A 72089-nucleotide genomic window follows, 5' to 3' on the forward strand; every position below is an offset into this window, starting at 1 on the left:
CATTATTAATTAGTGTCCTATTAATTTCTCATGATGAATATTCATTTAAAGAATCTGATAAATACATTTTTTTAATAAATAAGTTTATTAAAAACTATATATATGTTGATCGGTAAAGAATTTGGTGCTGGCGAGTTTCGAACTCAGATAACTAGTATCATCACCCAATGACTTTACCACTGTACTACAGTGACCCCGGCTATTAAAAATTATATTGATAATTTTTAATGGTGGTAGTGAAAGAAGCAGTGGGTGGTGAAAACAGTGGCGGGTATTTGTGAGCGGTGGAGGTGGTAACATTACTGGTGGTGGAAAAAATAGTGCGCGTGGCTGGTTTTTACGTACAGTGGTGGATGTTAGTGAATAGTAGTGGACAGTAATAGTTTTGTGTCTTTACAAAACGGGAAACATTATATTGTGATAGATGTAGTTGGTTGTTTTTAGCACAACTGGTAAGGACAAAACACAAATATTTTAAGGAAGATACTAAATCATATAAGATAATATGAGCATGACCGCTGGATCATCCAAATGGGATCCTAACTATTTATCGAATAAATCACGGCTTTTAGTATTAAAATAAAATTGACTACATTTCCAGATTACAAAATAAAGTTTGGACAAGTTAGGCTAGATAAAGAACGATCAAATTTATACTTGCAAAATATGAATCTTCCGCTATAAATGATCACGTTTAATTAAAATTTAATAATAAATATTAAATTGATATTTCATAATAAATGTTTCTTTAATTAATCAGATGAATATATTGTTGTTGACACATAATAAATTTATTTGATATTAACCATATCAATAAGCATTAATGGTGGTTGTGATGGTGGGCAGTGGTGGGGACAATGGTGGTGGGTATTGGTGAGACTGGTGGAGTGGTCACGATAATGTGGTGGTGGAAGAAGTAGTGGTAGTAGGGTGAGAAAAGGGGTCCTAAGATAGTTAAATTAAGCACTAATGGTGTGGAGGTGGATCAATGGCGGGGATAATGGTGGTGGATATTGGTGAGACTGGTGGAGTGGTGACGATAATGTGGTGGTGGAAGAAGTAGCGGTATTAGGGTGAGAAAAGGTGTCCTAAGATAGGTAACTTATTTAGTCATCCTTGGTTAATTTTTCTTTGTTTTGTTTTAATTTGATTTTAGTTTTCAAATTATTTTTTTATTATTTTTTTAAATTAAAACAATTTTTATAGGCCGGATTTTTCCAAAAAAGAAGATGTTGTGATTTTAGGATTGGCTGAATAGGGAGCAAGAAGAAAAATGAAACCTATAATAAAATTGACCAAACACAAGGCTACACGCTAATTAATTGTAATCGGTTCAGTTTCTCACATCTCTCTCTATTCCCTTTTTTTTTGTCATGGTTTCTGTTTCTGTCATTATTTCTCCCTTACTTCATGAGATTATGCAAGGGTACGCGTGAATTAATTGTTTTTTAAAATTAAAACAATTTTTAAAAGCCATATTTTTCCAAAAAAGAAGATGTTGTGATTTTAGGATTTGCTGAATAGGGGGCAGGAAGAAAAATGAAACCTATAAAAAAGTTTGACCAAACACAAGGCTACACACGAATTAATTGTAACCGGTTCAGTTTCTCACACCTCTCTTTATTCCCTTTTTTTGTCATGGTTTCTGTTTCTGTCATTATTTCTCCCCTACTTCATGAGATAAGGGTACGCGTGAATTAATTGTAATTGATTCAGTTTCTCACATCTCTCTTTATTCCCATTTTTTGTCATGATTTCTGTTTTTGTCATTTCTCCCAATTTCGTGTAATTATGCGTGCTTGAGAAATAGTTCATGATAATAGGTAAATAGACAAGAAAAGAAATGGGTCAAGAATTAAATATTATTATAAATTTTAGGAAATTGAATAAGCAAATCTATGTAAATCGGGAACCTAACAATTTATATCAAAGAGAAAAATTAAATTCTAATACTAACATATTTTGCAAGATTAATCTAATTGATTTTAAAGTAATTTTAGGCGTTTTTAGTTTTGTTACAAGTCTGATGGATGACCTTTGATGATATTTTTTGAAGTAGTCTACGAAGTAATGTTCTACTACCCATAAGGATTTGCTCTAACGATTAACTATGTTAGTCCCAAAGGGTTGTATGACTTAGATACACAATATTAAAAGATTCGAGGATAAGGAAATGTTTATTAACCAACTCCTCAATACATTTAGACCTGGAACGATCGGTTCGATCTTCTCAAACAATTACGACATATATGAATCGATGGATACATTTGAAACACATATCCTTGCCCGTGCCGTAACGGCACGTGTTGAGACCTAGTCTAGAATACAAAACAAAGCTTGGCTAAGTTAGGCTAGATAAAGAGCGGCCGAGATTTGTCTAGGAAGGATAAATCTATGACCGTGGTTTTTTCAACTAACCATTATAAATACATTATTAATTAGTGTCCAATTAATTTCTCATGATTAATGTTCATTTAAAGAATCTGATAAATACATTTTTTTAATAAATAAGTTTATTAAAAACTATATATATGTTGATCGGTAAAGAATTTGGTGCTGGCGAGTTTCGAACTCAGATAACTAGTATCATCACCCAATGACTTTACCACTGTACTACAGTGACCCCGGCTATTAAAAATTATATTGATAATTTTTAATGGTGGTAGTGAAAGAAGCAGTGGGTGGTGAAAACAGTGGCGGGTATTTGTGAGCGGTGGAGGTGGTAACATTACTGGTGGTGGAAAAAATAGTGTGTGTGGCTGGTTTTTACGTACAGTGGTGGATGTTAGTGAATAGTAGTGGACAGTAATAGTTTTGTGTCTTTTCAAAACGGGAAACATTATATTGTGATAGATGTAGTTGGTTGTTTTTAGCACAACTGGTAAGGATAAAACACAAATATTTTAAGGAGAATACTAAATCATATAAGATAATATGAGCATGACCGCTGGATCATCCAAATGGGATCCTAACTATTTATCGAATAAATCACGATTTTTAGTATTAAAATAAAATTGACTACATTTCCAGATTACAAAATAAAGTTTGGACAAGTTAGGCTAGATAAAGAACGATCAAATTTATACTTGCAGAATATGAATCTTCCGCTATAAATGATCATGTTTAATTAAAATTTAATAATAAATATTAAATTGATATTTCATAATAAATGTTTCTTTGATTAATCAAATGAATATATTGTTGTTGACACATAATAAATTTATTTGATATTAACCATATCAATAAGCATTAATGGTGGGCAGTGGTGGGGACAATGGTGGTGGGTATTGGTGAGACTAGTGGAGTGGTCACGATAATGTGGTGGGGGAAGAAGTAGTGGTAGTAGGGTGAGAAAACAGGTCCTAAGATAGGTAAATTAAGCACTAATGGTGTGTAATGGTGGTGGATCAATGGTGGGGATAATGGTGGTGGATATTGGTGAGACTGGTGGAGTGGTGACGATAATGTGGTGGTGGAAGAAGTAGCGGTATTAGGGTGAGAAAAGGTGTCCTAAGATAGGTAACTTATTTAGTCATCCTTGGTTAATTTTTCTTTGTTTTGTTTTAATTTGATTTTAGTTTTAAGATTCTTTATTTTAAATTAAAACAATTTTTAAAGGCCAGATTTTTCCAAAAAAGAAGATGTTGTGATTTTAGGATTGGCTGAATAGGGAGCAAGAAGAAAAATGAAACCTATAAAAAAAATTGACCAAACACAAGGATACACGCTAATTAATTGTAATCGGTTCAGTTTCTCACATCTCCTTTTATTCCCTTTTTTTTGTCATGGTTTCTGTTTCTGTGATTATTTCTCCCTTACTTCATGAGATTATGCAAGGGTACGCGTGAATTAATTGTTTTTTAAAATTAAAACAATTTTTAAAGGCCAAGTTTTTCCAAAAAAGAAGATGTTGTGATTTTAGGATTTGCTGAATAGGGGGCAGGAAGAAAAATGAAACTTGTAAAAAAGTTTGACCAAACACAAGGCTACACACGAATTAATTGTAATCGGTTTAGTTTCTCACGTCTCTCTTTATTCCCTTTTTTTTTGTCATGGTTTCTGTTTCTGTCATTATTTCTCCCCTACTTCAGGAGATAAGGGTACGCGTGAGTTAATTGTAATTGATTCAGTTTCTCACATCTCTCTTTATTCCCATTTTTTGTCATGATTTCTGTTTTTATCATTTCTCCCAATTTCGTGTAACTATGCATGCTTGAGAAATAGTTCATGATAATAGGTAAATAGACAAGAAAAGAAATGGGTCAAGAATTAAATATTATTATAAATTTTAGGAAAATGAATAAACAAATCTATGTAAATCGGGAACCTAACAATTTATATCAAAGAGAAAAATTAAATTCTAATGCTAACTGATTTTGCAAGATTAATCTAATTGATTTTAAAGTAATTTTAGGCGTTTTTAGTTTTGTTACAAGTCCGATGGATGACCTTTGATGATATTTTTTGAAGTAGTCAACGAAGTAATGTTCTACTACCCATAAGGATTTTCTCTAACGATTAACTATGTTAGTCCCAAAGGGTTGTATGACTTACATACACAATATTAAAAGATTCGAGAATAAGGACATGTTTATTAACCAACTCCTCAATACATTTAAACCTGGACTGATCGGTTCGATCTTCTCAAACAATTACGACATATATGAATCGATGGATACATTTGAAACACATATCCTTGCTCGTGCCGTTACGGCACGGGTTGAGACCTAGTCTAGAATACAAAACAAAGCTTGGCTAAGTTAGACTAGATAAAGAGCGGCCGAGATTTGTCTAGGAAGGATAAATCTATGACCGTGGTTTTTTCAACTAACCATTATAAATACGTTATTAATTAGTGTCCTATTAATTTCTCATGATGAATGTTCATTTAAAGAATCTGATAAATACATTTTGTTAATAAATAAGTTTATTAAAAACTATATATATGTTGATCGGTAAAGAATTTGGTGCTGGCGAGTTTCGAACTCAGGTAACTGGTATCATCACCCAATGACTTTACCACTGTACTACAGTGACCCCGGCTATTAAAAATGATATTGATAATTTTTAATGGTGGTAGTGAAAGAAGCAGTGGGTGGTGGAAACAGTGGCGGGTATTTGTGAGTGGTGGAGGTGGTAACATTACTGGTGGTGAAAAAAATAGTGTGCGTGGCTGGTTTTTAAGTACAGTGGTGGATGTTAGTGAATAGTAGTGGACAGTAATAGTTTTGTGTCTTTACAAAACAGGAAACATTATATTGTGATAGATGTAGTTGGTTGTTTTTAGCACAACTGGTAACGGCAAAACACAAATATTTTAAGGAGGATACTAAATCATATAAGATAATATGAGCATGACCGCTGGATCATCCAAATGGGATCCTAACTATTTATCGAATAAATCACGGTTTTTAGTATTAAAATAAAATTGACTACATTTTCAGATACAAAATAAAGTTTGGACAAGTTAGGCTAGATAAAGAACGATCAAATTTATACTTGCAGAATATGAATCTTCCGCTATAAATGATCACGTTTAATTAAAATTTAATAATAAATATTAAATTGATATTTCATAATAAATGTTTCTTTAATTAATCAAATGAATATATTGTTGTTGACACATAATAAATTTATTTGATATTAACCATATCAATAAGCATTAATGGTGGTTGTGATGGTGGGCAGTGGTGGGGACAATGGTGGTGGGTATTGGTGAGACTGCTGGAGTGGTCACGATAATGTGGTGGTGGAAGAAGTAGTGGTAGTAGGGTGAGAAAAGAGGTCCTAAGATAGGTAAATTAAGCACTAATGGTGTGTGATGGTGGTGGATCAATGGTGGGGATAATGGTGGTGGATATTGGTGAGACTGGTGGAGTGGTGACGATAATGTGGTGGTGGAAGAAGTAGCGGTATTAGGGTGAGAAAAGGTGTCCTAAGATAGGTAACTTATTTAGTCATCCTTGGTTAATTTTTCTTTGTTTTGTTTTAATTTGATTTTAGTTTTCAAATTATTTTTTTATTATTATTTTGTTTAAATTAAAACAATTTTTAAAGGCCAGATTTTTCCAAAAAAGAAGATGTTGTGATTTTAGGATTAGCTGAATAGGGAGCAAGAAGAAAAATGATACCTATAAAAAAATTGACCAAACACAAGGCTGCACGCTAATTAATTGTAATCGGTTCAGTTTCTCACATCTCCCTTTATTCCCTTTTTTTTCATGGTTTCTGTTTCTGTCATTATTTCTCCCTTACGTCATGAGATTATGCAAGGGTACGCGTGAATTAATTGTTTTTTAAAATTAAAACATTTCTTAAAGGCCAGATTTTTCCAAAAAAGAAGATGTTGTGATTTTAGGATTTGCTGAATAGGGGGCAGGAAAAAAAATGAACTTATAAAAAAGTTTGACTAAACACAAGGCTACAGACGAATTAATTGTAACCGGTTTAGTTTCTCACGTCTCTCTTTATTCCTTTTTTTTGTCATGGTTTCTGTTTCTGTCATTATTTCTCCCCTACTTCATGAGATAAGGGTACGCGTGAATTAATTGTAATTGATTCAGTTTCTCACATCTCTCTTTATTCCCATTTTTTGTCATGATTTCTGTTTTTGTCATTTCTCCCAATTTCGTGTAATTATGCATGCTTGAGAAATAGTTCATGATAATAGGTAAATAGACAAGAAAAGAAATGGGTCAAGAATTAAATATTATTATAAATTTTAGGAAAATGAATAAACAAATCTATGTAAATCGGGAACCTAACAATTTATATCAAAGAGAAAAATTAAATTCTAATGCTAACAGATTTTGCAAGATTAATCTAATTGATTTTAAAGTAATTTTAGGCGTTTTTAGTTTGGTTACAAGTCTGATGGATGACCTTTGATGATATTTTTTGAAGTAGTCAACGAAGTAATGTTCTACTACCCATAAGGATTTCTCTAACGATTAACTATGTTAGTCCCAAAGGGTTGTATGACTTACATACACAATATTAAAAGATTCGAGGATAAGGACATGTTTATTAACCAACTCCTCAATACATTTAGACCTGGACCGATAGGTTCGATCTTCTCAAACAATTACGACATATATGAATCGATGGATACATTTGAAACACATATCCTTGCCCGTGCCGTTACGGCACGGGTTGAGACCTAGTCTAGAATACAAAACAAAGCTTGGCTAAGTTAAGCTAGATAAAGAGCGACCGAGATTTGTCTAGGAAGGATAAATCTATGATCGTGGTTTTTTCAACTAACCATTATAAATACGTTATTAATTAGTGTCCTATTAATTTCATGATGAATGTTCATTTAAAGAATCTGATAAATACATTTTGTTAATAAATAAGTTTATTAAAAACTATATATATGTTGATCGGTAAAGAATTTGGTGCTGGCGAGTTTCGAACTCAGGTAACTGGTATCATCACCCAATGATTTTACCACTGTACTACAGTGACCCCGGCTATTAAAAATTATATTGATAATTTTTAATGGTGGTAGTGAAAGAAGCAGTGGGCGGTGGAAACAGTGGCGGGTATTTGTGAGTGGTGGAGGTGGTAACATTACTGGTGGTGGAAAAAATAGTGTGCGTGGCTGGTTTTTACGTACAGTGGTGGATGTTAGTGAATAGTAGTGGACAGTAATAGTTTTGTGTCTTTACAAAACGGGAAACATTATATTGTGATAGATGTAGTAGGTTGTTTTTAGCACAACTAGTAAGGACAAAACACAAATATTTTAAGGAGGATACTAAATCATATAAGATAATATGAGCATGACCGCTGGATCATCCAAATGGGATCCTAACTATTTATCGAATAAATCACGGTTTTTAGAATTAAAATAAAATTGACTACATTTTCAAATTACAAAATAAAGTTTGGACAAGTTAGGCTAGATAAAGAACGATCAAATTTATACTTGCAGAATACGCTATAAATGATCACGTTTAATTAAAATTTAATAATAAATATTAAATTGATATTTAATAATAAATGTTTCTTTAATTAATCAAATGAATATATTGTTGTTGACACATAATAAATTTATTTGATATTAACCATATCAATAAGCATTAATGGTGGTTGTGATGGTGGGCAGTGGTGGGGACAATGGTGGTGGGTATTGGTGAGACTGGTGGAGTGGTCACGATAATGTGGTGGTGGAAGAAGTAGTGGTAGTAGTGTGTGAAAAGATGTCCTAAGATAGGTAAATTAAGCACTAATGGTGTGTGATGGTGGTGGATCAATGGTGGGGATAATGGTGGTGGATATTGGTGAGACTGGTGGAGTGGTGACGATAATGTGGTGGTGGAAGAAGTAGCGGTATTAGGGTGAGAAAAGGTGTCCTAAGTTAGGTAACTTATTTAGTCATCCTTGGATAATTTTTCTTTGTTTTGTTTTAATTTGATTTTAGTTTTCAAATTATTTTTTTATTATTTTTTTTTTAAATTAAATCAATTTTTAAAGGCCAGATTTTTCCAAAAAAGAAGATGTTGTGATTTTAGGATTGGCTGAATAGGGAGCAAGAAGAAAAATGAAACCTATAAAAAAATTGACCAAACACAAGGCTACACGCTAATTAATTGTAATCGGTTCAGTTTCTCACATCTCCCTTTATTCTCTTTTTTTGTCATGGTTTCTGTTTCTGTCATTATTTCTCCCTTGCTTCATGAGATTATGCAAGGGTACGCGTGAATTAATTGTTTTTTAAAATTAAAACAATTTTTAAAGGCCAAATTTTTCCAGAAAAGAAGATGTTGTGATTTTAGGATTTGCTGAATAGGGGGCAGGAAGAAAAATGAAACTTATAAAAAAGTTTGACCAAACACAAGGCTACACACGAATTAATTGTAACCGGTTTAGTTTCTCACGTCTCTCTTTATTCCCTTTTTTTGTCATGGTTTCTGTTTCTGTCATTATTTCTCCCCTACTTCATGAGATAAGGGTACGCGTGAATTAATTGTAATTGATTCAGTTTCTCACATCTCTTTATTCCCATTTTTTGTCATGATTTCTGCTTTTGTCATTTCTCCCAATTTCGTGTAATTATGCATGCTTGAGAAATAGTTCATGATAATAGGTACATAGACAAGAAAAGAAATGGATCAAGAATTAAATATTATTATAAATTTTTGAAAAATGAATAAACAAATCTATGTAAATCGGGAACCTAACAATTTATATCAAAGAGAAAAATTAAATTCTAATGCTAACAGATTTTGCAAGATTAATCTAATTGATTTTAAAGTAATTTTAGGCGTTTTTAGTTTTGTTACAAGTCTGATGGATGACCTTTGATGATATTTTTTGAAGTAGTCAACGAAGTAATGTTCTACTACCCATAAGGATTTGCTCTAACGATTAACTATGTTAGTCCCAAAGGGTTGTATGACTTATATACACAATACTAAAAGATTCGAGGATAAGGACATGTTTATTAACCAACTCCTCAATACATTTAGACCTGGACCGATAGGTTCGATCTTCTCAAACAATTACGACATATATGAATCGATGGATACATTTGAAACACATATCCTTTCCCTTGCCGTTACGGCACGGGTTGAGACCTAGTCTAGAATACAAAACAAAGTTTGGCTAAGTTAGGCTAGATAAAGAGCGGCCGAGATTTGTCTAGGAAGGATAAATCTATGACCGTGGTGTTTTCAACTAACCATTATAAATACGTTATTAATTAGTGTCCTATTAATTTCTCATGATGAATGTTCATTTAAAGAATCTTATAAATACATTTTGTTAATAAATAAGTTATTAAAAACTATATATATGTTGATCGGTAAAGAATTTGGTGCTGGCGAGTTTCGAACTCAGGTAACTGGTATCATCACCCAATGACTTTACACTGTACTACAGTGACCCCGACTATTAAAAATTATATTGATAATTTTTAATGGTGGTAGTGAAAGAAGCAGTGGGTGGTGGAAACAGTGGCGGGTATTTGTGAGTGGTGGAGGTGGTAACATTACTGGTGGTGGAAAAAATAGTGTGCGTGGCTGGTTTTTAAGTACAGTGGTGGATGTTAGTGAATAGTAGTGGACAGTAATAGTTTTGTGTCTTTACAAAACGGGAAACATTATATTGTGATAGATGTAGTTGGTTGTTTTTAGCACAACTGGTAAGGACAAAACACAAATATTTTAAGGAGGATACTAAATCATATAAGATAATATGAGCATGACCGCTGGATCATCCAAATGGGATCCTAACTATTTATCGAATAAATCACAGTTTTTAGTATTAAAATAAAATTGACTACATTTTCAAATTACAAAATAAAGTTTGGACAAATTAGGCTAGATAAAGAACGATCAAATTTATACCGGCAGAATATGAATCTTCCGCTATAAATGATCACGTTTAATTAAAATTTAATAATAAATATTAAATTGATATTTCATAATAAATGTTTCTTTAATTAATCAAATGAATATATTGTTGTTGACACATAATAAATTTATTTGATATTAACCATATCAATAAGCATTAATGGTGGTTGTGATGGTGGGCAGTGGTGGGGACAATGGTGGTGGGTATTGGTGAGACTGGTGGAGTGGTCACGATAATGTGGTGGTGGAAGAAGTAGTGGTAGTAGGGTGAGAAAAGGAGTCCTAAGATAGGTAAATTAAGCACTAATGGTGTGTGATGGTGGTGGATCAATGGTGGGGATAATGGTGGTGGATATTGGTGAGACTGGTGGAGTGGTGACGATAATGTGGTGGTGGAAGAAGTAGCGTTATTAGGGTGAGAAAAGGTGTCCTAAGATAGGTAACTTATTTAGTCATCCTTGATTAATTTTTCTTTGTTTTGTTTTAATTTGATTTTAGTTTTCAAATTATTATTTTTTTTATTATTTTTTTAAATTAAAACAATTTTTAAAAGCCAGATTTTTCCAAAAAAGACGATGTTGTGATTTTAAAATTTGCGAGTCGGGGGAAGGAAGAAAAATGAAACCAATAAAAAATTGACCAATCACAAGGATACGCACGAATTAATTGTAATCGGTTCAGTTTCTCACATATCTTTCTTTATTCCCCTTTTTTGTCATGATTTCTGTTTCTATCATTATTTCTCCCCTATTTCATGAGATTATGAAAGACTATACGTGAATTAATTGTAATTGATTTAGTTTCTTCTTTATTCTCCTTTTTTTGTCATGATTTATGTGTTTTTCATTTTTTCCCCAACTTCGTGTTTGTCATCTAACTAGAGCACATCTCTAAGAAATCCAACCATTAGGAAATTTTCTGTCGAACCTAGTACAGAAGAGACGTAATCTTTCAGTTTCTCTATTTTCCATTTTCACCCTCTTCCCTCTTCTTCTCTCCATTTTTTTTCTTCTTCTCTATTTTACAGATTTGTGTTACAGAGTCTAAATTGAAGATGGGTAAAACTAAGAGAACAAAGAAACCACGAAGTAGACCACGAACTGAAAGGTAACTGGCAAACTCTAACTCATGATTTGTTTCATTTAGCAGGTTATTGTAGTATTATTTGATTCCTTTTAGCTTATGGTGTAAATAGATTTCAATTTCTAGGGTTTAAAATTTTTCATTTTCGAATCAGTTGTTTGATTTTGAGATCAATCAGTTGAAATTTGTTTCTCTGTGAATAGATTTTTCTAGGGTTTGAGTTGGATTTCCAGGGTTTCTGTTCTACCCTAGTTTGATTTCAATTCCAAGGTTGTATTTATATTTAGGGTCTGTATTTTTGGATTGTATTATTTGAATTTCTCATTTGATTTATTTGATTCTTGTAGAAATGATATTGAAGATGACAGGAGCCTACCAGAAATTTTAAGGTTAATATGGTGGGAACTTGCCAGAGTTTAGAGTTCAGAAACTGTGCTAGACAGGAGATGGGTCTGGAATCTTGTTTTTCAGGTGGCAAAAGGAAGTGCTGATACTATCATTTTAGATGACAATTTTTCCACAATTTAAATTGTAGGCTGCCAAATGGGGGTGTTGTGTCTGCATCAACAGTCAGAATTTTTGTACTGGTAATTTCACATCAGCGTGGTTGCTCTATCACTAACATGGTTGCTCTAATTTGAATTTTGCTTCAGCTTGTTTTACTGATAATGAACAAATTCTCTAAAGTTCTCCTAACTAGAATTAGTGATAAACTGTATATGACCAAGGGCTCTTTTTGCTCAAGTTCATGTTTTAGTTCTTCCCTTTCAAATTTATCTGGAAGACCGTGCCTGATTTAGGAAATGCTTCACTCATTGTTACAGGGTCAATGTCATGGACACACTTGGAGCACTTCACTGGAAACTGATTCTCCAAGTGAGGAACTAATGAAGAGAACTCCAGTTGGAAGGACATGCAATTTTATCAGTATTGTGATATGAGGGAACATCATGGGGAAATCTCTTTATCAAGTTTCTGTACTGTCGTATCTCCGGGTCGCAGGAAAAGCAGCATTCAGTCTTCATGGGCCTGAATCTGATCTGGTTCTGATTACTCTGATACTCAACTCTTTCGTATTCTGTCAGGTATTTCTATTGTTCCTCACTGTTTTGTTTGGAATTTTGCCTCGTATTTTAAATTTAATTTCTTTGAGGGAAGTTATTTGCAAATCTAGAGTTACTAGTGTGGGTTCTATGTAATCTGAGTCTCTTAGGTGGTAGATACTAACAAACAGGCCACGAGTTACTATCTTGTGGCTGAGATGTTGATTGGTTGTAGACGGCCCATGGCAAGAAGTAGTGACGATGTGAATCCAACAGTGGCATATATATTGATGCTGTTGGGTTCATCTTTAGCTAAAATGCCCGGTGATCCTCGTTTAAATGTGCATGATTCCTAAATATTGTTAATATCCCAATGTCCAAGTTTCCTTTTTTTCTTTCATATGTTGATAATTAAAAGGACCTGTTTTATGTCCGAGTTTTTCTTCTAGATTGAATCAGATGTATAATTCTAATTAAAAGGACCGCTATAAAGTTAGTCTAGTTTAAGTTTTAGAATATTCACTAGTCATATAATTGGTTTCAGTAATTCACATCGTTCTGTTATCTTTTGCAGTGTTTGAATGAAATACGTTCATGGGAGATGGAAAAGATTGGCGTTCTTAAAGGTAAATCGGAGAACTATGTGTTTGTTGTTGTCCTCGGTTGCACTGTCGTGTTTCAGATCATTATCATTGAATTCCTTGGTACTGCAAACACCTCTCCTCTCACTTTTACTCAATGGTTCTTCAGTGTCTTCATTGGATTGCTATGAATGCCAGTTGCTGCTGTTGTCAAGATGATCCATGTTGGAATATATCAAACCATACAACGTAAGAAACATCAGAAGTCCTGTCACCTCTCTATAATCTATAGACGCCATCATTATATTAAAGCCGTTTTCACCTGCAACGATGACAAGCTAATGGGATTAATGACTCCTCTTTTGATTCTACGTTGAACATGGGTCTGTGAGATCCTTCTAGTGATGTATTTTTTAGCTGTCTTAGAAGGCCTCCATCTCTTAGTACTTTTTCAAACCATTAATCTTTTTTGGCTATCAAAATATTTCTTAATTTCAATTGGAAAACATTACCTTAATAATGCACGAAATTAGACCAGTAAACATCAGAAGACTATAGTTTCATTACTAACAATAAACAGTATATTCCACCAGAGAATAAGATTATTCGGACCACTTTTTTAGTGACACGTGGCCATTTTGATGACGTGTATAAAGTATATGTGCGTGTTACCCAGTCAGTTTGTACACATGGTTATCCAGTCAGAACCGATTTATTATCAAGACTTAGCGAGTTAAACGGCAAGTCGGCTAGTGAAACGGTTTGAAGGACTTGAAGGTATTTTTATCTTACCCTAATGGCGCCAAAAAGGTGGATAACCACCGTTAGCTGTTTTCTCAAGAAAACGGTCTAGTTTTGCAAAGTGAAAAAAACAGGCCCAGATTCCAGAATTGTAACCCTAAAAGATAACAGTCCTAGTTCTGTTTTTTACCCTTTTTAATTAAACTTAAAAAACCACTCCGTAAGACAAGGTCTTAGTGAGTTGGTCATTCGTCAGTTGAGTAACTAGCAGCATCAGTAGGTTTAGCTAAGTTGTTATTGAATTTTCAATCTATAATAAGCTCTCTACTCTCTCTCTATGCCGATCCATTTGATTCCACCTATGCACGATGCACCATATTCTATCAAAACTTTGTGCAATTGTCTCTGTTGGGAGATATATATATTTTAAAACATAATTCTTTAATTTATATCAAAGTTAGAGAAATAATGTGGTGGTATTATTTTGGACAAACTGATCTTTTACAGATTTAAATCTTGAATTCCAAAAACGGTTTTTTCAACTTAATATCTCTAATTAATTCTATTAATTTTTGGTAATTATATTGTTAGCGTTTGTGCTTGTTATGGAGGATTTTCAGTGAGCACTAATTGCAAAATTGATTTTCATTAAAACCGTATTAATTTCTTTTGAGTTATAAAAGAACAGTTTTTAGAGAAGATGAAACACAATTGTTTTTCATCTATTTTGAGTTCTGAGCAAGTGTAGAAAGAGTTGTTCTTGGTTCGATTTCTCACAGTGCAGAGAAATCGAACAAGAGAGTTATCAGCTGTTTTATCCCATAGGGTTTTCGACAAAAATCGACTACTAGCACACAATCAAGAAGCCGAGTCGCGAAACACCTTAAAGATAGGGACCTAATCCGCGACTCAGCTGTTTAAGATCCGTTTTGATTTTGTAAATTGTTTCCAACAGTCTCATTTGTTAATTCTGAAGTCTCTAGCTTGAAATTGGTTTTAAGTGAACTCTGACATTAATTCTTTGATTCTTGGGATAAGAACAACAAAAGTCGGTATATAACAAAAGAAAGAAAAAAACTTCCGAAATGGTTGGAGCTAAATATGGTGACCTTTTACACCAAATGGGTGGGGATTTGAAGTTGTTAGTTTGACTATAAACTTCAAACCTCGGCCTTTCTCGATTCTTATCTCAGTTTCTGCGCATAATATTCACACACCTTGCTAGAGAACCAAAAATCTCTCCGGAATATCGTTAGTGAACCATGAAGACTTTTCATCTACCTCGCGTCAGCTGAGTTATCATCATCCGGGGAATGTACCGACTCTACATCTACCAGCTATGATTCCTGTTGTTGATCTCCCATTGGAGGGTCTTAGAGGTGCAGTTGGGACTTGTAAGAATCAGATGCAGAATCACATGATTAGCCTTGAGAGGGCCGGGTCCTTTAAACGAGTGCATGCGGTTATTCCCGACAACTACTCTCCTATTTTGCAAGTTGGTGGTGATGCGGTGTGGTTACGATGTGGTAGACAAAGAAATCCCAAAATAATTTTATTAACATTGTTGTAAACCCTTGATTGTTAACTTCAAAGTACGAATGATTTATTCAATGCAGGTACACTCTTATTTCTCATATACTGATAAAGCATTCACAGTAGGACCAGATAGCTAATGTCACTGACGACAGTGGTACTGGTGTTGTCCACTGCCCTCCTGCATTTTATCGTGTCTGTATTGAAAATCAGATTCTTCAAAAGGTTTCACTGCTCTTTTGTGCTAGTCTTTCGTTATTTTGCTGCGTAGTGTACTTGATTTGGCAAACCAGAAACGTGTATGAGCATATGCTTTCTGTCTAGTCATACTGATCTAAGGGGATAAAACGTATATACATTGTGTTTCTTCCTTGGTAGATACTGTTTACTCATTGCCTTTGGTTCGACTCATGTAGGGAAGAAACTTAACTGTGGCAGTTGATGGTGATGGGTGCTTTACAGAGATGGTGGTGGCTCATTTTGGGGGCGATATGTCAAGGATGAGATATAGACATTATCAATGACGTGAAGGCAAGCATTAAATTTTATCAACTCTATGAACTTTAAATTGATATTCAATGCCTGCGAAATCGTTCTTGCTGAATATGCTGAATTATAGCTTTTCTGATATACAAGGAAGTAATTAATACTATATCTAGGGAAATCTAAAGTCATTTATGTAAATCTAGGGAATCTGTAGATAAAGTACAAACTCAATGGACATCAATCTGAGCATGGCCATTGTCAGTGGTGACATTGCTTACCAACCACGACCTAGATATAATAGGACTATTTTAAGAACAGTATTTGTAAAGATCTTGCGTCGCAATATTTGACTTGGAACTACTTGATGCAAGTATCCTGCGCTATTGAGTAATTCAAAGAAACTGAGAAGTTTCCCCATACCAACTCCGAGATTCAGAAATTTAGGGTGATTTTACCAAGAGGATTGAAAACCATAGGGAGATTATATTTGAAAAGAAGAGGCACTTAATAGGGTACCTCAATTAATACAAACGGAAACAAAAATAAAAATAAAAAAGAGAGAGCTAAGGGAGAATTCGACAATCCAAGACAACAAACAACAAGCTCAAAAAGGCCGAAATAAAGCTACCATCATATTCGCCGTTACACTTAACATTTTTTGTGTTTGAATTTGAATCGGCCCAAAAGAACGTCTGTAGCTTCACGTTTCTAATGAGGCTAACCAAATTTTTCTTTTTGTTTTCAAAGACTCTTGCATTTCGCTCTCTCCATGTGCACCACCAAATTGCGACCGAGATGTTATTCCATATTCGATTAAGTCTTTCGTCTCCCCGATTAAACTTTCAAGACTTTACGTTTGTGGTGACATTTGAGTTATAAGTCCATTGAAAACGGCTTCCTTCAACAAAGTAATCCCAAATTATCCGGATCCTCCAACATTCGTAAGACGAATGCGAGCTAGTTTCATCATTTTCATCATAAAAACAACATAAACTAGAAACATCCATACCCCTTCTTAAGAGCTTATCCTCCGTCATTATCCTATCATGATAAAGAAGCCAAAGAAAAAGACAATCACGACTCTATACAACATCGATTGGGAAATTTGGCTCATCTTGATCTGCTTCATTCCTAATACCATCCTTAACCCTATATTGACCATGATCATTTCCGACCCAAACTCGATTATCCAAAACACCTTCTTGAATAGATATGGAAGAAAAATAGTTGATATGTTTAAAACTTCACTTTTAATAGTTTGAGAGTATCTTTGTCTAGACATAATCCCCACCTTATACCATCTTCTTTAATTTCATACATACTAGCCACCACAAACTCCATAGTCCTTGAAGCTTCATATGTCAAAGGAAACATATCACATAATCTTCCTTTACCAAGCAAAGAATCTGTTGGAATTTTTGAATAGAAATATGAATAGGTATGTCAACTCACTTGAGTCTTTTCAACATTAGTGTCTTATCCCAAGGGATGTGACTCTCCACTAAGAGTTGTGACTCTTCATGAAAGGACTTCTCCAAGAGTCACCTCTGACCTAAATAAACCCCACTCATTCTCCATTGCAAGTATGTTTTTAGAGTCATAAAACTAGTATTAGAAATTTAAGAGTTTGCATGTGTCTTCAAGAGTTAAAAAAGAGTTTGTGCTACATCCATTCGCGTTCGCTGTTCGGTGTTATCAAAGTGCTGCGAAACATCGAGGTATTATTGAATATTGGAGACATATGCCGCTAAATCTGTAACAACATTTTATACAGGGCATCAAATGTCTTAAACAAAGAGATTACTCGCCTTAATACACCCAAGTAAGCTTGTTTAAGTTTTGTTTAGATAGATCATCTTTTTCTATCATTCTTTTCTTGTTTTCTTGTTGGTATTACAAGATGTAATACATAAACGAAAACCATGTTACAACGAGTTGTAACGGATCGATGGATAATACACGAGACGTATTATTGGAGAATCGGTAACAAAGGTATTTACCCAACAATTTTAAGACATTTGAGTTCTTTTTATCTTTGTTACTGAAATGTGGTTTACGTGTTAACCCATCCTTCAAATATTCTGTTTTACAATAAGAATAATTTTGTTGACGAAGTTCGGTGGCTTTAACATTTCAAATTGAAATTTGAAATTTGAAAGTTACAAAAGCATGAGGCAGTGGACTTTGCGGTTCCATCTTAGTGCTTTCTAAGATTTGGAGCGACTCTGAACATGTATGCTGTCTTTGTAAGGCTGGGTCACAACTTTCAAAGATTACATCTACTGAAACCTGTAAAATTTGTCTAGTAGAGAATGGTTTAGAACATGTTCCCTGACGCATGAAACTTGATGATGGGTAGAGGAACGTAAGTTCTTGTAAAAGGGCATAGTGCCACCTTTAGACAGACTGAATATGTCCTTTTTAAAAAGGACCGTGTTAAAAGGTACTTGACGGTTACATGGCAGTTTTGGAAATTCTAAAGGCACAAATGGTAGATTTGAGAATTTTCAAGATTCATGTTACTTAATTAAAGATGATAACATCCTACGAAGTAGGAGGTTCAAGCTTCTTCCAGTAAGGAAGTTCTGAACAGACTTTGATTGGAAGTGATTTTTAAAATGACATGGGTAATTGATATCCAATGGGAAATTCCTGTAGTTTGGGGGACATGTGGGATAAGGTTACAAGTACAACCGAAGATAGTACTTGCCAATTCTTGAAACCCATACTATAATGCTTGGCAAATTGGCGATGTTTCTCACTGCTTGGTTTTATCCGTTGCTTTTGATAGAGTCAATCTTTTCATCTGTTGTTGATAATGGAGATAGGTCACGACACTTGACGGTAAACCGAAATTCCTAACTAACAGATATGTATATGTACTGGTTATTTTTGCGAAGTTTTGTGAACAACATTGAGAGGGTTGTGATACAAAGCGTGTTACTAGCCGTCTAGTTCATTGGGAAGTAACCAAAATGGCAGAGCTTTGATCAGGGATAGATATAGAGATGTATCTCCTTAAAAGATTTCAGAATTTTCGGATATGTGGAAGTATTTTTACGAATTACTTAAAGTTGGGTAAAATTACTGGAAGATTCTGACGAACCGGAAAGTCCGTTCCTGTTCCTGTAAAAAGTCTGACTTCTCGGTTTCTCTTTTGATACTCTGGTCAAGATAGAACTTGTAGATATGTTTTTTAATCTTAGATCCCCCATTTTTGAAAATATCTATATGGAGTCAAGATACGAAAGGTACAACAAAAGATACGTATCTCTTCATGAAATGGCTTCATTTGATGGCTAGAGTTTTGTTGCTTGTGGGGAGCAGGAGAGGCATCATTTAATATTTTGGTCAAGGTATTATTGAAAGTTACGTACTGATGATGCGTACTTGTGATTTTGACTGGCCAAGGCATAAAATACTTACACTTGAATGGCACAAACGATGTACCTTTTCATGTGGCTGATTACGATAACTGCCCATGTGAACTTACACGTTTAAAGCTCGTTGTCATGTTATTTTTTTAAACGGGTTCTCTGGTGCTACTGGCAGTAAGAGAGAATAGTTTGATGCCTTTTGACTGTGAAACAAGAACATCTAAAGTGGTGATTGATTTCTCCACGAAAATCATTTTGATCGATTGTAGTTAAAATTTGTTTAACTTCTTTCGGTTTCATGAAAGGAGGGGTCGGGCCAAGTAATAAAGAAGTATTACAAACCTGCAATAATTGTTACAACAGTGTATGGCCTACGCTAAGCATTCTGAGTAGTACTTATAGCGGACACCCAATTTAGTGATTGGAGATCCCATGGTTATCTAGGTTCAAAAGGGACAACCAAATTATAAATTTATACTCAACGGATACACTGTGATAGTTTACTTTCTTTCCCATTTCTATGATGAAACAATGTTATCTGTCAAGTAAGAGGTTGAGAATTTCTCTTAATAATTCCTACGGCTTAGTTTTCACTAAGAAAGTATGGCATGATACTTTTCAAATAGGAGATCACCTATATGAGTGTGAAGTGGGGCCACTTCTATGATAACTATAAGGCTAAGTTAATCTAGAGCACTCATGAAAACCAACATCGTTTAGGGCCGAAATGAACACAACCGAGAACCGGATATGTAAGGAAATAAACTGTGTGATATCTATTGCATCTTCTTTACATCATAAAGTTGGGCGGTTCAAGACATCACATTCACCGAACAACTAGTAAACCCGGTAGGTATTCACTACGGAAGATTCAAAGCCAAAAGCTATCTTTCCCGATGCAGTGATATTCCGCGCACAAACTCTTTCTAGCGTCTGCAATAAACTTGCATGAATTTCTATTCAATGTGGGGAATTGTTGGAATTTTTGAATAGAAATATGAATAGGTGTGTCAACTCACTTGAGTGTTTTCAACATTAGTGTCTTATCCCAAGGGATGTGACTCTCCACTAAGGGTTGTGACTCTTCATGAAAGGACTTCTCCAAGAGTCACCTCTAACCTATATTAAATTCACCCATTCTCCATTGCAAGTATGTTTTTAGAGTCATAAAACTAGTACTAGAAATTTAAGAGTTTGCATGTGTCTTCAAGAGTTAAAAAAGAGTTTGTGCTACATCCATTCGCGTTCGCTGTTCGGTGTTATCAAAGTGTTGCGAAACATCGAGGTATTGTTGAATGTTGGAGACATATGCCGCTAAGTCTGTAACAACATTTTATACAGGGCATCAAATGTCTTAAGCATAGAGATTACTCGCCTCAATACACCCAAGTAAGCTTGTTTAAGTTTTGTTTAGATAGATCATCTTTTTCTATCATTCTTTTCTTGTTTTCTTGTTGGTATTACAAGATGTAATACATAAACGAAAACCATGTTACAACGAGTTGTAACAGATCGGTGGATAACACACGAGTCGTATTATTGGAGAATCGGTAACAAAGGTATTTTCCCAATAGAATCTTCCCAAAATCTAGTTTCCTTTCCCTCACTAATCTTGAATCCGATATTTTTGTTGAAATCTTCAAGATCATTATAGATATTAAAAGACAAGATATCACCTTTTGGATTGAGAGTTTCCGAACTGGTAAACTACAATCTCCATCCATAATGCATCTTTCTCCAAACCAAAACGCCACCACCATCTCTTTAGAAACGACGAGTTCACTTGCTTAGTTCTCCGTATACCAAGACCACCCTTTTTCTTTGATTTTGTAGCAATTTTCCAACATATATTTTGGATTCTTTTGCTATTAGGAGCATCATCCCATAAGAAATCTCTCACGACTTTATCAATTTTCTTAGTAATGGAGCACGAGGAAAGAAAAATTGAGAGATCATAAATGGGGAGACTAGCCAAAACACTTTTGAAGATAATTAGCTTACCTCCTCCTGCTAGTGTTTTCCCATTCCAAGTAGCAACTCTTTTCGTACAAATTTCAAACATCTTTTCCCAACATTCTTGCATCCTAACATGTTAACATAATATTCAATTCCCTCTTCGACCCCGACCCAAAATAAGCTACTCGTAGAGAAATTTTTCTTCAATCCCGAAGTTCGATCGAAGAAAAGAAGTGGGTAACAAAGGGCATCAACTTGTTCTCTTTTTGCATCAAGAAGAATAATATTATCATCGGCAAATTGCAAGTGGTATATATTTGTTCTCCCCTCCTTCACCGAGAAACCCGATATTTGATCAAATTCTTGTGCTTTACTCAACATACAACTTAGAACTTCACCAATGATAGTAAAAAGGAAAGGAGATAGTGGATCTCCTTGACGTAATCCCTTCTCACTACCAAAGTAACTGTAGGACGATCCATTGACAAGAACAAAGGACTTTGTGAAAGTTAAACAATTTCTAATCCAAGCTCTCCAAACACCACCAAATCCCATTTTGAATAAAACTTCATTTAAAAAATTCCAATTTACATTATCAAATGCCTTTTCCAAAATCGAGATTTCAAACCATCCCCGGTAACTTTTGAAGAAGTCTAGAATCCATACATTCACTTTCTATTAATATTCCATCAAGAGTTTGTCTTCTTCTGATAAAACTATATTGAGATGTTGAGATGAGAGTATGAAGATATACCCTTAAACGTTCTGCTAATACCTTTGAGATGATTTTGTACACACTCCCTATAAGGCTAATAGGCTGAAAATCTTTTGCTTCCTCTACACCTGCCTTCTTAGGGATAAGCACAAGAAAATTGTTTTTCAAAGACTTATGAAGAACATTGTGGTCAGGAAATTCTTCGAATACCTTCATCAAATCTTGTTTAAGAAAATCCCAACAAATGATGAAAAACTTCATAGGATATCCATCCAGACCTGGAGCAAGATCAATTCCCAAATTTTTAATAGCATTCTTAATTTCTTCTTCACTAAAAGGTCTCTCCAACCATATGCTAGCATTCTCATCAATACGTTTTAGACACATATTTTTTATTTTTGGATGATTGTTTGAAATTTCTTTAAATGCTAACTCAAAATGATTTGCAGTACCCATCTTGATTTCTTCTTTGTTTCCTGTCCATTGTCCATTGATACGGAAGATGGACCCTACACCACATGATGAAAATGCTCTAAGACCTACAAAACATGATGAAAATGTTTGGTATTTCTATCTCCATCTCGGAAGAATCTAATTCTTCACTTTCTTCGCATCATTATACTTTGACGATGATGAGCCGCGTCAAACTCCACTTTAACCATCATAATCATGTTTTCTTCCACTTCGGAAAGATCCCTTTCATCATCTAGATCATCTAACTCTTTCAACTTGGTAAGTGTTGTATCGATATCCCTATCAATGTTCGGGTATCCAAAACCATTAACATTCCACGAAATTATCTTAAATATTTAAACAAATGGAAACCCATTCGACACAAAACCAATACATACAAACATTAATTTTTAGCACCATCTCCCTGAGACATTTCATCTCTAAACGCATAAGCATGAGAAAAACTGAATCTGGCACAAAATTGATTTCCTTTATTGAAAACTCAGTCCCCGAATAATTACCGGATTCTTTGAGTTTGTCGTAAAGGACCTTAAATATCTCATGTAAACCTTTTGCCATCTCCAAAGCATCGTCATCATCACGACGTGATTGCTTCTTACCAGTACTCGTTTGTGACGCCCCATCATCACTTCCAACAGAATTCTCTTGGTGCATTTCATTAATTTCATTCTCATCACAGCTGTCATGCATGGTATTGGTCCCCTTCACCAGTTTTTTGTTCCCAATTTGCTTGATACTTTCCCATCTAAAGTGCCATAAGACCTAATATAAACTTCATTAGACAAATTGTCTTTTAATCTTTTCTTCAGACTTCTCAGCGATGAGTTGTCCAGGGAAATCGAGCTAGAAGTATGACCACCAATAGCCAAGCCATCTTAACAAGTGTTAAAAAAAAAGGAAACACCAACTCGGCATGGTCCTCCATGTGTCATCATGGTGATATCCACTTTCCCTTAAGGGTTCTAGGCTTCTAAATCTGGGTTTTAGATGTGGAACATGGTGATGTAACGGTTTTAGAGGCCTCTAGAGCGGGAAGGGTTCTCGCAAAGTAGTACGGGATAGCACTTCTATGAGTGAAAATATCACTTTTCTTGTAACATAGGGAGTACATCATTTTATTAGTTGCATCGGAAAATTAGTGATGCATAAACTAAAATATGGCTGCATAAAGTATTATATATCCCTTGTGGTGGTTAGCGTAATGGATATACTTTTGATTTTCTAAAATTGTGCCTAAAATGATAAACATGTGTAAAGTTTTCCTAAAATCTCTAAATTTGATATTGTTGTTAGTACCGATTGCGTGGATTTTTTTTAAACCTTTCCAACGAGATACAAATTTATGAAATTCGAAGGCACGGATTTTTAGATATGTTATATTAAAGTTTGGTTGTCGACTAAACGCCTAAAAAATAGGATACATAAGGAGTTATAGTAATTTGATTAAAAGGGAGAGATATTCTGGTATTATCAAGTGCAAACTATAAAAATCTCTTTATCAAATTGCACATTTGTGTGAGGTTTCATTTTACAATAAAAGTGTCCATAAAGGGCACTCCCTCCCTTCGGGTCTTTCAGACCCTTCAGTTGGTCTGCGCAATTATTATTACTCCTTATGCATCCAATTTTTCTAGGTGCATAATTGGCAAACAAACTAAAATATATAACATATCTAAAAGTACGTGATTTGGAATTTTACAAATTTTATCTCTTTGCAAAGGTTTTAAAGAAATTTTACACAATGAGTATAAAAAACAATATTAAATTTAGAGTTTTTATTAAAAATACTGTGAGGTTTATTCTTTTAAAATCGAATGCATAGCCATTATGCAAACCACCACAAAGAATGTGTAACAAATGGAAATATTGATGCAAACCACCAAAAAAATGGATGCATATCAATTTTGGCTCTTCCCATCATGGCAGCAGTGTTGTAGTTATTAATGTTTTTGCTTATGGTTGTGGGCTTGTAGTTTTGTTTTTGTCGCTGGGGTGGACAAGTAGTAGTCGCGCAGGAAGAATGCTGAGTCATGGTCTATACGAATTCATGCCAAACCTAAGCCTCAATAACCATCTCTTTGAAGGGGAAAAATGTTCTTACTTGGTAAGTCAGGTAAAAAATAGCTACAGGACTAGCTTTTGCATCGTTGTATCTACATGCCCAGAAATGGTTAGAGCGGAGTCATGGTCTATTTTGATTTTCTTTTTTTTAGAAACTTATTAGAGTATCTCCAACAAAAAGTTAAAATTTTATTTTTATATGACGTCTATTATTTTAGACCCCCATTTAAACTAAAACCATCTATGACAGGAGGGTCCTACAAACCAGGAGGGGTGACGTACTAAATAAGAAGGCTTTGAAGAGAGTTTTAACCACACTTTCGGATGCATCTCCACGTCATGTTTTCTGTTTTAAGAATTAATTTTGAGGATTAAAATCCTTTATTGTTGGAGAGAGTTTTTTAGGCACAAGATCCTAAATTTACTCTATGAATAAATTCCATAAATAAAAAGACTAAATAATAAATTCACATAGGATTTTTTACATCTTTTGTTGGAGATGCTCTTATAAGAATTTTACCCATAAACACAGTTTATCGTCCATTACTGCCAGTGAAATTCAACATTTTGCTAGAGCTAGCACAATCACATGTCCTTCAACTAAGTTGTTCCCAGTTGCTTCAAGTTTTTCCAATATCACAAAAGCGGTATCTTGATTTAACGTTCCATGTTGGTTACTATGGCTTTGGAAGTGAATGATTTTTTTTTCTTTTGAAAATGAATGATAATTTGATTTTTCATTTGTGAATCGCGTTAGTTGGATTTTTCACATGATAAAAGTGAAAAAAATTAAAAATTTCACTTTAGAAATGGATGATAACATGATTTTTCACCAGAGCCGTCGCTGGGCATAGGCCAGCTAGGCAACGGCCTATGGCCCCCAAATCAAAATCCTTTTTATCTATAGTTATATATGAGACCTAGTTAGAAATATTAAATTTTGGACTTATTGTCCGATAAGATCCAAAGTTTATGTGTACCGGTAAGGTTGTTATGGTCTTGTATTATGTTATTGTTTTTAACTTGCTTCATTATTTTCTTTTCTTTATTCAAAGTTCTGGGATTTTCCCTGATAACATTGTAGAATATCTATATTTCTGCAGTACAAATTGAATCAAATAAATGGTAGATTGTTACGAAGATGTCTTGAGAATATATACTCAACTGGCTCGAAGTCTCAACATCATACAAACACCCGTTCACTTCTCATAATTTAAATAAAAAAGCAAGATTAAATAGTGAAATCAAAATAAATTTTACCATTTGAAAATCATATCTTGATATTGCTAATAATGCGAATTGTGCAACCATTGAAGTTGAAGTTGATCAAATTTTACCTACGACGTTGTTACAAAAAGGTTAAATAGACTTCTAAGATGATATATTTAGATTGTTATAGTAGATTTTACCTACGACGTTGTTACAAAAAAATTAAATGGACTTTTAATATGATATATTTAGATTGTTATAATAGATACAATTAATTAAAAATTCTACGAAATTTTGTCGATACTTCCACATATTATGAGTAATATACGAGACATTTATGTCTTTCTCCTTTCTTTGAAACAAGGGGGGCTTCCGATTCTGTCGTGTTGATGACTTTCGTGTGGGAAAACTTTGAAACAAGCGGGGCTTCCGATTCTGTCGAGTTGATGACTCTCATGTGGGAAAAGGAAGAAAGATCAACTTTTGTTAATAAGCCATTTTCTTTTGTAGCAAATTTTATAGTTTGAGAGCATTATATACATATCTTTATATGAAGTCACGAGAAGAAAGTTTATCTTATTTATATAGGACCCCATTTCTATAACTTCACCTAGAGCCCCTAAATTCTTTGCTACGGCCCTGTTTTTCACCTGAACGTTATTAGGTGATAGTTGGAGTTTTCACATAATAAAATTGAAAAGAATTAATTTTTCACCTTAGAACGGATGATAACTTGAATTCTCACCCAAATATTAGGTGATTATTGGAGTTTTCACGTGAAATCAAAGTGAAAGTTTGATCTTTTCACCTCCGACATACTTTCACATGCAACATTGCGGAGTCTTAAAAATATTATTTGAGTGACGGAAATGTAAATGAAGAACTACGGAAACATATGAGCATGGACACACCATTTTTTATCTTCACGTACACTATCAACATTAAGGTAGTTGCTTCATTGGGCCGACCGATCGGAGGGCCTGAAAGACCCGAAGGGAGGAAGTTCCTTCTATGGCCACTTTTTTGTAATTGAAACCTAATTAAAATGTTTAATTTGATAAAAAGATTGGAATTTGGTGGTAGTCATTGGGACATGAAAAGTCTAAAATGTCCTCCCTTTTTGTTTAATTATTATAAATCTTTTTATATCCTATTTTTTCAGTGGTATAATTGGCAACCAAACTTTAATATAACATATCTTAAAATCCGTGTCTTGGAATTTTACAAATTTTATCTCGTTGGAAAGCTCATAAAAAAAATCTATTTAACGAGTACAAATAACAATATCAAATTTAGAGTTCCTACGAAAAATTCGGAGGTGTTTATCATTTTAGGCATAATTTTAGAAAATTAAATGTTCCATATGCAAACCACCATGAATGATACACAATAGTATATGTAGACATATTTTGATTTATGCATCAACTAATTTTCCGTTGCAACTAATAAAGTACATGTATCTGGTTCAAAAAAAATCCATATGTTTCAAGAAAAGTAATACTTTAACTCTAGGCACAATTTTCGAAAAGTGAACACATAGACATTATACAAACCACCACAAAGGATGCATAACACATCATGCAACCATATTTTGGTTTATGGATAGACTAATTTTCCGTTTCAGAAACAGTGATACTTTCACATTCTGTTTCAGAAAAAGTGATACTTTCGCCAGTTTCAGAAAAAAGATATTTTCGCTCTATTTCAAAAAAAGTGATATTTTCGTCCCGTTTTAGAAACATGGCGAAAATATTACTCTTTCTGAAACCGGACGAAAGTATCGTTTTTTCTGAAACTTGGCGAAAGTATCACTTTTCCTGAAACAAGCCGAAAGTATTATTATTTCTGAAACGAGGCGAAAATAGCCGCAGACAAACCCCTTCTTTAGATTCTTCTTCGGTCGGCCCTCCCACCGTGACAAAAGTTGTACTAGTATCTTTCTTTATAATAAGAGACCCAAAAAAATTCACATGTCAACGCTACAATGTCTCTTGACTCTGGAGTTCGCATTTTTCCATGTCATCCCATTCCAATGCTATAGAACTCTTCCCAACTAACACATGCATGTTCACATATTCAGTTCGCACATTGAAATCTTTCGGAAAAATATTTCCAAAGACACCTTTTCACTCCCTCTACGACGAATGTTGCATCACTTCCCAAGGGACATCTTCTTTTGGAGTATAATACAACGCTAAGCTTTAGCTTTTTCATTTTCAATGTATCAATTTCCTCAAATAGATCAATTGAGAATTAACCAAAATTAATATCATTAGATTCACACCAATAAAAGGGGGGAAATCGTAAAGAGGTTACCACGCAGGATTATTTGCACCCAGATCACATCAATGAAAAAAAAAATGAAGGCTTGGTTTACAGGGGTTGGTTGTTCCGACAGTATATGGTCAGCGTTAATGCATAGAGTCCAGATTGGGATGTGTTAGAACTACCGAAAACACCATCTGATCTAACTTTACATAATCAATGGAAGGATGTGTTATGTGTAGATTTCTGGCGGTAATAATGCTCGCATAAAAGGATGTCAGGCAATAAAGATCTAGATACAAAGGGATATGATGTCGAATCCAAAATATGATGCATAGAGACATGCATGTGGAGAACTAATGACTGATACACAACACAAGCAAAGCAAAAATAAGAATCTGAATATTTTATAAAATAAAATAAAATTGCCGAACAAACAACGGTTGATGTGATACAAGACAAGATGGCAGAAGGGCTGATTACAACGGTGTATATTATATTGAGAATCTTCAACCCAACCTGAGTTCGAAATCATTTATTCAAAGATATGCGATGGATCAGATAAATTTAATGATTTAACTTTAGAAACTTCAAGTTAATATTCAACAGTGCCGGAAATTCAAAAAGCTTCAAACAGGGATATAGGTAAACTGAAGAAAGATGAAGCCCAAAAAAAGATATACCATTGTTTACGTATCTATCACACAATTATTTTGCTGATATTCAACTTAGATAACCACTACAAAGTTCAAGAGTATAGGTTTTCTTTTCTTTTACCAGGTGAATAATAAATAATTTTTTGCGAATGTGTCAATTATGTAGATCGCTTTAATGGAACAAGATCATGAACATACAACGTTTATACATCAATGAAGGCGAAGAGTATATGAATTCATGCAGAGTTTCCAATAAAATGGGTCTGGGAACAAAAAGCAGACGATGAGTCAGACATAAACATCGGTCATAGTGATCAAATCATCAATATCCTTGACTTTGTTGGATGCAATAATCAAAAACAAGGAAAAATCAAATAAGCAAAAGTTATTGATACTTAGCTCCTTTATAATGGAAGTGATCGATTTGATGAAACGGATGCGTTCCCCATATCTCCGCAACAACAATAAGGAAAAACTTTGGAAAAACAGAGTGAGTCACGTGTTCAACACGTTGTCCTAAAGACATCAGCGCCCGACTACACTCAAGAGTGATGTTATAGCCCTCACAGGACGGATATTTTCAGGATAAAACACCTAACTACACTTACTACTAGCATATGTAGTAGATGCTCAACTTGAGCTTGGCAACTCCGAAAAAACCATAAAGGAAAATCTCGAACACTTGAGAAAACAATATAAAATGTTTTTTCCCTTAGGGGTCCCTCTAAATACAGAGCAACCCCTTTCCCATAGATTTTACAAAAGTAGTGAATTTGTTTATATAATTGACAAATACAACTTAAGAAGAAAAACTCTCCGATGTGAGACAAAAAGGTTTATATATTTTCTTAAAACTACTAAAAATTGGAACCTCCACAATGTGGGACCAATAAGTTTCATTCACAAAAGAAAACAATAAATTATAATTTTTACTAAAACTTTAAAAAATTATTTTTTATTAATCATTTTCCAAAAATCCCCCACATGAATGAAAACTCAATAAAACATGAAAACACAGATAGATCTTGGTAAATCAACATCCCAATCTCACGATCCAATCAGACTGATCGTGCAAGTGTTGAAATCATACTAGTCATTTCTACGTCCTCTCCCTCAGACAAAAGTGTGTTGACCACAGGGTCATACTATGGATTGCACAAATCATAATAGTATTGAGAGCTTTCATCTTTAGTTCTCACATGGTGAGACTATAGGTATCTTTCACCAAAGTGAAAAAGCATGAACTAGTGACCTCTTAGTGACCTTTAGGTCCTAAGTTCCAGTAATACCAAAACCATCAAAACGAAAATCACATAAAAAGCGCAGGAAATACAATTTTAGACAGAGGTGTCCATGAGGTCTTGAACCTTTGCTTAGTGAGATATTACCGGAATTACTTGCTAGAGACATTGAACTATATCTTGAACTGCTAGCATTAGATGTAATTCGCGATAAAAACCACGGGTGATATCTCCAAGGTTGCTGCCAAGCTCGTGCCGTTTTGTCCAATTTGGCCCTGGACATATCATGTTTCTCAGAATGCTCTAGAGAATCAAAGCTCATATTCTCATAGGAAGCAGCCCACTTCCTCATTCAGATAGACGATTTTCCATAAAGAGTGTTACAGCTACACCCCACTTCAATCTTAAATTGAAACTATAGAACTCATTAAGACTTCTTAAAAGTCATCCTTCACATGCAGTCACACTATCACGTCTACACCATATGGAAGGGACAGAAAATAAAATTCTCTGATAATGTTTACCTTTACCCACCACAAATTAGTTGTCTCATTCGAAACCTTGATCTTGGGATCTCCAGTCAGCAAGGTTGAGTATCCATCATGGCAAGTTTAATTTATGAGCTTAAGCCCCTTTCCCCTCGATACATTTCTAACTATCTCTTGGGATCAACCTTTCGTCAAAGGTTGCGCGATATTCTCCTTGGACTTTATCCAATCAATGGAAATAACGCCGATTGAGATTAGTTATTTTCAGCTTTAGCTATTATAGCTTTGCTAACACAATGTATAGATATAGCTGGCACAAGCCTATGCCAGAGAGGAATGTCTTCTAAAAACATCTTAGGCACTCGGCCCCTCTCCTTTATTTATCTAACTCAATACTCTCAGATTCCATAATGAATTGAGCAATATATGTTGTTTGTAAATCTTCCAAAAACAAACCCTCATGCTAGAGTGAAACATATCCACTCGTAGACTTAGACTCCTCTGAGTCAACTATCCAGTTTACATCACAAAGTCCCTCAAGGACAGCAAGATACCTTTCATAAATCAAATAAAAGGTAATAGAGTTTTAGGTACCATAATACTCTACTCAGTGCATCTGAATGCTATTGCTCTGGACTACAATTATATCTACTTAACTTACTCACAATATAGGCAATGTCTGGACTCTTACAGTTCATTAAATTCATCAGACATCCTATAACTCTTGAGTATTCAAGTTAAGATACTCCATTACCCTTTTTTCTTGAGTCTACAAGAATAATCGTACGGAGTACAAGCAGGCTTACAATCACACTGATTGTATCTCTTAAGCACAAATTCAACATAATGAGAATGACTAAGACTACATATGTTAGATTATTTTCTAATCCTCATCCCTAAGATTACATCAACAGGGCCTAAGTCTTTCAAGTCAACGTTCTCATTCAGCGCATGTTTTTAGTGGAATTAATCACATCTATGTTTGTATCAAGTATAAGCATATCATCAACATACAAGCATACAATCACACAGGCATCCTTAACAAGTTACTTGTAAATATACTTGTCAGATTCATTAACTTAAATCCACTACACATTATCACATGATCAAATTTTCCATGTCACTGTTTACGTGCTTATTTTATAAACCATACAAAATTTTGTTCAACTTACAAACTTTGTCATCATAACCTTTCACTACAAAGTCCTCAGGTTGGTCTATGTAAATTTCTTTATCTAATTCACGATTTTAGAAAAGTTGTCTTAACATCCATCTGATGTATCTCTAATTTGTTTATGACACAATAACAATTAGCATCTCAACGGAAGTAAATCTCGTCACATGTGAATAAGAATCAAGGAAATATACACCTTCTTTTAGTTTATAGCCTTTAGCTACCAACTTAGCCTAATATTTTTCACAGTTCCATATACCTAATGTTTCCTCTTAAAGACTCATTTACATCTCATGGTCTTACTCTTGGAGGTAAACTAGAAACCTCCCAAGTCAGGTTCCGACGGACTGAGTCCATTTCACTAAATGAAGCTTCTTACCAGAATGGGGTTTCAGTAGATATCAAGGCTTCTTTACAAGTCCAGGGCTTAGACTAAGCTAGGCATGTTATGAAGTCGGCTTCATACCAAAAAGTCTCAAGTCTAATTTTGTTTTTTACTTCTCGTAGGGCTCTAACCTTAACTCATCTTCCTTTAAGATAAGTTCTGACTATTTGAAAATAAATCAGGGAATAACAAACATCTCTAATGAGGTACAGTTTAAGAAACATGTTCAAAGAACTCAGCATCCCTAGATTATGTAATAGTATTCACAACAAAGTCAGAAAAATCACACCAAAGTATGAAAAATCAGAACACACAACCAAAAATCTATATGTAGAAGTATACTCAGCATACCTATATGAAGACACAATCAACATTTTTGTTTCTATCTAGTTCTTTTAGGAAGAGGAATGACAATCTTAGTCAAACACCCCACACTTTGACACATTCATAAGAAGGTCATCTACCTTTCCATAAATCATATGGAGTTTCATCTGATCCTTAAGGGTACTATATTCAGGATATACTAGTTAAGAGGACTGCCTCCCCCACAAGGCCGCAGGTAATCCTGAACTAATCAACATGGCAATTATCATCTTCTTAAGGATACAGTTGTTATTTCAAGGCTTCTAATTGGTTTTGAACTTCAAGTTTATACATCTTAAGGCTTCTAAGGCATCATCCTTATCCCTAAGAAAGTATACAAGATAGTACCTCGTACAATCATCCACGAAGTTATAAACCATCTTTTACCATAGTGGTTTTGGGTTGAACTCATGTCAACTAGGCCTAACTGAATTAATTCTAAGGGCTTAGAATTACCTGAACATTTGTGCTAAAAGATTTTATAGCATATTCATTTCACTTTTGTGTTCAAGATCCAAACTAAATTTGGGTACGTAGCCTATGCTAGGAGTTTATGCATTGACTTATAATTTTACGGTTCCAAGTCTACCATGCAAAACATCAAAGACACACAAAAAAACACAAAATCAACTATGTTCACTTCATCAGATTTTCCTTTAAACTTATATAGACCCTAAGTCCTATAACTGTTGCCTAAAAAAACAATGCCCTTAGTTATAACAAGTTTTCCACATTTAATTAAGATCTTCAATCTTTTACCATCTTCAAGAGAACAAGATACAAGATTTCTTTCATATGCTCGGAACATGAAAACTTCATTCAGTGTGAGAATATTACAGATATGAGCTTATGCTCGACCTTTCCCTTTTATGCAACCTCTGTCGCAGATGAGTTACTCATATAGAGTTTCTCGACATCCCTTATCCTCTGATAAGAGGTGAACAGTCTCTGTTTCAACAAACATACTTAGTGGCTCCAGAGTCCACCACCAGTCTCTCACATTGGTTATTAAAATAACTTCCGACATCATGTCAATGAACTCGTTCTAATTTGTTTCAACTAAATTAGCATTAACTTTCTACTTATTAAGGTTTTATGTTGTCTACACTTTACTGCCGTATGGCCAGGAATTTTACAAACATAACAATCACCCTTAATTAAAGTAATGCGGATTCAGTTTTACGAAACATACCTTTCTTATGAAGACTATGCTTAGAGTTGTGTTTGATGTTCTCCCTTTGTCAGCTTTGGAAGACTTGTGTTCATCCACATGCGCCTGGTAGCCATGTTCCTTTTCAATTTCATGTCACAAACTTCGTTTATACTCTGACCACGGACACGGTAATTTCCCAATCACCTAATACACCACATCTCACAAACCTTAGTTCAGATAAAATATGAGTTTTGAAGATAATATCTAGATTTATAAACTTCGTTTGAACACCATATCAAAAAACTCATGGTTACCCCATAAAAACTACTTTAGTTAACAACAAAATTCTGCCCGTCAGAATTTTTCAGGAACGTTTCTTTTTTAAAATATCAAAAAAATACTTTTACAACTCCAAAAATTCTGAAATTTACGTGGGTAACTATCAGGATGTCTACTACGTTGTGTCAAAAGGGTTCATCGAAATTCCTTCTAGGTTAAGAGATAAACTCGAAACTCTACAGCTGACCAAAAATTCGTTTTTGTTTTTCACTCCACAATTAACATCCATGATTCACAAACCAACCAACCATTTTCGATTATTACAAATCTAATGTCTTAAGATTGTTGGGTGCAATAATCAAAACAAGGAAAAATCAAATAAGCAAAAGTTATTGATACTTAGCTCCTTTATAATGGAAGTGATCGATTTGATGAAACGACGAGCTCCCCATATCTCCGCAACAGCAACAAGGCAAAACTTTGGAAAAACAGAGTGAGTCACGTGTTCAACACGTTGCCCTTAAGACATTAGCGCCCGGCTACACTCAAGAGTGATGCTATAGCCCTCACAGGACGGATATCTCCAGGATAAAAACACTACACCTACACTAGCATATGTAGTAGATGCTCAACTTGAGCTTGGCAACTCCGAAAAAACCATAAAGGAAAATCTCGAACACTTGAGAAACAATATAAAATGTTTTTCCCTTAGGGGTCCCTCTAAATATAGAGCAACCCCTTTCCCATAGATTTTACAAAAGTAGTGAATTTGTTTATATAATTGACAAATACAACTTAAGAAGAAAAACTCCCCGATGTGGGACTAAAAGGTTTATATAGTTTCTTAAAACTACTAAAAATTGGAAACTCCACAATGTGGGACTAATAAGTTTCATTCACAAAAGAAAACAATAAATTATAATTTTTTATTAAACTTTAAAAATTATTTTTTATTAATCGTTTTCAACAATCCCCCACATGAATGAAAACTCAATAAAACATGAAAACACAGATAGATCTTGGTAAATCAACATCCCAATCTCACGATCCAAACAGACTGATCGTGCAAGTGTTGAAATCATACTAGTCATTTCTACGTCCTCTCCCTCACACAAAAGTGTGTTGACCCCAGGGTCATACTATGGATTGCACAAATCATAATATATTGAGAGCTTTCATCTTTAGTTCTCACATGGTGAGACTATAGGTATCTTTCACCAAAGTGAAAAAGCATGAACTAGTGAACCCTTAGTGACTTTAGGTCCTAAGTTCCAGTAATACCAAAACCATCAAAACGAAAATCACATAAAAAGCGCAGGAAATACCATTTTAGGCAGAGGTGTCCATGAGGTCTTGAACCTTTCTTAGTGAGATATTACCGGAATTACTTGCTAGAGACAGTGAACTATGTCTTGAACTGCTAGCATTTGATGTAATTCGCGATAACAACCACGGGTGATATCTCCAAGGTTGCTGCCAAGCTCGTGCCGTTTTGTCCAATTTGGCCCTGGACATATCCTGTTTCTCAGAATGCTCTAGAGAATCAAAGCTCATATTCTCATAGGAAGCGGCCCACTTCCTCATTCAGATAGGTGAGTTTCCATAAAGAGTGTTACTGCTACACCCCACTTCAATCTTAAATTGAAACTATAGAACTCATTAAGACTTCTTAAAAGTCATCCTTCACATGCAGTCACACTATCACGTCTACACCATAGGGAAGGGACAGAGAATAAAATTCTCTGATAGTGTTTACCTTTACCCACCACAAATTAGTTGTCTCATTCGAAACCTTGATCTTGGGATCTCCAGTCAGCAAGGTTGAGTATCCTTCATGGCAAGTTTAATTTATGAGCTTAAGCCCCTTCCCCTCGATGCATTTCTAACTATCTCTTGGGATAAACCTTTCGTCAAAGGTTGCGCGATATTCTCCTTGGACTTTATCCAATCAATGGAAATAACGCCGATTGAGATTAGTTATTTTCAGCTTTAGCTATTATAGCTTGGCTAACACAATGATAGATATAGTGCTCACAGGCCTATGCCAGAGAGGAATGTCTTCTAAAAAGCATCTTAGGCACTCGGCCCCCTCTCGTGCTTTATCTAACTCAATACTCTCAGATTCCATAATGAATTGAGCAATATATGTTTGTTTGTAAATCTTCCAAAAACAAACCCTCATGCTAGAGTGAAACATATCCACTCGTAGACTTAGACTCCTCTGAGTCAACTATCCAGTTTACATCACAAAGTCCCTAAGGACAGCAAGATACCTTTCATAAATCAAATAAAAGGTAATAGATGTTTTAGGTACCATAATACTCTACTCAGTGCATCTGAATGCTATTGCTCTGGACTACAATTAATCTACTTAACTTACTCACAATATAGGCAATGTCTGGACTCTTACAGTTCATTAAATTCATCAGACATCCTATAACTCTTGAGTATTCAAGTTAAGATACTCCATTACCCTTTTTTCTTGAGTCTACAAGAATAATCGTACGGAGTACAAGCAGGCTTACAATCACACTGATTGTATCTCTTAAGCACAAATTCAACATAATGAGAATGACTAAGACTACATATGTTAGATTATTTTCTAATCCTCATCCCTAAGATTACATCAACAGGCCTAAGTCTTTCAAGTCAACGTTCTCATTCAGCGCATGTTTTTAGTGGAATTAATCACATCTATGTTTGTATCAAGTATAAGCATATCATCAACATACAAGCATACAATCACACACATCCTTAACAAGTTACTTGTAAATATACTTGTCAGATTCATTAACTTAAATCCACTACACATTATCACATGATCAAATTTTCCATGTCACTGTTTACGTGCTTATTTTATAAACCATACAAAATTTTGTTCAACTTACAAACTTTGTCATCATAACCTTTCACTACAAAGTCCTCAGGTTGGTCTATGTAAATTTCTTTATCTAATTCACGATTTTAGAAAAGTGTCTTAACATCCATCTGATGTATCTCTAATTTGTTTATGACAGCAATAACAATTAGCATCTCAACGGAAGTAAATCTCGTCACATGTGAATAAGAATCAAGGAAATATACACCTTTTTAGTTTATAGCCTTTAGCTACCAACTTAGCCTAATATTTTTCCACAGTTCCATATACCTAATGTTTCCTCTTAAAGACTCATTTACATCTCATGGTCTTACTCTCTGGAGGTAAACTATAAACCTCCCAAGTCAGGTTCCGACGGACTGAGTCCATTTCACTAAATGAAGCTTCTTACCAGAATGGGGTTTCAGTAGATATCAAGGCTTCTTTACAAGTCCAGGGTTAGACTAAGCTAGGCATGTTATGAAGTCGGCTTCATAAGAAGTCTCAAGTCTAATTGTTTTACTTCTCTTAGGCTCAACCTTAACTTCATCTTCCTTTAAGATAAGTTCTGACTATTTGAAAATAAATCTAGGGGATCAACAACACATCTCTAATGAGGTACAGGTTTAAGAATAAACATGTTCAAAGAACTCAGCATCCCTAGATTATGTAATAGTATTCACAACAAAGTCAGAAAAATCACACCAAAGTATGAAAAATCAGAACACACAACCAAAAATCTATATGTAGAAGTATACTCAGCATACCTTATATGAAGACACAATCAACATTTTTGGTTTCTATCTAGTTCTTTTAGGAAGAGGAATGACAATCTTAGTCAAACACCCCCACACTTTGACATTCATAAGAAGGTCATCTACCTTTCCATAAATCATATGGAGTTTCATCTGATCCTTAAGGGTACTATATTCAGGATATACTAGTTAAGAGGACTGCCTCCCCCACAAGCCGCAGGTAATCCTGAACTAATCAACATGGAATTATCATCTTCTTAAGGATACAGTTGTTATTTTCAAGGCTTCTAATTGGTTTTGAACTTCAAGTTTATACATCTTAAGTCTTCTAAGGCATCATCCTTATCCCTAAGAAAGTATACAAGATAGTACCTCGTACAATCATCCACGAAAGTTATAAACCATCTTTTACCATAGTGGTTTTGGGTTGAACTCATGTCAACTAGGCCTAACTGAATTAATTTTAAGGGCTTAGAATTACTCTGAACATTTGTGCTAAAAGATTTTATAGCATATTCATTTCACTTTTGTGTTCAAAATCCAAACTAAATTTGGGTACGTAGCCTATGCTAGGAAGTTTATGCACTGACTTATAATTTTACGGTTCCAAGTCTACCATGCAAAACAATCAAAGACACACAAAAAAAACACACAAGAATCAACTATGTTCACTTCATCAGATTTTCCTTTAAACTTATATAGACCCTAAGTCCTATAATTGTTGCCTAAAAAAACAATGCCCTTAGTTATAACAAGTTTTCCACATTTAATTAAGATCTTCAATCTTTTACCATCTTCAAGAGAACAAGATACAAGATTCTTTCATATGCTCGGAACATGAAAACTTCATTCAGTGTGAGAATATTACAGATATGAGCTTATGCTCGACCTTTCCCTTTTATGCAACCTCTGTCGCAGATAAGTTACTCATATAGAGTTTCTCGACATCCCTTATCCTCTGATAAGAGGTGAACAGGTCTCTGTTTCAACAAACATACTTAGTGGCTCTAGAGTCCACCCACCAGTCTCTCACATTGGTTATTAAAATAAATTCCGACATCATGTCAATGAACTCGTTCTAATTTGTTTCAACGAAATTAACATTAACTTTCTACTTATTAAGGTTTTATGTTGTCTACACTTTACTGCCGTATGGACAGGAATGTTACAAACATAACAATCACCCTTCATTAAAGTAATGTCGGATTCAGTTTTACGAAACATACCTTTCTTATGAAGACTATGCTTAGAGTTGTGTTTGATGTTCTCGCCTTTGTCAGCTTTGGAAGACTTGTGTTCATCCACATGCGCCTGGTAGCCATGTTCCTTTTCAATTTCATGTAACAAACTTCGTTTATACTCTGACCACAGACACGGTAATTTCCCAATCACCTAATACACCACATCTCACAAACCTTAGTTCAGATAAAATATGAGTTTTTGAAGATAATATCTAGATTTGTAAACTTCGTTTGAACCACCATATCAAAAAACTCATGGTTACCCCATAAAAACTACTTTAGTTAACAACAAAATTCTGCCCGTCAGAATTTTTCAGGAACGTTTCTCTTTTTTGTAAAATATCAAAAAAATACTTTTACAATTCCAAAAATTCTGAAATTTTACGTGGGTAACTATCAAGATGGCTAATACATTGTATCAAAAGGGTTCATCGAAATTCCTTCTAGGTTAAGAGATAAACTCGAAACTCTACAGCTGACCAAAAAATCGTTTTTGTTTTTCACTCCACAATTACATCCATGATTCACAAACCAACCAACCATTTTCGATTATTACAAATGCTAATGTCTTAAGATTGTTGGATGCAATAATCAAAAAAAAAAGGAATAATCAAATAAGAAAAAGTTATTGATACTTAGCTCCTTTATGATAGAAGTGATCCATTTGATGAAACGGACGAGCTCCCCATATCTCCGCAACAGCAATAAGGAAAAACTTTGGAAAAAACAGAGTGAGTCACGTGTTCAACACGTTTCCCTTAAGACATTAGCGCCCGGCTACACTCAAGAGTGATGTTATAGCCCTCACAGGACGGATATCTCCAGGATAAAACACCCAACTACACCTACTACTAGCATATGTAGTAGATGCTCAACTTGGGCTTGGCAACTCCGAAAAAACCATAAAGAAAAATCTCGAACACTTGAGAAAACAATATAAAATGTTTTTCCCTTAGGGGTCCCTCTAAATATAGAGCAACCCCTTTCCCATAGATTTTACAAAAGTAGTGAATTTGTTTATATAATTGACAAATACAATTTAAGAAGAAAAACTCTCCCCGATGTGAGACTAAAAGGTTTATATAGTTTTTTAAAACTATTAAAAATTGGAAACTCCACATTGTGGAACTAATAAGTTTCATTCACAAAAAAAAACAATAAATTATAATTTTTATTAAAATTTTAAAAAATTATTTTTTATTAATCATTTTCCAACAGACTTCTCAACTGACCTGAATTATTTAAATAAGGAAATCAGTTTTTCTACTTCAAGCATCCATCAATGGTTGCTCCATCGTATCAATCACTTTTACATATATGAAACTATATGGAAACACGAGAATTTTAAAATCAAAGAAAACATTAGAGTTAATTCTCGAGATGCGATACAAGGTGGAACATTTTCTAGAAAGATGTTCTTAAATACTACGCAATTTTCATTCTTAAAAATCACAGATTTCATTGTGATTAATTCTCGAGAAGTAAACTTGGACACAAGGAGTATGACTTTTTGTTCACGTTGATGATGGTTAAATTATTTGACCTTATTTTTCGTACTAAATAGAAAAAGATATCTTATGTCGATGAGGGTGAGGCAAAGGGATACAACCATGTCAATTACTCACCTAAATACACCGACTTACAAATACAATGGAAATATCCCAATGGAGACAATCTACAATTTAGTGAAGGAAAAACAATTTGGATAACTTTGAATTAAATTGTATAGTAAAATGAATTTTGTCTTGGAAGACAATTCGGTTATGCCGGTGCGTATACACCGGGTTAGAAGCTTGTATGAAAAATAAAACACCCCAACCCACTGGTGAAATGAATCTTAAATCAAATTTCCACGAGAAGCAGTGTTAGTAATAGTTGTGGTTCTAAACTAATATAATGAAAGCCCAGAGAATGATTGAAAAGGCAATCATCTAAAAATGTACATGGTATCATATATATATATTCCGTCTTAAGTCGAGATTAGCATCAAAAACCCAGAACATCGTTGTCGCATTATTCCGATCTATTTATCTTCTTGCACGTTTAACCCTTGAATATGCACGATTTTGATGATTTTCCATACGAGATGTTTTGTTTTTGCATCGTTTTCTAGATCCGACCAAATCTGGAAGCACCGATGCAACATTGAGCATCGTGCTGAAAATCGACAATCGCATTCATGATATGACGATATGAATGCAGTGAGGAGAAACTCTGAGTCCTCGGACTCATCATCGTTTCCCAAAAATATGTGTAATCAGCTGTGCTAAATAAAGAATGTAAAGCATGAGTATAGTAGACACATATATTTACGTGGTTCGGAATTAAGGTCTACATCCACGGGGGTCTGGATTTCATTATGTATATAGCCAAGTTACAAAGATTAGTCGAACGACTTTTGGGTGAGACCGATGGTCTAGAAGATAAACTCATACATATCTCTCTTCTCTATAGTACTATTTCCTCACTATAGATCTAACTCCCTGTAAATTTCGTCGACCCCCTTCTCTGTAGTTGAAGTGGATATATATAAGGGTTTCTTACGGGTCCCATCTCTATATTATCTCAGAGCCCTATCTTCTTAAAGTCTGTGCTGGCGCCGATGAGGGTCTTCGTATCTGCACGATCCTTTCTAACGGTCATGGTTTATCACGATGGCCTGCCTCTCCTTCCACCATAGATCTCTTGACACGCGTCATTCTCTCCACATTGAATGCGGGTGGTTGGGGTCAGACTGCATGCGCCAGGACAGCTGTGTAGCAGCTGTCGAATCCTTGTCAGTGGGATTAATCCCATCCCTCCATCTTATCTTCATCTCGAGATGGGCTAAAGTGATCCTTGGGTTTGTTTTACTGCTTCTCGGCCATACGCTCATCATATGATCCCAAGCTTTAGGACCGTTGGATCCATCGGTTGTTGGTGATGTGTCATTCGAGCTTGATGTCCCTTTCCCACGTAGGCTACACGTGGATCTTATTGTATACGTGGCATCCTTGCGGGAATATGTGTATACAATCTACCCCTTTTCTCTCTTATTTTGAATTAGGTCAAAGTAGGGAGAAAAAATTATCTTATCTTCCCGCGATAACTTTTCTTAATTTGGGCACGTTTCCCACTCCTTCTTTGCATTAACTTCTCCTAGATTTAAGGGGCGATTTCTTCTTTCTTGTCTCATGCTATAAGTTCAGGGAGATAGAATTCAGGCACTCTTAAATTTTTTTCTTCTTCTTCATTATTTGCTCCCTCTCTTCTTCACTTGTCCTGACACGCCCAGAATTTCTTTAATTTCTTCGATTGTCTTCTTGTTCTTTAATTCTTTATTCTCTGTTGGTGTGGTGGGTCTTCGTACTTGTCTTTGTTTTGTTGGTGGAATTGATTGTTGCTTGGGCCCACGTCTGCAGCTGATGTTTGCAATTTTTCCGACCTGCCTTCTCTGAGAATCGCCATTGTTTCAGGTATGATTTTTCTTCTTCAAGCTCTGAAAATCTTCGTTTGTTTTTGTTCATGTTTTGCTATGGGAATAAAACGAACCAATGGGCCTGTTCGCTTCAAGCTTTCTTCTGGTATATCATTCGCTGCGAATGTTATCTTCTGCTTTTTCCATTCCTTTAGGGGTGATATCTTATCAACGGTCAACATCATCCTTCCTTCATAGTCGCACTTATGTATTTGCCCTGTAATTCCTGGATGAAAATATGCAACATTCATAATTGATTTTGTCATTGAATTGCACCGTAGACACCTGCTGCCTTCTCGTACTCCAACATCCTTTACTGCTTTTGCTTTTCCACTTTGTGTTTTGACATATTTTATATGGTTGTTCTCCTCCTGTATTTGTTGGATTTGAGGCTGAGTTTTCTTTGGTTGATTTTTTCTTTCGCCATCTTTAAAGATTTAACGATTTCACACATTCTTCTTCTTCCGATTGTCCTGTTCTTCCTTGTTGTAATTACGTTTTCTACTCTTGATGTTATCGTCGTCATCTTTTGTACCTGAAATGATACCTTCCTTTGACAAAGTACAAGGTGTCCTCACATATCTCAAAAAGGTTAGTAACAAAAATTGGTTTTCCGAGATGAAATCGTCGGTTTTACGGAGCAAATTTTAAGATTAAAAACTCTCAAAACTTAAAGAAAATGGTAGCAAGACTTTTGTTTGAACAGAGAATCAATTTTTTTTTTGAAATCCCTCTAAAATCCCACAGCCTTACTCCTCCAACTTTATTCTAGTGCCAAAATGTAGTTGCAAGAAATCCTACAACCACACCCTAGTGATAATCTATGAAGTAATATCAGAAACCATGATAAAAATACTCAAAACTCTTTTATTGATTTTAGAACAAGTACAAAAATAATGTGAGCAAACCCTAACTTGGAAAACAAATAACTTTCTCTCCTAAATATCTTCTCTAGCTTACCAAAAAGATCTCTCGCTTACAATGGTAGTTGGTCCCTTTTATAGGAGTTTACATATTGGAGGACAACTAATTAATAAATCCCATATTTTCGGTCTTAATCGCGTCAATGTCTCCTGGACATTTATATTACCGTATGGATTCTTTACCGCCGTGTAGATCTTCACACTTATGGTGTGACTTGGTGACGTCATCTATTTCGTCATCTTAGATATGTATGCGTTCGTATTCGCTTGATACTAAATGGACCACTTTGCATAAATAATGAGTGTGCGGTATTTTTCACGCACACTCTCCATCTCTAATAAGAAAATGCAATCAGTCTTCTTTTCGTAGACGAGAAATCTTTTCAAATATTTTGCAGAGTTGATAAGAAATACGTCATTTTTTTTCCTTGCATGGCGGCATGGTACGTTTACAACTCTTTATTTTCCTAGCATTTGTAGGAATGGTGTTTCCAGAGAGGGAGAGATAGATTTTGAATTGTATGTTATTGCAGGCTTAGCAAATCTACATAAAAACTAGAGTTTCTAGGTTTACAATTCAGATCTTTTGTTGTCAAATTCAATTTTATAAGCGTCTCTAAAACCCTTGGAATTTCCAAATCAAATATGTCCCCTTTTCATTTCCAACTAACGCATGCTAAAGTCTTAGTCTTTTTAATTATAATGTAACTCATATCGACAAAAATACAACTTTAGTTACTTCAGTTGGAAGAAACCCGATTCTGATAATAACTAAATTACCGCAATGCGTTGGGGGGCAAAGAAGGGGATCCGAAGTTTGGAGTTTTCTGGTGGAATAGTAGGGACAAAATTTTATAACAGTTTTTGGAACAATTTTGGTATCAGTAATTCAATAACATCTATAACAGTTATACTTGTATATACTTGACTTGTAACATTGTCGTAACAAATTTTTAATAACAACCATAACTTTAAATCTTGTGGATGAATTTTGTTGGTAACCAACGGTCATGATCTAAACTAAAAGTATAAGTGACGTTTTTTTGCCATTTTCAGGACGCAATTACCGTCAATTGGTTCGACCTAAGATTGTTTTAATTGCGCCTAAAAGCAACCTGGTTTGATGACTCTCTTATTGCCTATCCAATTTCGGAAAAAAAAGACCAATCGACGTTCAATTTTTGTAACGAAATTAAAAAAAAAGCGTTGCATGCAATTGCACTTTTAGCCACCATGGTGAATATATAGAAGGACTCCCTTCGGTCGTCCAATTAATCAGTTGCATTCGTTATGTGACCCATGTGTTGATATTTTAGTTTGAATTCACATATTTGGCAAATGATTTAATTAGTGATTCTTTTTAAGTTTGTCATTTGGAAGTAAAGTAAAGCACCCTTATCTAAATATTTATTTAATACAAATTTACCATTTTTAATTAAGTTAGTATAATGATTAGTGAGTTAAATTAAGCTAATTAATGATTATTCAGGATAAATTAAAAAGCCTGGCCAAATTGGGGTATACCCAGATTAATTAGGATATATCCATTTTGTTCCCAACCATAATAGCGGGTTGAGGGGTGTCTAATGTATATGAAGTTACCTAATTACCCTCCCCTTAATAATAACCAAAAGTATCCATTTTTGGTTTTAGATCCAAACCTTATTCTTTTCCTACTTCTTCTTCACCAATCTAATAATCAATTCCCTTCTTCTTCTCTATATTTTACCGTTTTCAAATAAAAAAAAATCGTCGATTAGAATTTTTCATTATCGATTAATTCTTTAAAAATCCATCTAATGCTTTAGTTTTATGTTTGCATGTCAAATCAGGTTAGAAAAATCGAACTTGTGAATATGCAGTTGCGACGCCGGCATGGTGTTTGTTCTGTGACCTTGCCGACTTTTCATGTTTAGATGTAGTCGTTGTCTTTCTAGGTTGAATACCATGCCAACTTTTCATATTTGGAAATACCATTTATATGGTCGACACGATATTCAACCTTAATACCATGCCACTAAATGAGTTTTTAACAGTCGTTGGTTTCAAAATTTTTACCCTGCCAACTAATGCTTTGAAAATGTTTTCTGAGTCCATCATGGTATTTGAATACCTACCCTGTCGGTTGCGTATTAGTCGGCATTGTATGGACTATAGACCCTGCCGACTAATTGTTTGGAAAATCATTTGTATTTCCTGTGTTCTGTTTGTTATAAGCCGCATGGTATTTGAATACGACCCTGCCGATTAAAGTTAGTCGTTATCTTCTTAATTTGAGTATAGTTTCATTCAACAACCTTGCAATCCCCTTTTTAAAAGTGTTTGGGTAGTGTGCTTTCATTTCCGTTACAAAAGATATTTTCAAAACAAATTTTCTTCATCAAAAATCTTTTCACATGAGTTCAATCAAAAATAAAATTTCATAACTTGAATTCATAACTTCAGAACTTTTAATCTACTCAATTAATTAATCTAAACTCAATTAATTAACCTAATCAGATTTTTTTAGTGCTAATTATACAAGAACATATTATCCAATCAAAATGTAAATGGTTAAGGGATGGTCTATTTTACTTCATAATAAGCCGGGTCTTATCTCATTAGGTATACCCAATTAATATGGGTATACCCCAATTTGGCTAGGATTTTTGTTTGAATAAGAATTATTGAGCAAGGAGGAGGCTTAAAGATCCTGGTTTAATTGGGGGCCATAAAAATTAAATGGGGGCCTGCACTAGAGGACAAAAAAGGTCACCCCACCCTAATTTGGGTCATCCCTTATAATTCTTTTTTATAAATGGCTGAAATGCCCTATATAATTAGTGATAATTTTATTTAATTAAAGTTTAATTCTTTTTTTTTCCAGATTTTTTCTCTGTAATTTTTTGATTGATTTTTTTTCCCCAGATCTGTATGAAAAGTCGTTATGGTATAAAAAAATTTCAGTGACGACCCTAAACAGTCGTTAATGTTTCGACTGTTTCAGTGATGACTCTAAACTGTTGAAGATTCATTAATGACGGAAATGTACGACAGTTTTGAGTCGTCATAAACATAATCAATTCCCTGCCGACACTTTGGAAGAGTCGTTATTGTTTTGATTAGTGTATGACGACTGTAAACAATCGTTAATGTTTTTGAAGTGTCATTACAAACAGTCGTTAGTCTCTTAGAAGAGTCGTTATCTTCGTCGTTAATGGCAGAAATGTACGACAGTTTAAAATCGTCATGTATTGGAATTTTTTCAGTGACGACTCTAAACCATCGTTAATGTCTATGAAGGGTCGTTAATTAGGATCGTTTTTTGGAAAAAAAATATTAACCAAAGATAAAACAGTATATTCACTATCGGATTGATACACCCCTGAAATTTTGGGTACAAATAAAATATCATGGTCCCCATTTAATATTTATAGCCCCAATTAAATTAGGTTAAAGATGCACACCATGGCAGCGCACATCACAAAAGTGGTTCCACCAAAGTAAGCATAAATTAGGGAAGGGCATTATAGAATTTTCATCTTTATACAATTCGGGTTGGGATGGATATAACACTCGTAGCCCCCTTATTTTCATTTTCTCTTTCCGAGATCCCCAATTGAACGAGTAAAATCTATGGTTCTCCATCTCTCTCAAAAACACTCCCCCTTCTTTTCATTTTTGCGGTTTGTTCCTAGGGTTTGCGATCATGCCTGTAGAGAAAATTGCAGTCGGCGCTGCTCTTGCGGTATTGAAACCTTTAATCAGTGCAATTTCTGAAGAAACTAAGCGAGCATGGGGCGTAGGTGAGAAGTGGTCAAAGCTGGGGAGGACTTTGGAAGCAATTGAAGATCTATTTGCTTCGGCAGCTGATGAAGAAGGGGGTAAGAATCTTGAAATGGAAAAGTGGTTGCAAAAGCTTCAGTTTGTTGTTTATGATATTCAAGATGTCATGGATGATTTTTCTTATCAATCAAAGCATTATCAAAAGCACAAGGTAAAAGCCCTACTTTCACTCTCCAACCCAGCGTTATTTGCTTTCCAAATGTCCCGTAAAATTAGTTTGATCAATGGAAATTTAGATGAAATTCATAGGAATTGTGAACATTATAAGGTGAAAAGGGCTGGAACTACTTACCAGAACAATCAGACTAGTGCAGAGTACCGTAATAGGCTAGAATCATCTCATGGGAGAGATCCAGAAGTCTTTGGTAGGGAGAAAGCAGTTAGGGAAATACTGCAGTTCATGAACCAAACAGTTTCCCCTTCATTACCTGTAATTGCTTCTTCTGACGAAACAAATAGCGTGTCTACATTATCCATCGTGGGCATGGGAGGTTTGGGCAAGACTGTGGTTGCCAAATTGGTATACAAAGATGCACCCTCAAGCTTTGAGCTAAAATCTTGGGTGTGCCTCTCAGAGATTTTTGATGTGTACAAGATTTTAGGACAGATTGTACAGTCGATTACTGGCAAGCATTATGACGATCCATCAAATGTGCATTATGCCATTATGACAATCCATCAAATGTCGAAGCCTTCATACGACAAGTCAGAGACATGCTTAGAGGTAAATTTTTTTTGATTGTTCTTGATAATTTATGGAATGAGTATGATAAGGATTGGCAAAAGCTCAAGAGTTTCCTCGACTATGGTGGCTGCGGAAGCAAGTTATTGATCACTACGCGCAGCCAAAAGGTTGCGTCTTTGGTCAGAGGTAACATCTACAGTTTGGATAGGTTATCAGATGGAGTTTGCTGGTCCATTTTACAAAAGAAAGTAGGCGGAGCAGAAGTACTGACACAAAATATGATCAGGATTGGTAAAGATATAGCAACAAAGTGTAAAGGGTTACCCCTTGCAGCAATATCACTTGGAAGTCTGATGTATTCGAAGAGGGACGAAGCTTCCTGGTCAGCAATCTTAAACGATAACAGCTTGTGGGATGAGTAGGAAGAACACGAAAAGCTCATTTCCATACTGAAATTAAGCTATGATTGCCTGTCTTGTCCTTTACAAACTTGTTTCTTGTATTGTTGTATATTTCCAAAGCACTGGGTGATAGAAAGAGAAATGCTTGTTGGATTATGGATGGCCGAAGGATTCCTTACCTCATCAGGCCGTGGAGGAAAGCCAGTATCATCTGAAGATTTGGGTAATGCATATTTTGAAAATTTGGTTTGGAGTTGTTTCTTTCAAGACGTGGAGTTGGATGCCTTCGGTGCTATTCACAGATGCAAGATTTGGTGCATGATCTTGTAACCAGCCTTCTACGTCGTGATGAGTTTATGACTGTGATGCTTGGAGAGAAGAAGGAAAATATCTCAAAGGTTCGTCGTGTACGGTTCCAATCTGGTGAGGGAACTTCAGCATCTCTTGAACCCCTTACTAATGCCACAAAATTGCGCACAGTTATTGCTCTCAACCAAAAGGGCTTTCCCTGTATTGATTCTCTGTTTCAGCATACGTGCCTCCGAGTTTTGTGTGTTATCAACAGAGATTGTTTCAGCATATGCTCACTCTCTTCGGAACCTGATTTCTCCAACTTATGGTCTACTCCTTCTATTTCCAATCTGAAGCACTTAAGGTACCTAGACCTTTCATTCACTATATTATCTCCTAAGATATCGTTGAATCAGTTATACTTCTTAGAAACCCTAGTGCTGCATAAGTGTTCAGGAATTCCAAAATGTCTTCTTAATGAAATAGGTTCATTAAAAAATTTGAGGCACAGAGATTTGTCGGCTACGGACATTCATGCCATACCCGAAGATATCGGAGAGTTGGAAAAACTTCGATACTTTAATCTTTCATCTACACTGATCTCCAAGGTCCCTGACTCGGTCACTCGTATCACCAACTTAAGGACGCTGGACTTGTACAATTGTAGTAGACTGGAGGCCTTACCTTGAGAGCTAGGATCACAGACAAGATTACAAGGCTGAATTCGGAGTCATGGAAAATAATTAGGGGTCTCATCCAATTTATACCTACCCCATAAAAGATAGAGGGCTTCCAAAATGTTGGTGAAAGTACCAATTTAGCCTTCTCTAATAACTACCCTAAAAATCTCATTAACCACTAAGCTCGGCCCCTAATCTTCATTTCAATCAAAACTTCTTCTCCTCCCATTCTTCTTCTCCTCCGCTCCCTCCCACTGTCTCCCATTCCATTAACGACTTATGAGAAAAAAATTTTCTCACCGATTCATCGTCGTAAGTGAACTAAAATCCCCTAATCTAAGTTGGGTTTGTGTTTAATTTGATTTGTTGATCGAAAAATTAGGTTTTCAATTGCCAAATTGCATTTACAGTTCCAGGGTCGCTAACCACGGTTTTTTATTGCTTAACGATTTTCGATATGCATATTGAATTGATGAAAAATCGTTAACCACTAGGGTGTAGTAGATAACGACCCTAAACCTGGTTTTCTGCCCTAGAATAGTGTCGTCCAAAAATTTCTAAATCGTTAACGATTCTTCTCGACGACCTTTTTTAAATACGAACGTCTGTCTTATGCAGAACCACCTCTCTGTCCCAAACAGTGATAGGGTCGTTGGGTTCTAAACATATTAAGTTAACGACTCTGTGTGACCTAACTAGCTGGAGTCGTCAATTATATCACACTTGGTTGACGATTTTTCATAACCTGCAAAAGTTGCAGGTTTGAGTCGTCAAAGGTTGTGTCAAGTAATTGACGACTTCTTAGAGTCGTTCGTTTATTACCCTCTCAGCTTAACGACCCTCACTCTGAGTAGTTACATAGTGTACATGAATCGACCACTTGGAGCATCATTCATACAATTTGAAGAGTATAGGAAGTTTACCTGATTGTTTTGAGCTTCGGGTTCTTCAATTTGAGGATTGGTTCCTTCATTTTGAGCAATAGGATTCCTCCACTGGAATCACTCATTTCAAATAATCCCCCCCCCCAAAACTCAATTTCTTCCTCTCCACGACACAAACACAATTTTTCTTTTATCAAAATTTTATCCCTAAATCTGATTTTAATCTAACTAAACTAATTAACACTCAATTTTAGCCATTTTAAAAAAAGTGCGATAAGGGATAACTCCCAATTACTATTTCATGACCTTTTTTTGTCCTGTAGCTAGGGTCCCCAATTATTGTTCCAAGGCCCCCAATTCAGCCTTGCAAGATTAAGGCATCTTAATTTGAAGAATAGTCGGGTCCAAGTTTTACCACCATCATGCATCGACAAACTCTGCAATCTGGAGCTGGTGACTTTGGGAGAACATTGTGAGTTCCAAAGGAAATTAACAACTGGCCGAAGCTCCGAGTCTTTAGGTGCGACAGTTACGATAACAGAAATAGAATGCCTAAAGGTGTAGATAGACTTATTTGCCTTGAAAAACTGGATTACATGGTTGAAAATGGAAGTCCCGACAGTGGTAGTGGTGTCTATGATTTAGCAGACTTAAATGCTCTTCAAGATTTACTCAGAGTGAAAGTTGAGAATGTGAGGGGAGGAAAAGAAGGCGCCGAGACAGCAAGGCTAAAGGACAAGCAGCACCTTCGCTCTTTGCGTCTATCTTGGCTTCCCATTAGTGTAGAAGAAGAGAAGGAAGAGGAAGACGAAACGCAATACAGAAGCGTGGATGATACCTTGGTGTTGGAGGGTCTGCAGCCTCCCCCAGGTTTGTTACATATTGATATCTATAGATTCTCCGGTGCAAAGCTTTCAAAGTGGATGGTTGGTTCTTCTCTATCACTTTGCCTTCCGCATCTGCGTTCGTTAACTTTACTAAGTCTTGGTAAATGTGAGCAGCTTCCAGCATTGGGCATGCTCCCATCTCTTGGGGTTTTGATGCTTGGTGATATGAGATCAGTGAAGCGTCTCGGTGAAGAGTTTTATCATCAACAAGAAAACAAAGCCGAAGGACAGGTTTTTTTCCCTTGTTTATATTCATTGAATCTCAAATTGGAAAACCTAGCAGAATGGGTTGCTCCTCCTCCTTCTTCTTCTTGTTTCCCTTCACTTCTATGATTGGAGGTCAGAGGTTGCAAGAAGTTGAGAAAGTCACCAATAACTTTGATGGCTTCTCTTGAAGAATTGTTTTTGCATGATATCAATGATGATATGGTAAACTTTTTGGTCAAGGAAGGAGGAGTAAGAGGTCTGACAGGACATATTATTATACTTGAATCTCCGGACTTATTTTATTTACCACCAGTGGGCGAACTAGTGCAACACAGCGCACATCGTCTTAGCATTTGATGAGGTACTAAACAACAGCAACAACACTTCTTTGAGATGGCTGACTTTAGCGCTTTGCCCTTCTTGACGGCTCTACCAGATTTGCGACCGATCACTACTCTCCGAAAATTGTCTATTCTCCGATGCAAAGAGCTAAGCAAGGAGTCGGTTCCCTATGATCTCAAGGAATCTCTCTCATTTGTTGAAGAATTCGATGTTGATTTTCTTGAAGAAAAAACGACTGGGTGGTGGAAGTCCTTCATTCCCGCGTGCAGTACCTGAATGAATTACTAACACCAGGTGCATAGTGTTTCTTCTCCCAGTGTTTGCTTTTGTTAAAAGTCCTGTCCTGCTCACATTTTGGGTAAATGCAAAACCAAATCCATAGTTGGTCTTGATCCAGGATTGTTGTACACGTGGAATGCAGATAACTGCCTAGAGTAATACGTTAGGTTAGGCGTTGGTGAAGTGCAGTTTTGAACTTGAAGTCTGTCCATTGCTGTATCAAGAATTCAGTGGGTACAATGTCCGTTTACAATAACTCTCTGTGCTTGCAGGTTTTTGAGGCCTGTTGTTGCTGGTGTGAGGAAATTATCTTCTCTTTTGCAGTCGTCTTTGCACGTACGTAGCTGGGACTTGTTTAGTCTCCTTCTCTCTACTCTTCCTGAGTCCACTCCTTCATCGCTCTTTGACCGTCATAGCGGCATAATTCCCATTACATACCCTTCTCTCAACTTTTTTTTATGTTCTCTGTTGCACTAATTTTGTCTTCTGACTGGTCACTTTCTCTTTTTTGCTTTCTAAGCATATGCTTCTTAACTGCTATCTTTAATTTTGTGATGTATTCAAGATTCTGATGTATTCTCTGCATCCTCAATGAATTCTCTTTATGAATCAAAATAGAAAAAAATTTGTGTTGTTTTCCTGTTTTTCTTCTTTGTTGTTGATAGATTTCATTTATAAATCTCACTACCCTGCCTTGTCATCCGCTGTTGGTGTTTGTTGTTTTAAGCGTTTGCATATTGAAAACGTAGCCTATGGTTCCAAATTACTACTGCAGGTGGTTATTCGTTCTCATCTTTTTCATTCTCCTCTGGTTTGGTACTCGAAATATTGATCAGAATGGACGAACACTTCGCCCGCCACATCGAAATACAGTCCTTTCCAGTTCACTTGGAATTAATGTTCATTAGAATCTTAATCCGAAGGCTTCATCACTCTTTTCATCCTCTCTTCCTACAATTTTTAACTCATCTACAGTGTAAAGGAAGACGTTCCTCGGTTCCATGGCTTAATAGTTTGATTGTGAGCACTATTGCTACCATTAGTCACTTGCGACAGAAATTTATCCTTGATCACTGGCAATTTCATCTAATTTTGATATATTTAGTTTTAGGAGGCATCTTTAAACGAAGTGCAAGCGGATTGGATCATGAAACAAATGCACGTACCTTATCTATCTTATCTTACGATTCACTTAACGTCTACGCATGGCTTCATCATAAGAGAAAGCATTTAGAGCTGTCAATTAGTAACCCGGCCCGCGGGTTGACCCTAGCCCGACTTGTTTCAACCCGGTTTGGCTGGGCTTGTTTCCTAAACGGGCCGGGCTAGGTCTGTTATATCTGACCCTAATAGAAAACAAGCCGGGCTAGGTCTGACCCGCGGGTTACCAGCCAACCCGTTAAATTAAGATAGTAACCTGTAATCGGAGGTATCGGTAGAATTTCACCTGCTACCCAGGTAACCGAGAACTTCTCATTCTTATCTAAGTTTTCTAAAAGAAAGAGAAATCAGAAAACAGAAAACTTCTCTTCAAGACTTCAAGTTTTAGATCTGGACTGGAGGCAGAGGTATTCGTGTTCGTCTCTTTTTCTAACTTAAAACTAAATAGGGTTGTTTTTTCTATTCTGAGTTCTAGATTAGATTTTGATCTTTAGGTTTAACTATAATGATTTTTTTTTTTAATTTTCTAACTATCTGTTATTCTGTTTGATTTTCAGGGGTTAGGGTTAGGGGTTTACTCGTAATCAACTAACCAAGTTTTATCCTTTAGGTTGTTTTTTCACTTCTAAGTTATAGATTAGATTTTGATCTTTAAGTTTAACTTTAATGATCTTTTTTTTTTTTAATTTTCTAACTATCTGTTTGATTTTCAGGGGTTAGGGCTTTCTTTAGACTACCGTTGAAGAAGAATAGGAAAAATTGGCCGATGATTTTACTTCTACTTTCCTAATCTAGGTGAGTAGTTCTAAGTTTTTAATGCATAACTTGTTTTAAGTACTGTTAGGTGTTTGTGGAAATGATTCTTAGAACCCCAATCCCCTTTTCACGAATTTGTGTCATTTATTGTTAACTCATGTCTCTTAATGTCAATCTATCTCTTAATGTCAATCTATAATAAATTAATAATGCATAGCTTGCTTACGTTATGCTTGTGAATATTTATTTGAATTACAAAGGTTTACTGACTCTGAAAATGGAAATGAACTCCATATGCAGCATGTCAGAATCAGAAAGCACATGTTTTATTTTGGCTTACATGAAAGTGTAAAAAAGCATACTTTTGTTGGCTTTGCCTTTGCCAGTTTGGGATGTGTACTTGTTGGGATTTTTATTATTGACAGCTCTAGTCCCCTGTGATGTAGCTCAAGGCTTACTAATTTTGATTTTTGAATTCTTTATGTAGCTTCCTAAAATGTCAGTTGAAGAAGACCATGACGATGTCATGAGTGAAGAGGATATCACAGTAGTAGAGTCGATGACAAGTCAAGAGCATGCTTCAAAGAAAAGGAAATTTACATCAAAAGTATGGAATGATTTTGATTGGTCACGAGACAAAGATGGTAAAGAAAAGGCTACGTGCAAGCATTGTAGGAAGGAATATGCTTATGACAGTCAGAAAGGAGGAACATCAACTATGTCAAGGCATTTAAAGAAGTGTCCTAGACTGTCAGCGATTTAGGAATGTCAGTAAAGATGGGTGTTCGACAAGATGTTAAGACAAGATGGAATTCTATTTATCTTATGTTGCAAAGTTGTATTTCGTATGAAAAAGTCTTCACTCATTTGAGGTTGGTGGACCCTGACTATGCAGAGTCTCCTAATGGGGAAGAATGAGAGCAAATCAAAGTGGTCACGAAGTTTCTCAAGGTCTTTTATGACCTCACGACTCTATTCTCTGGAAACAAGTATCCTACTTCTGATTTTTATTTTGATGGGGTTTGTCAGATTAAAGTATTATTAGATCAAGAGACAACTAATGACATTGAGTTCATCAGAAACATGGCGAAGAAAATGCAAGAAAAATTTGCCAAGTATTGGAAAAAATTGAGTCCAATATTGGCAATGACAGTCGTTTTAGACCCTCGATTGAAGTTTGAATTTGTAGAGTTTACTTTAGAAAAGGTGTATCCTGTTGAGCGTGAAATGAAGAAGGAAGTTGATATTATTAGAAAAAGGATGGCGGCACTCTATAAAGAGTATCATACGGCGTCAACTTTAAGAGGTTCGACAACAACCAATGAAACTCAGAATTCGGGTATTGTAAATGGTGGGAATTCTGGACGCAATGGAAGTGCTTTTATGCAGGTGATATTTCTTTAAGTTTTAACTGCTTGAACATTTCTATAACTGTCCATATAGAACTGGTAGTTAATTGTTGAAGTTTTTTGATGCAGGAATTTGCCGCGGCAAAAAAAAATGGTGGTCAACAATCTGACAAGTCAGAACTAGAACAATATCTAAGTGAGTCATCAGGATCAATGTCAACTGATTTTGACATCTTGAAGTATTGGAGAAGCCAAGAACTACGATACCCTAATCTTACAAGAATGGCAACCGATATTTTATCAATTCCTATTTCAACTGTTGCTTCGGAATCTGCATTTAGCCTTGGGGGAAGGGTACTTGACAGATATCGCAGCTCCTTATCACCTGAAAGTGCCGAGGCATTGATAACAACTCGTGATTGGATATATGGAATCGGTAAGAGTCTAAGTGTCTTGAGTAATATTTAAAATTAGTTGTAAGTCTATTTAACAATATATATGAGATTGATAATTACTTATTTTCAATTATATGTAGGAGCTGCATCAACTGATGTTGAGGAAGTGAAAGATGATGATATTAGTGAGGATGTATTGGCATTTGAGCCAGCAAACAACAATGAGGCAGTAAGTTCTTATGCGTCTAATTAGTATCTGTACTTCAGCGATATAAAGCGGGTAATTATGAAAATTCTATTTATTTACATTAACACATCCTTTTGTTTGATATACTTTTTGCTGGAAATTACAGATTCATACTGGAGCATCTTGAAGTGATACACTTCTAGACACAATTACAAAGATACATGGAAAAAGAACATTTTTTGGGCACTGATTTAGGAAATATTTTGGACTTCCATATGATATCACTGTCTCCTATTTTTTGTATAAATATGAAGGGAGACACTAACGATATATATTGTATATGTGACTGCATATGAGGGTTTGGGACCTTTAGGTTGTGATTCAAGATTTCAAAGTCAGTTCAGTAGACGGTAGCTTCAGTTCAGTACTTCAGTTTGTCCACTTTTGTATATAAAAGGACAAACATAGATAATAGTTACTGTCACTTTGAGGATTCTTATATGAATCACAATCCTGGACCTATATCCTTAATTCCTTATTAATGAATATGATACTTTTTGTGCAGGAATAAGGAATTGGTTGTTATTATGGTCTCCTCTTCACTAGTGATGAAGTTTTTTAGACTTTTAGTAGGTGATACTCTGTGGTAAACTGGTAGGCAGTAAAAGTGGAAGTTTGTATTTTTTTTTTGGTTTTATATATGTATGTAACTATGTCTATATGTATTCCACTCCACAACTTTGGTTTGGTTCATTTCAATCATATTTTAGTTGTATTGTGGAATCTGTTTTCAGTATGCACTTTTTAGTATTTAGACTTGTGGTTGTTTACCATATTCATATTTTTAGCACAAAAAAATAATAAAGTCAAATTTACCAGCCAACCCGCAACCCGTCAGAGCCAACCCGTCTAGGGCTAGGGTTGGGGTTTTGGGCTTGTACATGAACAGTACTAGGGCTAGGGTTGACCCTAACCCGTCCATGGCTTGTCAATCTAGGGCCGGGTTGACCCTAGCTTGCCCGTTTGATAGCTCTAGAAAGCATCCAACACATCGTCCGCGTCAATAGCAACATCTTTAAGCCTTCTCGACCAAAATATGACAGCAGCATCAACAGTTACATCGCCAAGGTTCTTTTAAGCTTTCTCAGATCATCCTCACCACCTTAAGCAAGATCAATATCTTGAGGAACAACATACACTAATTTCTTCAGGATTTCAGCTGCACCAGTAACAATAAGATCTACTTCAAACACCATTTCTGTAATATACCTCCAAGTTGGAAGAAACATCGTCGAGCTCAGTTGCTTTTGCTAGTAACTAAAGTGGGGACATTAATTAAGGTGGTTGATTGCTGAGTCGGATTAAATGATTGAACACCGAGTCAGATTCACTCGTGTATTGACTCTCCCGCAGCAAGTCGGATTAAACCTGCCGTTATAGAAACTAAGAATCTGATGAGATTAAGATCACATTCCATCTTATTAGTTTCCTCCTCTCGACACTGAATCTTCTCTTTTAATTGAGTGCATCTCAAGTCTGTTTGAACTTCCAATTCCATTTTCATTTTCTAGAAACTCGAGTGAGATCTAGATTTGGGTATCGCCATGATGACACATGGAGGACCATGCCGAGTTCCTGTTTCCTTTTTTTGACACTTGTTAAGATGACTTGGCTATGAGAGTTTTGTTACATGACAAACCACATGGGTAAACCGGTAACAGTCGCTACTGTCATTGGCGAGGACATCCATGTTTGACCTTGGTCAGACGTAGTTATTTGGTCCCCGAACAAGTACAAAGTGATCCTCCGTATAGCAGTCACGTAGAAGTACCAAATACACATTCCTCAATAAAATGTGAATCATGTAATCGCCAACTATCAGAGGTGATTTAAGAAGCGTATGGTAAACACAATAATACGAATGGAGATATTTTGTACCAAACGGATACTAATTATTTAGTCCGAATACTATTGCTTGTAGTGTACAGTACCATACAAGTATATACAGAGTGTACGAGAAAGAATGGAGCGTTTTATTACTGGAAATTTCTATTCATCTTGTTACACTAATATACAAGGCTATTTATAGCCCAACTTAACCGCCAATGCATACAAGGTGGCTACAACATGAGTTGCCACGAGTCCACATACGTGACTTTAGTTGAGGGACTAATGTACTTTGTGTTAATCTAAAAGAGATTAACTTATCTCTTAATATAAGTGGGTTCCACTAAATGTGGTCAGCCATACTTTGAAAGCCTGATACGTATAACACTCCCCCTTGGATGATCACTATTTTAAGATTATTGTCTTATTAGATCTTTGCCAGTAAAACTTTGGTAGCTTTAAAACAGTAATGGTCGCCAATGATTTTCTTCCTTCGTCAAAGTTGTCCGGGAAAACCGCTTGGGATAAAACACGAACACTTGAAGGTTAGAAACAAAGTTGGTCAGCTGTGAATTTCTCTTTCGTTGAAGTTGCGTTAGGGAAATCACTTGCAAAACCTCAAAAGAATACTGTGACCATCCGGTCGCCGAACCGCAGGTGAAAGCTATGGATATACATCTCTTTATATGATGGTCATCGTTCTAAGATTGTTATCTTATTAAAAACCTCGTCAGGAAAACCTAAAGGGATAAAACCTGATCGTAGGAAAACATGAGCATTCAGAACAATGACAGATCCGCAGATGTTGCCTCGTTAAAACCTTGTCTGGAAAAATCCAAAGGGACAAAAACCAAAACGAAGGAAAAAGAGTACAACATTTTAAACTGCGGATGGCAGTGGACTCGCATGCCTCATTAAAACCTTGACAAGGAAAAACAAGTGGGACAAAACCTTGACTAAGGAAAAAGAGTACACGACGTAATGTCCAATGTTCCCAATATCCATATTCTTCCGCGGATTTACTCCCCTGATGAGAAGCCTTCTCAGCTGATCATTGTGCCTGATTATATTGCATAAAGACCACGAACCATGTCTTAAACGACTTCTTTTTCTTGAGAAACTTGGTCTGATCTTCCTCTGTACAGTTTCTAATGATCATCTGATTGTTCCATCCTTTTTATTCTCCACTAGCTTTGTCTGAACAATCATAATCGATCGGAGGATGAACAAGTATTCTCTACTACCAGACTATTAGCTAGGAAAATGTTTAGTTGCTTTAACAAACCTGTCAAAAATCAAAACTTAAAGAGTCTGATTAGCTTTTCTCTGTGGGAGACATTCAACGATCTTTCATGCAAAATATCAAGCTTAATGGTACCACGAAGATGGAGGAGTTTTCCTCGGACCTGTGTCTCGATACTGGTGTTGGGTAAAACCAGTCTTACATGTTACTACAAACTTAATATCAGGTACCTATAACATATCTCAGTTAATGTACCCTTAGTTTACACATCCATTGTGTAATGTAAACCACAGAGTGATACATCTCCTTTGTTGAGATGTAAACCGATCAATCTTAAAACTAAGAGATAGCATAGCTGCAATTGTGGAAGCTTGTCCATTTAAACATGTCTAAACCTTTTAAGGTTGATTAATGGACTTCCAGCTACAACGCTCAACCAACAGATTAAGACCTTGTTTTACCGAGAATTCATCTCGAACTCCTGCTTTAAGCTTTTTTGTGCTTTGGAGAACTCTTCAGGAGTTCCAATAAAGTAGATGTTGCATAAACAAATCTAGTAAACGCACAATTTATGAGCATATAAGATGGTTTACATATCCCTGGATAACATAAACATTCACTTAGACGATTGATTACTTTCGTCCTTGTTGAGTAAATGTAAATGACATGGTGATTCAACTGATAGTTAAAAACTTTAGGAATTTATATGCAGTTTTCTGTATCTAGTCTTTCATACAGATCCGCAGTAACCACGTCCACTAGATGCACATCGAGTCCTTAGACGACCGCCATACAAATACCAAAAAGGTATTTGCATCCATAAAAGGGAATATGTTACAAAGAAATCCATCTCAGGTTCCTGTAAAAGACTTTGTGCCATTAGTTGACTTTATTCTCACTACAAACATCCACCTGTAGCCACTAGGGGTTACATTATCAGATGTCGGAACTGCAAACACCCACCTGCTGCTAAGAGTGACGCACATTATCGAGTGTTCGGGTTGCAGTAACAATATTATGCATTTTGTAAGAAAGTTGTTATTCTGCTTCGATCTCTCCTGGTTTAACCAATCATACCTTTGATGACATTCCCATAGAGAGTGGTTTAAAACCAACAACACTTACGGCAGTATCTGTGGATACTTTGACTATGTCATCAACAATCATTTAATTACGATGGAAAATTTCTCTATTGCATGGTTGCCTTAAGGAAATCCTCTCATTTTGAGGTTTCACAGCCTTTGCAGAGACATTCTCTTATTAGGAGAACTATACTTAGAGAAATTAGACCTTCCACTGATAGTCTCTTTGAGAGTACTATCTTTTAATGATTGTGACTGGTTCTTCCTTTTAGGAGTCGCAGAAAATTTTAAGTCAACTAGTCATCCACGCTGAAAGTGTGTTTTATGTGACACACTTGCTACTACATTCACAGCTTCTCAAGGAAGCAAATTGATTTGTAATTTCTGAAGATATCAAATCTTCTGCATGTCTTTCGTTGATGAAAACATCAAGATGAAATACATCCCGGTTTATCTTGTGCAAACCAGAATACTTCACGCTGTTTTTCAGGCGACATCCTTTCCTCCCCCAAACGGTGGGAAGACTTTCTCATCAAATTTTGCAAATCTTGTAGTAGAGTACTAACAACAGTGGAATATAGAACGTCTCAAACAGAAAACATGACAATGGTTTCATGAGTAATAAGTTCCAAATGCTTTGTGAATGAAGTAAATAGACCATTCAATGAATGCACAAGAACAACAGGTATACTCACCATCAATGCCCAAGGCATCGCCAGGATGATACAACATCAATAACTGACAAATTAATAGTTTCATTTAATATCTATATGAGTATATATATTCAGTTACCACCTAGTTGATAAGTTGAGTCACGTATGACTACCAGACCATACTTATGTCAACCTGGTTAGTGGCTGTGGAAACTCACTTTCATAGGATGGCGCTTCAAGAAACCTAAATTAGTTTTCTTACTATGCTTTCATATAAGTATCACATTTGCGACTGATGCTAAGACTAATGTCTCAAAAGCGTACAAAAAGGAGAAAACACCCCAATATGAACTGAGGTCTATATCTGCCAATCATATAAACGTTGTCGATAAATCCTTTGCAAAGGGGGATATCTATCCACAACAGTTTCAGTAGCTACTCTGAACATTATCGACATCCAGTTCATAGTCAGCTAGTTAACGATCTTACATCATTCACAAGAGCATGAGGATATTTTAATCCATTGGTACCAGATGCGGATATTCTTCACCACAAGATATCAATGCAAAATTAAATGGATGTGCTCCTCGTCAGGAGATATATCAACTCATCACTCAAAGAGAATATGGACGTCATCTGATTAGATTGGCATACCTCATACAAGAGGTTTTCGTCTATGCTTCTAAGAATATTTCCAGAAGAAACAATCGTTGCGATTACATTGCAAGCCTTGCAAGGACTTTAATATATCCCGAATCAAGCAAGCGTACTCTTGCTAAATATAGCAACAGAGTAATATCCAACACCTCAGGCATTTCTGGGTGTGAGAATTTGGATGAGACACAACTGGATTTAACCAATGTCGTCGACGATTCTCCCCCTGATCCTTAGGAGGGATGTATCATCAACAAAACATCCAGTTCTGCATTACTGTACCCATTAAGGGAGCAACTGGGTGCAGAAAACAACAATAACTCGCATCGCAGGAGAGATAACTGATCAGGTTTTCTCTCCCGTTTACTGTCCAGCTGGAATAAATTTAAGAATTTACATTGATATGTAAAATTAACAGTAAACTGTAAACGAATTTTGTGACCACATACACTATCAATATCAGTACCAGTCCTGCCAAAACGACTGATAGAGATCAACAACAATGAACATCATTTTTAATGCACGTATCGTGTCTTTTATGTCACAGCGATAGCAGAGCTCTTCCAGGCTCAAAGATGGATTATTCAAACCAATCGCTATGCTACCGTCCCGTATTATTCCACTTCTAGTGGTACGGTGCTCATTAGGTTCTTAAACCCGAGAACTATTGTGGTTCCCATATTCAAATATGTCTACCACAATTGTATTTTCCTTCTTTTCCAAAGATAGACTTATTTGCATAGGTAATACTGCGAATTTAATTCACCAAATTCAGTATTTTATGTAATAGCTCAGGCGACGAGAAGACATGATATTAACTCTAAATATCATTTACAAAAATGCAACATTCATTATCGCTCGACGTTTGTACATGTACGAGGCACAATTAGCATTTGCAGCACTCGGTGTTGTTGACACAAGATATACAAAGTGCAAATTAAGCACTAGCTCCTTAAATCTCGTCGATGGATATAATTGGCGCATATAATGCACGCCGTAAAGCTAGCGGGAACACATAAGGGCGCAAAATATGCTGCTCTTCTTATTGCTCACCACAACATTTTATACGGTGCATATATCTTTTCCAGAAATTAAGTCGAACTATTTACCACAAAAATAAATGGTGAAAACAAGGAAGAAAACATTCAAAATGTAATATATACGGTTCTAACGTAATACTGGCAAATCTCCAATTTTGTCTATCAGGGTCGACGAAACATTAATTTATCAAAGTTGAAATACGGACACGTTCCTTTTGTTAAAGAAAATGTCTCGATATCAATTATAGGTCATTTAAAGGACCATTGATAGAGACTGGCCAACCGTGTTAACTCGGTGTCCATTTTTCATCGCATTCCGACCTCAGGTGGAACGACTTTGAATTCCAGAGATTATCATAGCAAAGGAATATTAAAATTTTTCTATCCCTCAAGATGCAATAATTCCTCGCTCTGCCGGTACTAAAACCAATAACACCACAAAAATCATTGGTGTACCAATAAAGGTAATTTTACTCTCTACGCTATCCAAAAGGACGCGGAGGAACCTTCCGTTGGCTGGTTAAAGCGGATAATAGCAAAACGCCACAAAACTCAAATATTTGGCTAAATTCGGAAATCGAATAACATCACAACTATGAGTTGTTGCCAATACGTACCTATTTTGGATATCTCTTCATATACTATATAATTTTATGTGCCCCGAATAGCACATACAAAACACGGTAAGATGTCCAACTTTTTCTTTAACAAGTCCTAATCAAAATAGGAAACAAGTTAGACGCTGTAAATATTTAAGCATAAAACTACTCAACAATAGTTGAATAAAATATGCAAGGGTTGAGGAGAATTATTCTTTTCCGTATCACCATCCCATGCCGGTTGCGGTAGAGCAATTCGTGCTGATAACGTGTTATGTAATCGCCAACTATTAGAGGTGATTTAAGAAGCGTATGGTAAACACAATAATACGAATGGAGATATTTTGTACCAAACGGATACTAATTATTTAGTCCGAATACTATTGCTTGTATTGTACAGTACCATACAAGTATGTAGAGAGTGTACGGGAAAGAATGGAGCGTTTTATTACTGGACATTTCTATTCATCTTGTTACACTAGTATACAAGGCTATTTATAGCCCAATTTAACCGCCAATGCATACAAGGTGGCTACAACATGAGTTGCCACGAGTCCACATACGTGGCTTTAGTTTAGGGACTAATGTACTTTGTGTTAATCTAAAAGAGATTAACTTATCTCTTAATATAAGTGGGTTCCACTAAATGTGGTCAGCCATACTTTGAAAGCCTGATACATATAACAAATCATCTAATTTAAAATAAAAAAAAATCATCATGACTCAGCTCTAACCATTTCGGATTTAGAACCTAGAACATCGTCAACAAATTACACTGACTGCTTGATTTAACATCTCTATGAACTAACTACACATCGTTCCATTCTTCATGTAGATGTTTCCCCCACTCAGATGTACGTGGATAAATCTGAAATTTCATATGCTTACTGGTAGTATCCTTCTGTCTGGGTATCAAATTGGTATTATCCATCAAATTCATTTCTTTTTTATTGAAAGTTCAAACTGAATATTTGTGTTCCTATTTATTTTACAAAAAAGTGGCCACAAAAAGGATTTCCTTTTTCGGGCCCTTCAGGCCCTCCGGTCGGTCGACCTAATAATCCTTAACCTTCTTTTATTTTAGAAAAAGATCCAAAAGAGAAAGGACGACCACTCGTACAGATGAAAAAAGACAACAAGAATAGGTGAGAAGATTATAACATGTGTTCCAAATTTAACAACTAAATAGAGTTGAATGCATTAACACCAATGATAATATGTAATATTGCACAACCTAAGATATCCCAATAGGAGTCTCCTCCAAGATGTTATTATGTTGGTATCAAAAAAGGCATAGACAGTTTGCTTGTTTGTTCTGCATCAGGTGGATGATAAAATTAACACCTGCAACATCAATATAAACGGGGAAAAAAGGAAATCAATAACATATTCGAACACACATTCAAATACAAATCGGAGAAAGGGGATAAATATACAAATTAAAGAAGACGTTGAATACTGATGCAAATGCTAGATATGATACTTTTATGCCGGTAGATAAGTAAACCACAATCTTTTAATCACTCTATTCAAACCTACAAAATCAGAAAACATATATCATTAAAAAATATACTCGCAATATGAATCAACATACAATCTTTAAATTACTCCCTCGACTGCAATCAAAACAGTAAATCGTTCATTTTAAAAAAAAATCAAAATTGAAAACTTAAATACTGACTTAAACAATGGCAAAATAAAAAAAGAAAAAGAAAATATCATCCATCTTAATATCTAAACAAAAATAACCAAAAGGATAATGAAAATTTGTCGGATTCTTTCACTAAATTTGGCATAAGTTTCCAACAAATCAAACCTCTATATTTGTTGTAATCTAAATATACACATCAACACAAAAGAATTCTTCCATTCTTTCACTAAATTTGGCATAAGTTGCCAACAAATCAACCTCTATATTTGGAGTAATCTAAATATACATCCAGCACAAAAAAATTGTGCCAGTTCCTAGAGTTGCTAACAAAAATATACCTATGATTGTGTGGAAATATCCTATGATTATGAGAAATATATATCTAATGATTCATGGGACATATCATAATCGAAAGGAAGTTTTGGTATTCAAGGAATACTTTTCACACATAACTATACGCATAGTGTGTTTTGAAGATCATGCGTCTTCTCAGAACATACATTCTACAAAGAATAACAGTGGTCAAGAGATTGATCACTGGAAACCTCCCTCTAATGATTATCTTACAATTAATAGTGATGGTTCTTTTCAGTCTGTTAATAATCTTGGTGGCATTGGACTAATTGTGCGAAATTGTGCAGGAACACAACGAGCAGCAAAGTGCATCCACTTGAGGAGGATCAGGAACGCGGAACAGGCTGAAGGATTGAGAGTTTGGGAAGCAGTGCGATGGGCTAAAGAACAAAATCTATTCAAGGTGACCTTTGAGCTTGAAGCGAAGTTAGTAGTAGATGCAATAAATAAAGATCAAGAAATTATTGATTGGAGGCTGAAAAACTTGATCAACGACATCAAACAGTATTTCAAAAAATTTCGTTCATGGAAACTTTGTTATGTTCCAAAAAAAAGGAACAGAGTTGCTGATATTCTTTCAAAATTATCTAGAGTGAATGGTGTTACCAAAACTTGGGGTTTAGAACCACCGGATGTTATCTTAAGTCGGTTAGCTGAAGATGCTAAGAATGTAAACCTTCAACCTGAGATTTATCAATAAAATTGATTTTTTGCGTTAAAAAAAAAAAAAAAACTATACGCATATTTTGTCATCTTATTAAACGTATCTACTTACCCGTCAACACCTTAAAAACATAATTCCATAAGATCTCGAAAGATCTTGGCACTTATAAATAGGCTAAATAACTTCCCTAAAAAACTACTCCACGCTAAATTCATGCTATTTTATTTTCTTAACATCTCAGCATAAAATAAAAATCAAAACAATATGGCATAAAAGATTTGACTTAAAAACAAAATACGAAAATAATAACATCGTTTCACAGATTTTTCGCACAAATATCCCTTTCTGTGGAAATCCATTGGATTAAATAATTTAAAAATAAGTAAATGTCGTGATTAAAATATTTTCGGTTTTAAAAAATATTGATTTTAGTTTTTAGCAAACCTTACGGTCCAAATTTGATTAAAATAATTTAAATGCAGTGTAAGAATTTTGCTAAAAATTTCAACCAATCATGATTTAGGATTTCGTCGACACCCAACACAAAAAGAGGGTGAACATTATCGCTCAATTTGGAGCATAAGATCAAATCAATTTGATTTTCATGTAACGACCACGAAATGTAAGGGGACGGGCTAACTTGTTTTTCAGCCAATCATGAGTGAGGGTTTTTTTCACCGTCCAATGGGATGGGAGGTAAGCGTAACTCTCGATATGGTGTGAGAGATGTGGTTGTGTGTTTACACTACACGAAATCAGGGATTTTGTAACGTTGAAAAAATGTTAGTATCTATATGTTGTAATGTCAAAAACACGTTGGAAATGTGCCGTTATTATTAGTATTACAATAATTTTTCAACGGTTCATTTCGTTACAATAAACTTCTATTAAATAACGGTTTCATTCTTTGGAATAAATACACCAACGGTTATCTAGTCAGCACAAGATTTATCTGATGTCATTTTTTTTGTAACGGATAGCCATTATTGTGTATGTCGTAATGGTTAGACTGTAACAGTTCGGTGTAACATATACTATACTAGAGATTTTGTGTATAACGGTTGACTTATTGCCACATGTCATTTTCTTGTAACAACTACAACAACGATTTTAATCGTTGTTTTAGTTGATTGTAACAAATAATATTTAACAGTTATTGTAAAGATTCACTACCGTGACAAATCAGTGTAACGGTTACCGTACGACACGTTTCAATTAGCAGCAACATGTAATGTAACGACTTAAAACGTTGATGATTGATTATAACATTTCGGATATAACAGCTTGCTGTGAAGATTCGATTCGTAACAGCTGAATGTAACGTTTGACGTTTACCACGTGTCTATCCTTTGTAACATGTAGACTAATGGATTTAGAAGTTGACTATTCATTGTAACGGTAATGACTTTGCCAGGTGTGCTAATTACTAATATATTTTATAACGTTGATAAAAAAATATAGTTTTCAAAAAAAAATAACGTTTTTCTATTGTTATAAATAAGCTCTTATAATTGGACCCTGCAATGCAATGCAATGCAATCCATTTCTGAAGCTGCAATACAATTACTTTCTGAAGATGCACTGCAATTCATTTCTGAACATGCAATACTGAATCTGAAACCCATAATTCAATCTCATTCCACAGTACACACATTCACTAATTCTGGAATCCATACAATAACCAATTGAACTAAAGTTTGTCTCCTCATTCATTCACATAAGCAAGTATATACATGTATCATTCTTACATTGAAAGAACTGTTTAAGCCTAAAAAATACATGTTTCCATATATTTTTGTGTTTTTCAGTAGTTTCTAAACATAAAAGTGTTGTTCAACATTATATCTTGGTTGAAAAAAGGTTGTTCATCCAACTTGTGGTATTTCAATTATATAACAAAATATAATAGGAAAATAAATAACACAGACACCCGAAGTTTTGTTAACGAGGAAACTGCAAACATTTTTTATTACCATATTTTAGATTTCCTTCCTAAGTTAAATTGTGACATAAATACAATATATGCTAATAATTATTTATTTAATTATTTAAGCAAGATATTTCTAACTTAGGAAAGACTCCCAAAATTAGGAGATTCTTGAAAAAGGAAAATAGCTTACCCTTTAGCTTTCAAGCTACCTGTTCACTATAAATAAAGGGTTTGTGAATAACACATTTTTCATCCCTTGGAAAATTGGTGTAAGGTTCATAAGGTTGTTTTACATGTCTTCTGTTCTTCGAGAACAAGAGTGAGATAAAAGTCTTTGCTCTTGGGATCGCAAAGCGGAGTTAGTAATAATCTTCGTTATTTTTTTTTTGCAATTTGTAATCTAGGTTTTTCACCTCTTGTATATTCTAAGGTCTTCTCTTATGATATAAGACCATTCAAGAGTTGTTGATCATAAACCCTAGGTTTTGATAGATTTCAGTTCTCGATCGTATACCGACACTAGTTGGTCGAAATCGAAACTAGAAAGAAAAATTTAATTAAGATGTCTCATAAAAAAAATCCTTAATAAGTTATAAACAAGATATCTCTAGATTTATTCTAGTTGTACTTGTTTTAGAATAATTAGGTTTATCTTCCTATTTTTGAAGAGTATAATAAACTCTAATCTACAGGTTTGTTTTGATATTACTTTTACCTAGCAATTGCTTTTCTAAAAAAAACACAAGATTTCGAAAACCTTGATTCACATCAAAAGGGAAATCAAATCGGTATTTTGTTAATACAAAAGATCGAAACGTATCAATCGTGCTTGTTGCATCTTCTAAAGGGAACTAACATTCTGCTAGAAGATTTTTGAGAGTGCTTCTGAATAGAACTTTGTTCTTCCAGAAGATTTTCGAGAATAACTTCTAAAGAGAATTTGTGTTCTGCAAGAAGATTTTCGTGAAGAATTCTTAAAGAAAATTGGTGTTCTTCTTGGAGTTATAAAAGTGCTTGAATATAGCTGAAGCAGGTATTCCATCTAGTCCGAATAGGTGGTAGGAAATGGTTACACTCAGCTACATTGACTTCAAGTTGTTTCTTCATCTCAACCGTTTAATACCAAACAACTTCCAATGTTAAAGAAGAAGTTCCTCTTCTTTTGCTCGTCTACTACTACCACCCATTCTAATATACTCAGAGATTCATTGCAAAATTATGTCAAATCTTTACAAACATCGAGTAAGAAACTCAAGTGAGATCTAGATTTGGGTATCGCCATGATGACACATGGAGGACCATGCCGAGTTGGTGTTTCCTTTTTTAACACTTGTTAAGATGACTTGGATATAAGAGTTTTGTTACATAACAAACCACATGGGTAAGCCGGTAACAGTCGCTACTGGCTTAGAGATGTCTTCATTGGCAATAACATCCATGTTTAACCTTGGTCAGACGTAGTTATTTGGTCGCCGAACAAGTACAAAGTTATCCTCCGAATAGCAGTCACCTAGAAGTAACAAATACACATTCCTCAAGAAAATATGAATCATGTTGTAGGACCTACGGCTCATAGATGTGCGGTCCAATTAGGGTTTGCCTTTCCATGTATATATATGTTATTGTATCCATGTAACCTTATTACTGTTATGAATATAAACTCTATGTCTCTTGACCTTTCCCTATTGTTCTACTACAACACGTTATCATGCACAGAGCTATACCTCAGATCTAGATTGGGTCGGTTTGATTTTTTTTTTCTGTGGATGCGTTATCGGGTATTTCTTTTGAATAAAGAAATTTCGTTTCATAGTATATATTATGGTTCCACGAAAGCATGATCATCAAACATAGAGATTGCACCGTTAGGTTTTCACGAAAAATTCATATGTTTAACCCAATTAGTCTTTCTTTACTCCGTTCAAATTTCAATCAAATCGGAATATGATGCAACCTCAAAATTCTTATTTTAGTAGAACTGTCTTCGTTCAGAAAACCCTAATAATAACAACGTCGAAACACCTAATTTTCGTATAATTTTAACCGTTGGATTATTCTGTAATTTTTATATGTGGTATGTGTCATCCTAATATAGATATTGTAAGAGCATCTCCAAGAGAAGGTGGAAGATTTATTTTTTAGTAACACATAGGATTTTAGACCTTCATTTTAACTAAATCTATCTCCAACAGTAGGTCCTATAAAACAGGAGGGATGAAATACTAATTTTGAAGGTTTTAGAGAAAGTCTTATCTTGACCTCCAGAATGACCTCCATGTCATGTTTTTATTTTAAATAATTAATTAAAAAACAATTAAACGGTTAAGATTTCATCACACAAAATTTTTTAAGGGTCAAACCTATATACTGCTGGAGATGGTTTACTAGTCATGGAGTCCTATATTTACTATATGTACAAATTCTTTTAAGTAAGGGTCTCAAAAAAATTCCATGTAGGATTTTTAACACCCACTGTTGGATATGCTCTAAAAATTTCATAAAGATCCAACCATGGAAAGTACTCCAAAGCACGTGATATTTTCTACTGTGTCCACAGAAACGTGAATCGGAACAGTCATACGGTGGCATATATATATATATTTATCTTTCCTTTGGATATCTTTGAAATTTTAATATGTTTGTATAAAAATTATTTTTAATCTATTGTAAAGTTTCATCATGATCAGACGATGATGCATTTATCTGTTATCAGAACAGTTGAAAGAAAAAATTTGTCAATTTTTAGGGTTAACGATATGTTCAGGGCTCATGTGCTAATAGTTTCAAACTTATCAATGGGCCTGGATATTTCATATATAATGGACCATATATATTTACATTCATTAACCATGACCTTGTCAACCAAATGGACCGGGTCTTGACCAGATAGTTGACCAGACTTTGACTAAACCAATTCGGCTCTAATTTGACTTTTTGAACTCATAAGTATTTGAGTACCATTAAAGAGTCTATGATGTGGAAGTTTGTGTGCACAAGTAAAATACTTTCGTCATAAAAATCTTTAACTTGTAAAGATACACCTTTGAAAGAGGAAGCCATACCTTCAACATTTCCAAGGTGACATATTAACTTCAGACGATGTAATGCTTTGGAGGAAGTTTGTCAAAATATTCATTTTCCCCCAAACTTGAATGTTCAGTGGGATGTAATCCACTTGTTAGAATATGATGAGTCAATAACTTTGACAATGATATGTTGTAATTAAAAGCACACCTCACGTTTTGTGGAAGATACTCACAAAAGTTTCCATGAGTCAGAGATGTAATTCTTGCTCCAGTAGTAATGCTACAAAGTAAATGTATCTACCTATAATGGGAAAAATATGTAATCTGAATCATACCAAAAAGAGTTCCAAATATTGGTATAAGCATTTTACTGAGATTGATACAAGCGTTGTAATGCAAGTATCATATATTAGTAGTCAACTACAAGATATATAGGGAGTTTAAAGGAAGATGAACACATTATATTCTTGGAGAAGGTGATGCCCTAGACATCAACATTAATGGAAAGAAGAAATTTTCCAAGTCAATACACTTGCCCATTTTTTTCTTATCTTTATTCAATCTAATTCGTATGGTTAGATTCTATATTTTGATCCTAAAAAGTTGTCTACATGATAGTTTGACATATATTTCATTGACTAAAATAAAGAAATTTTCTTTTACGAAGAATTAAATTCTTTGTTTGCACTTATGGAATGAAAAGTATATCATTTTCATGAGATTGAAATACTCTAAAGAACTTGAGATATACTCAAAAGTACTTGAGTTATAAGGATCATTCGTACATTATGATGAAACGTATATCATCTTCATGAACGGTAACACTCTGAAGTAATATAGAGTTTCTTTTTTTACGTAATAAGGTCACACCACTTATTAAACGAAACTCTTAAGGAATTTAAATTAGTTGTTGAACTATTTCCTTATAATATGACTACAAGGATTGGATCATCGGGCGAAAATAGAACAAAGACGTCACAAAATCTCTATATGTACTGAGATATAATCACACCTTGTTAAATTCCAAAGAAACATATGCAAGTAGAAATCATGTGGAAACTCACAATGATGAGAATGTAATTGATTGCATGTTTTATAGCCTTTAATGTATTTGGAAGGGAACATACTTTAGAGAAATTAATGAGTCAATCTAGTGAAATGAAAATCACTATAGTGTTTGGATTATTGAAGCCATATTGACTCCGGCGATGAAATGTTGGGAATTGACTCATACAGACTTTGACATAACCATAAAGGCAATTTGGTTGTGACATGATGTTTTGTTTTGAAAGAACTCATACGTACATCATTGTGTTTGAGTGGACGAGAAAAAGATTGACAGAATACGAAGTAACAACATATCCCTCAATAAGTTTTTTCTAAAGCACTAGATGCACAACCCCCTTCCCTTTCCCATTATGCTTTTAAATAAGAGAGCATATCACACATTTTACAAAGTTTTCAGTAAAACAGGATCGAGACCATCCTAAGATGCAAATGGTAAACACTCCATATTACAAAGATAATAAGGTAAAATTTAGAAAAATATTCATGCAGAATGCGGACCATTAAAGTGAATTATGAATCTCGTGAATGTTTTGACATTTTGGACTAATTATAGTTCCTAAGAAGTTTTGCGTTTGGAACACTACTAGCACATATTATACATATAAGGGATCAACACCCCTTGAAAATTCTAGCTAGAGCACATCAAAAGGACTTGATGGTTATTGCATGTCTAATAGGATCAATGTAGAGCATCCTATACCCCATGGTCTCGCAAAGGCTATCATCAAAGGTTACAGATGGTGCCTAAGGTATGTTTATGCGTACAAACCTACCTTTAACTTCTTGGGGAATATGTAATATTACACGCATCTTCACTTATTCGTTTTAGACCTACAATTGGTCAACCATTCTTTGCCTACCAGTTTGTAACTGGATGTAAGCCTGACATTTTTTTTGTTCATACGTAATTTTGATTGCACTATATATGTTCCCTTACGACTCCACATCGTACTATGACGGGTCATCAAAATTCTTAAGTGACTATGTTGGACAAGAATTTCAATAATTATCCGCATTTTTAAAACCTCTAGCATGATATCTCTTACCGCTAGATT

The 72089-nt window shown here is 35.2% G+C and overlaps 2 protein-coding genes and 1 long non-coding RNA gene across 3 annotated transcripts; 2 read left to right on the forward strand and 1 right to left on the reverse strand.

Moving 5' to 3' along the window:
* Window positions 1–11261: 11261 nt before the first annotated feature.
* Window positions 11262–13607, forward strand: LOC113286277. The gene is made up of 5 exons (XR_003329194.1): window positions 11262–11465; window positions 11789–12028; window positions 12266–12526; window positions 13059–13110; window positions 13235–13607. It is a non-coding gene; the product is annotated as an uncharacterized LOC113286277 (long non-coding RNA).
* Window positions 13608–21212: 7605 nt separating this feature from the next.
* Window positions 21213–21713, reverse strand: LOC113291629 (uncharacterized mitochondrial protein AtMg01250-like). Its single transcript, XM_026541139.1, has one exon. The coding sequence runs from the start codon at window positions 21711–21713 to the stop codon at window positions 21213–21215; it is 501 nt and encodes a 166-aa protein (XP_026396924.1).
* Window positions 21714–46452: 24739 nt separating this feature from the next.
* LOC113289714 (disease resistance protein RGA2-like) lies at window positions 46453–51979 on the forward strand. Its single transcript, XM_026539057.1, has 3 exons — window positions 46453–48420; window positions 49944–51350; window positions 51608–51979. Exon 1 carries the CDS (start codon window positions 46543–46545, stop codon window positions 47416–47418), a length of 876 nt encoding a protein of 291 aa, XP_026394842.1. The 5' UTR covers window positions 46453–46542; the 3' UTR covers window positions 47419–48420; window positions 49944–51350; window positions 51608–51979.
* The last annotated feature ends 20110 nt before the right edge of the window (window positions 51980–72089 follow it).

The sequence above is a fragment of the Papaver somniferum genome, chromosome 6, assembly GCF_003573695.1.
Source record: "Papaver somniferum cultivar HN1 chromosome 6, ASM357369v1, whole genome shotgun sequence".
Classification (NCBI taxonomy): domain Eukaryota; kingdom Viridiplantae; phylum Streptophyta; class Magnoliopsida; order Ranunculales; family Papaveraceae; genus Papaver; species Papaver somniferum.

Coding starts and splice junctions, on each gene's coding strand:
- LOC113289714 (XM_026539057.1), top strand. CDS start 46,543: ATGCCTGTAGAGAAAATTGCAGTCGGCGCTGCTCTTGCGGTATTGAAA.
- LOC113291629 (XM_026541139.1), bottom strand. CDS start 21,713: ATGGGATTTGGTGGTGTTTGGAGAGCTTGGATTAGAAATTGTTTAACT.